Source organism: Danaus plexippus, chromosome 14 (genome assembly GCF_018135715.1).
Source record: "Danaus plexippus chromosome 14, MEX_DaPlex, whole genome shotgun sequence".
Classification (NCBI taxonomy): Eukaryota; Metazoa; Arthropoda; class Insecta; order Lepidoptera; family Nymphalidae; genus Danaus; species Danaus plexippus.
The window spans coordinates 6,063,769-6,135,857 of record NC_083546.1 but is presented as its reverse complement, the minus strand read 5'-3'; the positions used below and the strand labels follow the sequence as shown (position 1 = coordinate 6,135,857).

At 31.7% G+C, this 72,089-nt stretch overlaps 1 protein-coding gene across 1 annotated transcript; it reads left to right on the top strand.

The window, feature by feature from the left end:
* The first annotated feature begins 31,003 nt into the window (after nt 1-31,003).
* On the top strand, nt 31,004-57,780 carry LOC116769444 (spondin-2). The gene is made up of 8 exons (XM_032660540.2): nt 31,004-31,189; nt 44,966-45,226; nt 52,983-53,182; nt 54,034-54,138; nt 54,215-54,394; nt 54,846-55,063; nt 55,373-55,548; nt 56,011-57,780. Exons 2-8 carry the CDS (start codon nt 45,043-45,045, stop codon nt 56,220-56,222), a joined length of 1,275 nt encoding a protein of 424 aa, XP_032516431.1. The 5' UTR covers nt 31,004-31,189; nt 44,966-45,042; the 3' UTR covers nt 56,223-57,780.
* Nucleotides 57,781-72,089: the final 14,309 nt, after the last annotated feature.

Below are 72,089 nucleotides of genomic sequence, written 5' to 3'. Positions count from 1 at the left end.
TGCTCGAAGTAGTGTTCTGTAACATTTTAATATTCTAGTTACTTCTTGTTTTCATTTGAAATTTTATCCGATATATAGCAGAGAAATTTATATACATCTTATTTTATCATCACAAAATAAGCAAGTATCTGCAGTAAAGGTCTTAACGAGACCTTAGATTTACGTTTTCACACATTATTTTAACCCGTTGAAAAAAAACCTTTTATAAAATTAAAACTAGAAATTGTATCACTTATTCAGCCTCCGAGTCTCAAAGGGCCAATCCTTTTACCTCCCCCAAACCACCATAACCCTATAATGAAATAAAACCATACCCGAGTTCAAATTTGCGAATTATTAAATAGTTATATAAACATCAAAGTCGAATATCGTTTGTGAAATCAAATACTATTTCACAGATTTTATGTACGGCGGCTTCGTAATTTTTATTGATTCAATTCTAAAGTTATAGATACTATTGCACACGAAAGAACGATTTAACATATTGATGGAATACTGTTAGATATTTATTGCTTTGTAAAAAAAAATATGAAACATATTATGTAATAAATGTGCTTAACATTTGAACGTAGCGAGTCTTTTACTCGATTCTCCGTGGTTCATAGTGTATAATTTGATATTTGAGACACTTTTCCCTCACGTATACCCAAGTACATATCTGCGATAGTTACTGCAATAAATAATTTTCCCATAAAACGTGTTTGTTGTCTGGGAATGTTGAAATTTGAGCAGTGACTGGATCTGAGAAACTAATATGTGTATCAAGCGCTGTTGGAACTTAATACCAAATAGAGATACTTGGTGTCCAATGGATTGTTAAGAATAGAAAATAGTTAAGAAACTTACTTATTATTACTCCATACTGTTGGAACCTAACACTTCTTTTTGGTAATTGAGTAAAAATTTAACTATAAACGTTATAATTATATATATTCGTTAATGTTTTGATATATACATACAACCTTACTAATATTTTAAATGCGAAAGTAAATCTGTCCGTCTGTTACGATTTCACGCCTAAATCGCTGAATCGATTTTGATGAAATTTGGTGTAGAGGTAGATGAAATACTAGCAAGGAAAATTCGAATTGTGGTTAAGATTATAAGCAAATTATATTTAACTTGTACTTAATGAAGGTTAATTTGCTTTAAGGAAATACAATATATATTTAGATGGATTTTAAAATTCTTTATATTAGAAAAAAGTGATAAATAAAGTTTTGATAATTAAGCCCTATATATAAATATTCCCTATAATTTTTATGGTATATAAGAATAATATTAATTTAATTGATAGCTAATATTGGGATATCGGATATATAACTTTAAGATACGATTTTCCACGGTGAGTTATTTTAGGTAAATCGATAAATAATTTAATTGTCATAGTTATGTCATAGTAATTGATTATTTGATTTAATTATTTGGAAGTTATTTAAATGAATCGTCGTTTAAATAAATATTTTTTAGGTATATTGTATTATTATAAATATTTTTTTCATTGTCGTGGTATTTATAATGACACTGATATATGGCACAAGGTATTTATTTCATGTGCATTAATTATGTACAACAAAAAGGCAATCTAATATACAAAAGATACATTTAAAAAGCAACTTAAAAAATTATAAAACTATATTAAAATTGTTATTGCTATTGCATCCCACTAGAGATGTAGCAGCAATGATTTAAGTAAGCACAATCAAGCCTACTACATATCATACTCAAGATGCTGTTGGCGCTGCTCCGTAGTCTTCGTATTAAAGCATCACACCTTCGCGCATAGTAGCGAAGAAAAAATTAACCCGCGCTGTCGCGAACATCCCTGACGCACTACAGAAACGAGGCAGGCCCAGCAGCTCCCTAAATGCGTTCATATATTGAACCCGAAGGGCGTTATAAGATTTTTGCGAATACCTGACCCACAGGTTAGACAAATAAAGACGTGTACAAAAGGCTCTAAACAATGTAATTATCACGCCAGTAATTTGCTATGTATAATACGCAATAGCTTAGAAATATTAAGCTATAAACGCTTAACCAAAGCCAAAACTATAACTTTAACAGGTAAATTATATATTTTAGTATGTATTCTCAAAATGGGTCCATCTGGGTAAGAAAACATTTCACGGAGCATTTAGCGCTAAGCTACTGTGTAAACATCTAAAACGCTCTGAGTACAGTTTCATTTACAAGCTCGACTGCTCTTGTTGGCTTTAGACGTATAAATCTATTATAATATACAACAAATTTAGTAACATAATTTTAATTTGCCATAAATTTAAAGTAAAACGTATAAAATAAAGAAGAGACTATAAAATTGAACATTATTCGCACGTTTTCTAAATGACTTTACATGTGTATTGTATTTGATTTGTAAATTTTGGAATTGATTTGATTTTTTATTAAAACTATTTTGATTCTAGTTCCGGCGACTTGTCCATGTGATCTTTGGAGTTAGGCTCAGGGAGAGATTTATGAAGTGTGTTAAAACAATAGATAGGGTAACCAGCCCGCAGTGCCATCTCTAGTCTGTAAATAGTCTGTGTGGGTCCTAGTTATGGAATTCCGAATAAAATATAACCGAGATCTCTCGGTAATAATACCGAAATCTTGTGAGAGAAGGCTCTAGGGCTACAAAATCAAACGTCAAGCCTTACTCTATTATTAAAGCGGCTTCGGATTGGACTTTAATGATGGACACGTATGAGAAGCAATATAAGATCCCAGAGGATATTTGTGCGTCGGCCTCCAGACCGGACATATTTTTATATTCGCGAATTTTAAAGCGCGTTGTACTAATAAAGCTCACGGTTCCTTGAAAAGCCAACATCCCCAAGACCATGCCATCAAGGTCAACAAGTATTACGAGCTCACTAACGAACTCACTAAGAATATGTTCGTTGTAAATTAGTACGCGGTAGAAGTAGGAGGTATAACAGCCAAATTTCTCTACAACCTGCTAAAAGACTTAGGCCTGTCAACAACTAATATCAGTTCATTATTGGAACGTGCGTCGAAGGCAGCCCTAGCAGTTTCTTTTCAAATTTGGTTAGGTAGAGAGAGGAGCTTGGACAGTGGAGGTGAGCGTTTAACGCGCATTAGATAGGGGCCCCTTAAACCTACACCTGGGTTGCAAGTTCCAGGCACTGTTGAAGCTCCTCTCCCTGCAACGCGATGGACCCGGCACCCGCACGGTGAATCCATGGAATGCTGAGAGGTTTCGTCTCATATCTTATTCTGATGTCTTTGCTAAATTAATATGAAGTTTAATCAAAATCTTTAAAGAAGTTCAACAAACATCCGTACCTACACAAATTCTCACAAACTTTATAATTTTCATATGTTTTATGATACAAAATATGTAAATTTTGATATTAATAGGAAATTACCATATTCAGCAATGTAATCTCATTACAAATAAAAAAATTATAAGGTAAAGTCATAAAACAAAACCAATATTCCTTATAAGTTATTAAACGTATCCCTGAGGACTAACAAAGATTTAGTTGAGTTTCGAACTCAACTAAATCGATTTTGAATGATAGCCTGGCAACTTCAGGTTATCGAAATCAGCCATTTAAATTAAGGTTGCTACAAATTAAACTTAAACGACGACTCTCATTGACATAGTTGTGATTTACAAGTAACCATTTTCTCTTCTTAAATCTAAACTATAACCATTTATAACATAGGAATCAAGAATCATTTGAAACCTTAAAATTCGTATAATAATATGGAAGATTGTAATTCATTCATGAAGTCTTTATATCATTTTAATTTTACCCGTCAAAGTTACACAGACAATTAAAATTACGCTTGCAAAAGTAATAAATAAAAGCAAATTTATTTTATAAAAATATTATGTTGTATCTGTAATGAATATTATAAATATATTAATAACTACTGTGCTTACTCAGTGCTTGAACTCCTCATAAATTTTATGAAATCGCCGGAAAACGTATTCGTATAAAAATGTAGTTTAAAAGTTATGGATGTTGGATGCTACTGGATATTTAAGTCCCAGGACACAATTTTGCACTTTAAAATGGCTTTTAAAATTATTTTAGTTGAGGAAATACGCTTAACTTATAATATCTATAAATTCATGGTCCGGTTTCTGAACTTCAGGATTATACCGTTACATTAAAGACTTGAAATATTTAACTCTCTTGCCGTTATTAAATTCTTCGGCTAATTTTGTAAATGCTTATAATGTTTTCAGATAATTTTTGCAATTTTCTACTGACTTGAACTGTAAAAAAAATAAAAATAAGCTATTAAAATAATGTATTATAATGTGGAGCTTTGATTAAAATTACTACGGAAATTGAGGCAGTAATTTTGGTCTGGTGTCATTTTCTGCCTTCAGTTTCAGAAGGCCGACAGTCAGCCTCATCTATACATAGAAATAAGAAAAAAATTGTCTTATAACTAATGTTAATATAAGGTAATATTTAACATAGTCAAATTTGTATGTTTGTGAAAAAAAATTTTAAATTCATTTATGAAAATTTTAACAGTATTTTTAAAAATACTTTCGGAATTCACATTAATTACAACCACTCATTAGTATGGTATAGTTAGATTTTATGAAAATAAAAGTAAGATGACTTATTTTAATTAATTAATAAATTTTAAAATAAAGCCATTATAAACTCCTTTAAAATTGACTTTACATTCAAAACGATAAGTTTGAATAAAATTACTGAGTATTTTACAGTTTTCAATAACTTACTTTCAGCCAGTTAAGAGCCTAAGTTGAGACAAAGTGCTAAGTTGCCGGACCGACGGTCATAAAGCGATTTCGTGTACGGCTTCTGATTTTATTATGGACTGGGGAACAGCAACTGTAAGAAAAACATATTATACAATATAAATTTACGAATATTATTATTATCATTTAATTTAGATTTTTCTTTTTATATGAAAAATAATTTTTTTTGGTTGCTTCCTTTAACATTGTGAAAAACACGCCAGTTTGTGATTTGGTTCGTGTACTACATAAATAATTTTTTTTTTTGTTAAACTGCAATAAACATCCACGTTTTGTTGAAAATATGTCAAATATTTGAATTCCATGTTTTTAATTGGAAAACCAGAGATGATTCCTTTTTAATTTGATAATTCTGAAAAAATATTTGAGATTATATGTAGTTCAGGAAACTATAATTATAGCTATAAAAATCATCCTGATATATGTTAGTATTAACAAAATTAATTTTGTGGTAAGTTGGTATAGATCAATATTGGTCTTATGATATAGGCATTATAGCCTTATTGTCTAATACGTAAACACGTAGTTATACTTCAAGGACTAAAGCCTTAAAATTTTAGATCGTATTAGATTAGATAGTTTATCTTTACCAAATAGTAATCTCTAATATACCTTTATTTGCTGACGGTAGCTAGATATAGCATATATTTATTTGTGTCTTAATGAAAAAGTATCGATAGGAGTAAATGCTTTTATAAAAATATTCCTTTACGAAGGTAAAAAAGTTTTGTTATTACGAAAGTTTAATGTAACATATAAATTTTGAATCTCAGGAGATAGTTTTGTTTGTAAATCTTAAAAGTTTGGACATAGCTGTGAATTGTTCCAGCTTTATGGACTGAACTTCCAAACTTGTTTGTTACAATTCCAACAGAGGTCATAACTTAAAATACACATTTTAAAGCATTTAAAAATAGCCCTTATAAAACTTTTGTGAACTCTTATAATAAAAAAAATATTGTTTCATATAAATAAAGAAAAAGAACTCTATTATCTGAAGAAAAATCTTAGCACTTAATCGACTATTTTGTAATAATTAGTCTTAATAGGTTTTATTACTTCAGAGTAATTAATATGTAAAAATAATTACTTATTATGTAAAAAAAAATATAAGAAATGAAATATAAATTCAAAGGTATAATTTGAATAAAAATATAATTAATCACTTTTTGAATTTGTATTTAAAATATAAAATAAGCTTCTGAATTGTTTGAACGTTTGCACTGAATATAAAATTTTAAAACATATTTATTATTAAAGTGTAGAAATTTCTGTAAAATAGAAGTATATGTATTACAAAGGCAATTTTTAAATTTTTAATTAAGGAGTTCTGTCAAACATTAAAAAAGAATAAAAAAAAATGATAAATCTCTTTTCAGTTCTAGCGACGCTAAAAATTAAAAAAAAACAAATTTCTGCGGCTCGGGACGCTCGACAGAAGTAATAACTTAAACTATTTAATATAGAAATTGTGTTATTTAGAATGTTTAAATTAATACTTAAATTTTATATACATTAAAATAATAATCTGTTAATGAATAAATTGGATATTACTCGAAACACTTTGCCACATGCGTGTAATACTGATGCCGTATACGAGGAAGTAATGGAAACCTGGCTCAGTGGCGCCGTTACGCGTTACGTTTGGAAGCGGTTTACCTTACCATAAGAAATAATCACTTTAAAAATTTAAATAATAAATGAAATCTAAACTAAAATAAGTAGTTAACTCGATCATAATTAGTATTTACTTTTTAATGTAATAAGTAAATAAAATGCAAAAGTAAATTATAAAATATTATTTTTGTCTTAAAACTGTCTCATTTAAGCTATGAATGAAATATTAAAGTAACCTTTAAAATTCCACTTCAAAAAATTAAAAGACCGCTTACTAAACTTTGAAGAATCAGAAAATGTTATATTCGAACAAGTCAAGCTTAACATTTTTCTTTATACAATGTCTTATCTTTAAAAAACTATATAAAATACTTTTTCTTACTTACCCACAAAGACCATCCTTGCAGTTTTTTCTGATTATTTGTAAAAAAAATACTACTCCGTTAAATTTTTTACACTTTTTTCTTTGCTTAATATTATCTCTTTTTAAAACGGAATGAGTTTGAACGAACAAATTGTTTTAAAAACTTATTAACAGATATGAAAATATTGAATTGATTTTAGTTAACAGAAAAAAGAATCTCCTTTGGAAAATTGTGAAAATAGCATTGTTTCATAGCGTAACATCTGTTCTATGCCATATTAGCCGTGGCTTCAATTTCTGTAGGAGGTTAACTTTTGAGGGACCCTCTTCATATACAGAGAACGGCTATCATTACCAGATGTTTGGTTCAGAAGTGTCCACTTTACTAATGACGTTGAAAACGACATTATACAGCATTTGTAACGATTAACAATATTAACACTAAATTGAAAACAATTCAAGATTCAACAGCAGATTTTGTGTGTTATATTAATGGATATCTTGAGCATTATTATAATTAAAATGATGGTCCTATATAAATTTGTTTAATATTGCTTAAAAGAGATAATAATTAAAAGTAATTCGATAAAAAAATATTTATATACCTAGAAAAAGCCAGCTACAAAAACCTAGGTTATAAATCTTTCAAATGACCGAAGATAGTTCTTTTTAATTTTAATTCATAATCCACATACCAGGATAAGCGAAGTGCATTTTTACTTAAAGATTTACAGAGATATTTTAGATTATAAATTAAAATAATTTTCATTCAGCAAATTTTATTGATTCAGCGGAGCAATTAATGTGATAATGTGGAATATCGGTTTTTAGATGGGTGGTACGTGTTATAAATGCATCGGGGGTTTAATTTTCTGGTAATCTATACACGCTAATGCGATTTCGGAGTTATGACGCGCCCGCGGCCCTCGTCTCCCGCCATATTGAGTTACAGGATACGTCACCGTGACATGATGCTGTTAAATTGCAGGTGATTTATTAAATTATATTCCAAATTGCCTCTTACTAAGTTAATATATATATTTATTTCATAACATGAGCCAGAGTTAGAAATATCTTTGGAAGCATTGTCACCTGATAATATTCGTATTTGTTTTTTATAATATTATCTGTATCTTGAATGGACGGAAACTTAAGTCATAAATCGAACCAGTTTTACATAATGATATTTACAAATATTTAATTAAAAAACTTTCTTTCATTATTTTTTGTTTTGAAGTTGCAATTTAAAAACTTTTATAAAGCTTATTTTTTATTTCAAAGTTTATAAGGAAAAATTCATCTATGAATATAACATTAATATGTAAGTTTGAAGGCTCTTTTTGGGCATTTAAGATTCGTGCAAATTTTATGATTATTATTTATTATCTGAAAATATTGTTGTTATCGCATATGAAAAAAAAAATCTCTTCTATTTATTCAACATAATTTCTGTACACAAGAAATGCCTTTATCCATTTGGTTATCTAACATTAATTAAAAAACTTCCGGTTGCCCTTTCCCTATTCCCACTCCTCCCTTTTCCTCAACAATGAAGGTTGGCGGATGCGTTGCAACATCTATGGTGCGGATGTCCATGGGCGACGGTCACTAGTGCCCATCAAGTAGGCCGTCTGCTCGTTTAACGCCTTTCACATAAAAAAAGTAAAGATTAAATTGACAACACGTAAATTTTATCTGAAATATAATTACATGTTAAACAATGTATCAAAATTACTAGTATATTGGTAAAATAGAATAAAGGAATGCATTTTTTACCGGTTTAACAACGAACTATGTAGCTGCACGTTTTTTAAAAGACTAGATTTTAAGCTCGCATTCTTACATGCGATGTTTACATGACCCACTAATGTTATAAATTCTAAAGTTTTGACGTCAAAGTAACCAAGATCGATTACAAGTCTAACTGGAGGGACGAAGCTGCTTTCAAAAACTAATAAAATTCCAACTCATATGTATTGTCTTGACAACCAATAAATAAACTATCATATTTCCTTAAGTAAAAAGTTCAAACAATAATTTATTTATATAAATATTTTTCAATGATTCCATGCTGTTGAGGTTTCTCATACCTGTATCTACATATTTGATACGCCGTGGTACCTCGGGGTATAGCTGACCAGTTTGAAATCGTGAAGTACGACCTGGCATTTAATTATTAGCGGGTTAAAGGGACGGAGAACATAGGGCCTTAGAGACCGTGGCGATGCATTAATTATACAATTGTTGGTTTTAATTTCGCCAAAAGCCTCGCATTTCGCTTCAATTAAGTTTTGAATGTGTTTGACCGTTTTTTTTTTTGTTAATTATTTTTTTTTTACCTTTGTTATCAAATCCCTTTCAAATGTTAATCTCGTTGGTTTTTAATTGTTAGATATCACAAAGTTCGCATGTCTGTATTTTTATTTAGTATAATTTTTTTGTTCGTAAATGAAATAATATTTAATGAGGATATGTATTTAGTATGAAACTTATAATTAGTGTGAGACTACAAAACAGTTAATAAAAATTACGAATAAAATTAACATTTACAAATATATCGTAAATCTTGTAATGTTATTAATTTTGTCTCTAACATTGTTCGTTAAAGTTATGCTTTTTATTCACGGTTCTGTTTACTCATTTGTAGTTTTGCTATAGAGTTTTTCATTATACAAATATACAACACAAAAGTCATCCTTGTCCACTTAAATATAGTCTGATAAAAATCACTTTAAAAGTTTTAGGATAAAAGGTGAACAAACACATTCACATGCATACACTGGGTTGATGTTCCTTTATTGTCAATAAATTTAGCTGTAATTGAAACGTAAGACATTAATAGAAGTAGTTAATATATATATACGATAATTTAAAATTTTCTCAATGAATTCTAAAATCAATTCTAAAAATTAATATGTGAGTTTCTTTGTTGGTTTTTTTTCAACTGTAATTCTAATTGCTTAAGTGATTGTGACGTCATTTTACACCAAAATCGAAGTAACTAATGAAAAAACTTACTCGGAATAGTATTTCGAGTAAGTAATATATTTGTAGAGTTATATATGTATATATACATATATTACAAAATTGCATAAGCAAAAAAAGCTGTTCGCGATAGAGTAAATGTTGCGATATGTTGCTATTAATAATATTTTTAACAGATTATTATCCTTGAAAGTAAATAACTTAAACCAAACGCCAAGTCCACGGATGTAAGAAGCGGCAAGCCAATGATTTATGAGAAAACTGTATAGGGGCAAGTTAAGTCGGGGCAGATAACAATGATGATTGATTTGTCATTTTCCTAACGGTACTGGTGTTTGGAAATTACGTTGACAAAATAATATTATGTTATTATTATACGAATTTTGCACACAGTTAACAATAAAAGTACGGAATATATTTTTATTATTGTATCATTAAAATAATGATTTATTTATCATGAAACATAATTACGGTTACATGTACGTAAAGTTGTTTTAAAACATTAAAGCTGTACCTATAACTTTTCCGGTTACAAGAGCAACTTCTGTAAATTGGTATTACATTACTCAATACAAATTGTTACCAATAGGTTATAGAGCTTCAATTACTATTTAACAAATTGCTTGGACAGCGTCATGACATTCAATACATTGTTTAACGTTCCCTCTATTAGACCATTAATCCTGCTTGTACCCGCTAATGGAATGTACGCGATGCGATATGTATGGATTGTATGATAGAATTCAATTTAATTGTATTTTGTAAATATTTTGACACATAACATAAATTTTATGTATTACGAGATTGTGTTTGAAATGTAAAAAATAAACAGCTTCTGAGCTCTTAAATCCTTAAGGTCACGATAATTTAGTTGGTAAACTGACTCGGATGCGTTATCCTGCTGTGACAGTTTAAGGTCCAACTTCTGTCATCGTCTTATTACTTAATTTTATGTGATAGGGATATGGATAAAAAAATCTTTGTTAAAAATGTTTTATTGATTCCTTATTTGTATTGAGCCTTGAAACAGCTTATTATTGCTTTGATGTTACACAAATATGTTGTGTTCATATGTAACTAGCTGTCGTCTGCGGCTACGCCCGCACAATCTATTATGAAAATGCCGTCAAAATTGGTCTAGCCATCCCAAAGATTAGCCGAAACAGACAGATAGGAAAAATACATTTTCGATGCAGGCATTGTATTTCATTTAAGTTCGTTAAGTGAAAAGCTGTTAATTCTAATCTACAAAGAGACTTAAATTTTATTTATTTTTACAGATAATATATAATAACAAAGGGTCGCTAATAACATTATGAGAAATCTTTAGCTCACTGCACGCCTCCAAATAATTATTTAAACAATTATGTTAAATAAAATAATCATACATATTAAAAGAAAATCAATACTTTAAAAAATAGTTTCACAATACCGATGTTTTATGTTCTTAGAACCGTTCGAATAAATAGCTAAAGTATTTTACGCTTTAAGACATCATAAATTTCTCGAAATTGCCCGTGTAGAAATTGAGTTTAAAAGTTATGGATATTGAATACTCTCGAATATTTAAGCCTCTTTAAAACAGGTTTTAAAATGATTTCAGAAAATATGTTCCATTTATTTTATAGCTAAATTAACCGTTTTTCTTTTTATAATAAAAAAAATATCCGCTGTACGTTTTAAAGTCAAAATGTTTTATTATAATATTGCCTTATTAAGTCAAAGTAATAATGTATAAAACATTAAAGATGTTTTTTTCCTACCTTTTATTTACCAACCAATTTGATTAAATTTAAATAATATTTCGAATAACTTCTAACTGTTAGTTGTTTTTTTGTTATCAAATACATATATAAAAATGAATTTACTATCATACAGTCACTTCAGATTGTGTAAATGTATTTAATATTTGGTAATTTTAACAAAGTTATACTTATAACACTTTAAAATCAAGTAAAAGCTGTGATCCGTCTAAAAAATGGTCCAAACTCGTTACAATATCGCTTTGTCGCCATGAAGTAACACGGAGCTCTTAAACTCTTAAATCTTCCACCGAGCACGATTTTACACTAAAAGAGTGCTGAAAGTGTGGCTTCAATGGAAATACGCTCCTCTAAAATATTTCCTATTCTATGCAAATAGATGCAAAAATCCTGTGTATCTGAGTTTGACAATTGATCTAGAGCAGTGGCTGCGGTTGAGGGTGAGTTTATGGAGATCGGAGGAGCGGGTTATTATCGATGATTTTTAATTCTCTATTGAAATATTTATATATTAAAATGTACTAAATTATAACACTTATCGGTGATTTATTAACATGGATTAGCGGACTTAAATATCAATCAATATTTAAGTTTTACTCGTGTCTTTATAATGAGATTTTATTTTGTATTTGGGACTCGAATATTGTCTTAATATCCTACTAGCAGCACTCATTTAGAATCTGTATTTGAAACTGTGTTATAGTTTTAACTGGAATCTGCGGTTAAGGAACTTGTTCACTTTGTTATTTTGAACATCAGCATTACGTGCCAAAACTCGTAACGTGCAGTGTGGTGTTTAATTAAAGCTAAAGTTAACAGAACGAATTCGATTTTAAAATTGACAACGATGAAATTACACGCACCTGCACCTTGATTTATTGATTCTATGTGTGCATATTATTTTTAGCGTTTTTCTTCTAAGTAATTTATTAATTTTGTCCTTAATATGTAAGCGATATAAGCGATATAAGTTTTGCATTGATTTTTTTTATATTTAACTATTTATAAAAAAATATTTTACATATTAAGTAAAAAAGAATCATAAACAAACGAATGCTGGACTAATTATTAATAAAATTTTAACTATAAACTAACAAAAGTGTAAATACATTAAACAGATTATTCTTTTGATGAATATCATATCAATATTTTTGTTTTAATTTTTTTTATATGCGTACTGTAAATACATTTTTTTTTTATTTCTATTGTACTATGACTATGAAGTAAAATATTTAATATAATACCTTTGAATGTCCATTAGTCTATTATTACGGCCTTTGTAAGCCATGTATTGTTGCTGCAGTCCTAGTAAGCTTAAACTCACAATACACTATGTCGACATAGTATAAGCGTTTTAAGTTAGTAGATATCAGCGAATAAATATCAAATAAAAAGAAAAATTGAATCTTCCTTTTCTCATTACCTGAACTACTCTACATATGATCAATACATGACACAGTACTGGTAAATGTATTTCTACAAAACGCATATTATATAACTTATTTATCATAATTTGTGATTGTTTCAGAATTTTAAGATTTTATATTGAAAGTATGACAAATTTTATTATACTCGTGTATATATTACGAATTTTATACCCTATTAACGTTGAAGAGGTTAGCATATAAGATCCAAAATGTATTGCTGTGACACTAAACATAGGATAAATTGGTTTTAGTACCCGTTAATAATTACGTTCAATAATTTATGCATTATTGTAAGGTTGAACAATAAATAAAATAATAAATTACTGTTAGGATAAACTATACAAAAGCTTACTAAATATTGATTAGTTTCATTGTTTTAAAAATGTTTGCTCCATATTATATATTTCTATTGAAGATATAACGTACATGACATACTTCCACCGCGCAGTTGCTAAAATCGTAAATATTGAATGAGCTTCTTACTTCAAGCATCACAGCTGCGACCTGTACTAACAAAAATGTTGACATTCTAGGTATTTATACAATAAACTGAAGGTGACTTATAAAACTAATATGAAAATATATAATTTAATTCTATACAAATCTTTATTACACGAACAAAAACTACTTACTTTGAATCGCACAGAAATTGTTTACTTCCATTCAATTGCTTGAAAACAATATTGTTATAATCACTACTAAGAATCTTTTTTTAACATTCCTATAATTAAAAGAACATACAAAAAAAAAATTCAACGTCATATTATTTCATTACTATAATTGATAATCATATTTTTTTCTCTTAAACGTGTTTTGTTTTTGTATAATCTATAAGTATATAACCCGGTGTTAAAGCAACAAAGAAAAATGTTTATTCCTTCAAGCATTTCTAAATAAGGGATTCCGGTGCGAAGGACCTTTGACAGCACAAAATTTGTAAACAGGAAATTATAATCTCGACTCAGTCACTGAATATTTTTATTTAAATGTGATCGGTTATTATTTCATAAAACAGCTATTTGTCTTTATGTACACCAATTTCACCGTCAAAGTGAAGTTCAATTTTGGTAACCAGCTTCAATAAGGATAAAGACTTCGAGCGTAGTGTCTTTCAGTGCGCTGGGAATTGGAGTGAATGTTAATATTAAATACAGTGAAGCGGAATTATAGCTCTTATTGCTCACGTCATATGACCTAGCACTCATGTGGGTCGCTTAATCAATCCTTGCGTTTAGATGACCTAGAAAACTGGAATTTTCATTCGGAGCTTTATTTGCATTTTTAATATCGTGCTTGTTGTTCTGACGATACACTGCTACACGAGTGACGTACAGTACAATGGTGCTTTGTACAAAGCGAAATAGTAATAAAAAAATATTCAGAACATTTTTTTACATTCGGATGAAATTTTAAAGGCATTTATAAGTAACTATAAATAAGATTCTTATATTTTTTTATTACAAATGTATAGCAATTCATATAGATACGGATTATAAAAAGTAAACTGTGCATTTTAAGATTTTTTAAGCTGTAATAGACTTTTTGTGCATGGAGAGATAGTGTTAAATGCTAATTAAATGAATTAACACTTGCTACACATTAAATATTTATGGCCGTTTTAAAAAGAATATAGTTTTAATTCCCCTTAACATTCTTGTACCATAAAATTAATTATATATAATATATAATAATATATATGTATAATTTGAAAGTTAAAATAATCGGATTGTCGATAAACAAAGTGAGTCATCCCCCGTGAGTATTTCATTTCAATTCCGTACTCACATAACGTTTGAGTGCTTACAATGCACTTCGCGGACCCTCGGGATAATATTGTCAGTCACCGGTACTGTGATTTCTATATATCAATATATATATTATTTTCATATATATGTGTATAAAATCAGTCTGAGAAACAAAATATTAAAAAAAATATCGATACCTTACCTAAATGATATCTATTAAAGCGACTTTTTAATATTTGTACATTTATCATAAACTTATACTTTTATTTATTCGTCTTTTTATAAATAGTGCACAGATGTGATTCATTTTTTTCTAGATATTTATAAAAATTAATTGCTCTATATTAATAAGGGAATAGAAAGCAAAATATATATTTTATTGCTACAATGTCGTTTTCTGTATACATTGGGAAAAATAATGTCCACAAATATAAGCCAAGGCAACTAATATAGTATCAACTGACCCAACAAGCTAGCTAAGGTACAAGAAAACATATATATATATATATATAATAGTATAATAATAATATGGTATAAGATGTACTTCAAAAAATGAAATAAAGATACATGTATATTAAGCAATAACGGAAAGCGATAATTTGTCATTTGCAAACGATTTACGCCGACATTTGAGATGATCGCGCTCTCAGCCACATCATTATATTGCTTCACGTTCTAAGACTAAAAATAATCGATAAAAAATAAATACTCTGTATTATCGTTTATAATTTTATCCAGTTTTTTTTTCGAATATTCGGTTGCTATTGATTTTGACTTCGGTATTTTAATCCTAACTTACCAATATCAGAATCTACTTTGCCAGCAGCTAGTTGAAGCGATCATACTGAACAATACGTAAAGCTCGTATTGATCATCCCGAGGCTTATGTGGTGTTTACATACTAATATTATAAATGCTTAAATACGTGTGGGCGTTTGTTGCTTTTTAAGAATAATATAGCTAGCACATCCAAATTTAACATATATTAAGATTTATCACAAAAATTACATGTAGTTCCCCCGGGATCAATGCATAACAGTTGTACTCTCTATGAAGTTCCGTGACACACAACAGATGTCGCTGACAGTCGGTTACCATACCTAATGTTTTAACAATCTTTATACAATCTTCTTTGAGCCCTACTCCGTGGTCAGGGACGAAGTCGCTTGCATAAAATTGTCTTTAATACCTATCACCAGTTATTTTGTTAGTATTTTATAATAATAATTGTAAATTGGCATATTATTAAAAATATAAATATGAATGCTTCTGATGATGGGTGGATGTGTGTTTAATGCCTATTAACGAGTTGATTAATTGAATTAGCAATGATAAAGTTATATTGTTTATAATCGTTTGGAATATTTCGAATTTTTAAACTTATCTTAATCTTATTTCTCAAAAACTTTGAATATTAACAAAAAAATAATGCTATTGTTGTAAAATCAGAAGTTAATAGTGATGGAATAAACTCTAAAACTTTTTCAAGTCTGTTTTCTCATTCCAGTGTCAGATTTTTATACTTTGTTTTATTGTTATATAAATCACAAGTCAAACAATCTATTCCTAAGTAAAGTTTCCCCATGTGATTCAAACAAATGCACCTTGCAACTGATGTAACTTTTTCAATTCAAATATTCTGAACAAACAAAGTGGCCTGCGCATTTACAATTGCAGATATGAAAGGATAGCTTGTATTTCAAAAGTTCTATTGTAGTTTAGAATTTCGATATATTTTTTAATAAAAAGAAGTATATACGTATATGTTTTGAAATAGAAATCTGTAGATTTGTTGTAAAATACTGGTAAATGTTTCATGAGATTGAATATCTAGCATGTCTATCAATAGAAATTTTTTGATGTTAATCAAATTCATTTACGCATGTTGAAATTAGATATTGTATTTATGATACGAAGAAATCCGTCAAGTCTCACAAACAATTAACATCACCATTAATCAAAGTCGGAAATTTCGATCTCATTCCGTGTAAGTAACGAATATAAGGGGGTTGAAACCCCATTACACCCGACGGTTAAAAACTGCATTGAGCAACGTGTTCCCCTAAAAGAAATTAATTTCTCATCTAAATCAAGACGCCAGTGCAGTTGGCGAGATAATTGACAATAACTTAATGAATCCCTCAATGGTTCAGTATCCAACTAAAAGCTTTAATAAGACACAAAATAATATTAGATATATTAATAATATGTATTAATATCGTACACATCATTTATAGTAAATAAAAATATAAACATATATATATATATATATATATATATGTGAATATTTCTCTAATAATAAAATTATATAAAAGATTATATACATATATATCCCGTATTATTTCAGTATTAACATAAAATCATGAATTCTTTTTGGGTTGTAATTGAACTTGACGTCAAAAATAAATACAGCTTTTTATAGTCACTTTAACTTTATTTTTGTTGAGCAAACAACAGCTGCGTATCGTAATTATATGTTCTGAATATTGTTAATGATATTTCTTTTAATGTTAATTATAAATGTATTGGATTTAAAAAATATAATATTAAAATAAAGCATCTGTATTTTTATATAAACATAAAAGCATTTTATGTTTATATAAAAATAGAGACATTTCAGGATTTCCCTTCTTGTCTCTTAAAAGCATTGTGCTATTAAGTTCTGATACTTGTTACTTATAGGTAAGGGATCCCTTGACAATACTTTGTCAGTTCCGGAAGTTACCAATATCTATTCATATATAAATTTATACATGAAAATGTTCCTATTTTAAAATGAATGTAAATTATAAGTTCTAAACAGCATTTCCACTAATATTTTAAGTCTCAACATGTCATTATATGGTAGTGGTTCTGTAAATACTATACAGTAAACAATTGAATCTGTCTACTCTATTAATGTCCCATGGGTATTATGTAAATTCTATATGGGCGTCAATGTCAAGTAGCCTGAGCTCTGACGTGCGTGCATTTGAAATGCAGTCTGGGCGACGCAGTAAAATAAATTCACTATTGTGTTGGATTTGAAATGCTAATTTATTCCGTCTAATTTGTTATATTTACTGTTTGAGTAGACGTAGAGATCGTGTGTAGAAAGTAGAAAATAAAACATTTTACAGCATTAAAGATATTGTTTTTTCTTTATACTGTCTAATAGTTTGTTCCATCCATTGTATTACAAAATAGAACTAGGTTAATTGAAATACCTACATGAAAGTAAATAATTTGTAGATAAAATTATGATTAGGTAACAAATCCTGTTGTAATATTTCATAATAATGTTTTAACATAGAAAGCCTTAAATATAAGCAGAAAACGAGCGTTTATCTTATTTCTATATATAAAGTAAAATACTACCAGTTTAACCAATGTGCTGGATTGAGAATATAATTTGTTTTAAGACATCAAAGCCTCTCGTATATTTTATAAGGAGGCCAAATGTTTCACGCCTGAAAAAATCGCGCGATAAATAAATTAGGCTCAGATTTAAGCGTACATTTTTCTGAATAAACATGTAATGGTTGTTCTTAATCAAAATGAAGGAACTAATGGCGACATGTTAAGTTGACAGATAAGGAAGATTTATATCAATTATTTATAAATATTTATAAACATAGGTATAACATTAAATTTATTCAATTAGGTATTAAAAGATTAATAAATAAAGCTTTACTTCAAAAACAGAATAGAGTACTTCCAACAATTATATATGTACGTATCATATACAGTACGATGGGAAGATTTAAAAAATATAGAAGTTTTTTGTTCCAATACAAAGATTAGTTTTAGCTTTAAACACTGTTTTAAGAGTCGTATACATTTCGTGGAACGAAAATACTATTAAAAGTTAAATTAATTGACTGTAACTTAAATTATCCTTCCTTGAAAACAATAAAGTTTTGGATTTTGTAATATTATATCATTAATTTGTACGTTATTATAGTTTATAATAATATTATTTTGTTAGTTAAAAAATAGGTAATTTACATGTTACATGTTACGTCAATAGAAATTCGTAATGATTGGAAACTCTATATACAGTACCGTAGTTACATGACATAATAAAAACATATTCATAAGAACGATTCCATTAATTACTTACGTTTAGCAATAAATGGGTATAAATAGTTATTCTAGTATAACATTAAGACTCAATATCAATTTTGAGTAAGGTATGTATTCCGAAGCACATGCTGAGAGTATATTTTTTTTTTTTTTTTTTTTTTTTTTTTTTTTTTTGTTGACGCAGGGAAACTCTTTTTACGAGCCGTCTCACCGGCCTTGGTGGGGCCGGAGAGGATGTGTGAGACTCGACCTGGGCAGGTCCCTACTCACTAAAACCACTGCGAAAGCCATCGGCCGCTATGTTGGTGCACCCCGGATCTGTCAGCGACAGGGCACACCAGCGACTGGCCGGTCCTGGCAAAGACCGGACTTACTCCCTCGGAGAAAGGAGGCGATCCCGGCAATTAGGATCGCCCCGACGACGCCGGGCTTTCACAGGAGCCGGGTTACCAGCCCGACCCCAGCCCGTAGTGGAGGGGCGCTATTGGAGGCGTTGCGAATATCGCCTCCGGCGCGCCCCCCCACGTCGTCTGCGGAGGGAGGGTGCATCAGCCGCAACCTCCCGTTCCCGCTCAGATGCCTCCTTCGTGGACATGACCGTCTCACAGAAGGAGGACACCGCCATCCAGGACCTGTCACTCTCGAGCATCTTCTCCGCGACACTCGAAAGCGACAAGTCCACTCCGCCGAGTGCCGCCACAAGGTCTTGGCGCTGCGCAGCCCATCTCGGGCACACCTCGAGGGTGTGCTGGGCTGAGTCCACCGCAGCGCCGCACTCATGGCAGCCTCCTTCCGGCTCTCTCCTGGCCACCCGACACAAGTAGTCACCGAAGCAGCCGTGCCCGGTGAAAACCTGCGTCAGACGGAAAGTGAGGGGCTTGCGTTTCCGCCTCATCCAACGCTCTAGGACCGGCCGGAGCGCAGCCGTTGTACGTTTACCGTACGGCTGGCCCGCCAGGTCCTCCCCCCACTCCCGCATAAGGCGCGACTCCCCCTGCCGGCGAACCGCCCGGATCTCCTCTGTCGAAGGGTTCTCTCCGAGAGCCCTCCTACCCGAGACGTAGGAGAACACCTCGGCGAGAACCGACGCCACAAGATCCCAAGGCGGATCGCCGGCAAGAGCCGTCGCTGCGGCCCAGGAGACCGTACGGTACCCCCTAACCACCCTCACCGCGGGCGCCCTTTGCGCCGAGCGCAGAAGGGCCTTGGCCCCGCGGCTCATCGGGCGATCAGCCCAAACGGGAGCACCGTACGTGGCTATACTCCGACAGACCCCAGAGTATAGCCGCCTGCAAGCTGCGCTGGGACCTCCGAGGTTCGGGAGGAATTTTCCCAGCGCACCTGCCGTCCTCCTGACCTTCAGCCCCAACTCTCTGAAATGGGGCACGAAGGTCCACCCTCCGTCAAGGGTGAGCCCCAGATATTTCATGGCAGGGCTCACCCTGACCCTCCCTCCTCCTATGAGGAGGGTGGCACCCGGCGGGGGTCCTTTCCGCCCAGTCCCGCGGAAGAGGAGGGCTTCGGTCTTGTCGATTCTGACCCGAAGCCCCAACCTCTCTATGCGGCTGACCACGAGCTCAGTTCCGACCTCGGCCAGCCGCGCCGCCTCCTTGTAGCTTCGTCCCCGGGATAAGACGAGGGTGTCATCAGCGTAGCATATGACACCCATCCCGGGGAGGAGGCGGCTCCGCAGGACCCAGTCATACCCGACGTTCCATAGGACAGGTCCCAATACCGAACCCTGTGGAACGCCGTTGTCGACTGTCCACCACTCTATGGACCCCCTCCGGTTCTCGACTGCCACCCTCCTCTGGGAGAGGTAGCTGCCTAACAGCCTCCTCAGATACAGGGGCACTCCGAAGTATACGAGTGCCGCCTGTATCACGCTGTGTGGGAGGCTGTTGAAGGCGTTGGCGATGTCCAGCGACACCGCCAACACTACCTCTCCTCTGCGTTCCGCCTCTTCCGTCACTGCCCTCAGGCGTTTGAGGGCATCAACGGTCGACCGGTGGGCTCGGAACCCGAACTGGGACTCTGAAAGTCCCGGTCCCGAGCCTTCCTCCAGGTGCCGAACGAGACGGGTGGCTATAATCTTCTCAAAAGCCTTCCCCGCCTCGTTCAGTACAACCACCGGTCGCACCGCAGAAGCCGAGTCCGGAGGCCGGCTGCCTTTCGGAAGTAGGCATAGCCGGCCTTCCTTCCAGGCCCTCGGGAACTGCTCGGACCTCAGACAGAGGTCGAACAGCTCCCTGAGGGCTTCTCCGAGGTGCACCAGGGAGAGAGCCAGAACCCTCCCGTGCACCCCGTCCGGACCCGGTGCGCTCTTCTTACTCTGGAGGCGAGCCAGAATCGCCTCCATTTCAGACTCCGTGACGGTGGGCGGAACGCGGTCGCCCTCTTCCAGCGTCTGCCGAGCCATTCTGGGGGGAGTGAATCCCGCCGGGGCGTCGGGGAAGAGTTCCCCGACGATCCCTCTCAGAACAGCCGGCTGGAGTACCTCCGTGATGGGGGCCGACTGGGCGCAGATTTTGTTCCGCGCCCGCTTGTACGGTCGGCCCCAGGGGTCTCGATCGAGCCCCTCCACCAGCTCCAGCCAGGCTGCCTCCTTGGCTCGGCAGATGGCCTGCTGCAGGATCAACTTTTTCGCCACGTAGACCCTGTACAGCCGGCCATCACGCTCCTCGTCCTGGGGTCGGCGTCGCCTGCTGCGGGTGTATGCCCTCCTGGCCCCATTGCAGGCGACCCGGAGGTCGGAAATGTGGTCCGACCACCAGTATACCGCACCCCGTGGGGGTGGACGTCCAACGGGGGGCATCGCCGCTCTGCAGACGTTATGGAGTACGTCCCCAAAGCGACTAGCCCCCTCGTCCACCCCCAACTCCGCACTCCCCGGGAGACTCCAGCGGCCGACAACGGCCGCTTCCTCAGCCAGTTCCCGGTTGAGCCTTGATAGGGCCCAACGCGGAAACCGACTTCTCTCCCGGGACGACGAGGAACTCAACGCTGGACTCCGGCGACCGGCAGGAGTGGCAGACACTTCGAACCGTATGTAGCGGTGGTCCGAAAGCGTCTCCACTCCTGCCTCAACCCTCCACCCCTCCACTCTGCGTGCGATGGTCGGAGTGGCGAACGAGACGTCCACCACTGAACCTCCCGACCGTCGCACGCACGTCTGAACTGTCCCCGTGTTCAGTAGGGACAGTCCGGCAGTTAGCGCCCATTCCTCTAGCTCCCTTCCTCTGGGTGTTGTGAGGGGGTTTCCCCACGCCGTGGACTTGGCGTTGAGGTCCCCCATCACAACCACCTGGAGAGGCGCTAACTGCCCTACCACCGGCCCGAGAGAGTCGAGAAATCTCTCAAAGGCCGGCAGGTCGCGGTTCGGAGAGAAATATACCCCGACTATGGCAATCTCCCCCCGAACCGCCGCCTCATACCCGTGGCCCCTCGCCTTGACTGCGAGGGGGGGCACCCGCGCCCGGCCGCGTGACGATCGCCACGGAGCCGCCCGTATCTCCCGCCCAATGAGGTTGGGCAGGGACATAGTACGGCTCCGCTATGACCGCCACGTCAACGGCCCACTCCACCATGGACTGCAGGAAGAGGTCCTGAGCCCCGGCGGCGTGGTTCCCGTTGGCCTGCAGGAAACTGAGATGTCCGGCCATTATTCGGACATCTCAGCTCCCGACGCCTGCCTCGAAACCCCCGCCCTTTGTGGCTGGGCCGGAAGTTTCCCACGGGTGGACGGGGGGCGGCACGAATGACCCCCCATCACATGGTCCGCCGGCTTGCTCGCGTCCGCGCACACAGCGCAGCGCGGTCACGCGGAGCACTGGGCGGACTTGTGGCCCTCCTCGCCGCAACGGTAGCACAAACCGCTGCGGTCTTTAGGACTGGGGCACGCGGCTGCGACGTGCCCCATTCCCAAGCACTTGAAGCAGTGCTTGGGTCGTGCCTCCATGTAGGAAAGCCGCACCTGGCTCCACCCTACCGAGATACCGCCCAGCTGCAGCAGCTTTTTGGCCGCCATAGCCGGCACCTCCAGCAGGGCAGAGCCTGTGCCGCGAAGCCCAGGTCGCACACTGCGCACCCTGACCTGGGACTCGGTGCAGCCCCCCTCTCGCGCGACTGCGGCTATCAGCCGGTCCGCCGTCGTCGCATCGTTGAGGCCCGTGACGCTCACGTCCGTGAACTTCACGGGCCTCGACACCACCACCTCCTCCGCCAGTGCGGACCTCAGCTTTGCGGCCAAAGCGTCGGCTTTGTCCGCACTGGTGGAGCCGGGCACCTCAATGATGCGGGCCCCTGTTGCCGTTGAACGGATCCTCAGGGGCCCTATGCCCAGCTCCTTGGTGTCTACCTCCTTTTCGGCCCTCAGGAGGACTGAAAGATACGACGCTCCCTTGGCCGCTGCTTCAGGCCGTAACTTTAGCATTACGGCCTGTGAGCGCGGGAGCGTCACTTTTTTAGGGCCCTCCTTAGGGCCCGCCTTCTTCTTTTGCTGTGGCGCCGATGTCTTTGGCACCGGCACCACTTCTTTCTTCTTAGGGGCCTTGCGGCGAACCACCTCCGTCCATCCCGCCTTGGCCCCATTTCCCTCAGCAACCGGGTCGGCCCTACCACTTGATGTGGATGGACCGAATGAGGTCCAGACAACCTCCTTCCCTCCCTTTGCCCTATTGGCCTTCTCTTTGGAAGGCGCAGGGAGGGAAGGGAAATCCGCCTCTGAGATCACCGGCGCCGAAGGCGCCAGTGACGAGGCCGTCTTACCGGCCTCCCTTTGCACCGCCGCACGGCGGATCGCCACTCTGGCGGCCACGGCGACGGCCGAGTTGTCACCCGTCAGGGGAGGACGGATGACCTCTTCCCGCTTGAGCCGGGACTCCAATGCAGCCAGCCGTCCATCCACCAGGTTGCCCACCAACCTGGCGATGTTGGCCTCCATCTCCTGGAACTTGTCCCGGCTGCTTTGGCCGTCAGTAGCCGCCTGTACCGCCGCCACCCTTTCCCGGCGCATCTCCTCGAACTGTTGCCGGTGTGCGCGCACTTCTTCTTTGAGGCTCGCATTCTCCCTCTGGAGCCGACCAATGTCAGCTCTGAGACGGCGGGTCTCTTCTGTCTCAGTGCGCGCCACCAGCACGTCGAGGACATCCCTTACGAAGGCGGAGGCCTTCATGATTTTGGAAGAGTACCCCCCTTTCAGGTTGGTACTCTTCCCTACCAGGCCCTTGATAAGATCGAGGCTCTTCTCCGCCTCGATCATCATCGCCTCTGCCCCCATCGATCCCAAATCTAAAGGGACCTCCTTTTCCTTCCCCTTTGCCTTCTTTCCCCCGACCCTCTCCTTTCTCAAACTCTTTTCAAGGCAGGAGTCGAAGGCGGACTCCGACTCCTCCTCTTCCCGCTGGCGCAGGTATTTCCGGGCTCTAGCAAGGCCACCACCGCGGCCCCGCTTTCCCACCATATCCAACCCTCGAACTACGCCACCCCCCGTTTCGGTGTCGGACCCAGACACCTCCGAAAAGAGGCGCTTGGCACCCAACTCCGATTCTGGGCGCGACGACATCGGGTCGTCAACTCCAAAACACTCATCCATTAAAATGCCCGGCTTTCCCCCCCGGGCAAACCCCCCACCATCATCCTCCCTATCACTCATCTTATCACACCTCAAACAACCAAAAACACACCTCAACACAATCCAAAACACAAAGAAACAGTTGTATCACGACCAACTATTAATTATACCTAATTATTAGTTAATATTTCTCTTAAAGGTTTATTGTAAGACCCAACAACGATTGTAGATGCATTTATATTATTTATATGTCTCTTCATATTTGTTTAACCGTCTCTATGCTTCAATTCCTCTATGCGGCTCTTATTGTCCATGGCACAAGGTCCGGGTCATTGCTCTTCACATAACGATGGTATAATACATAAGCTACATTCTCTTGCTTTTAGCTGAATGAAATTCCGTGAAGTACACGGGCGGGTCACATTGTGGGGTAACAATAAGACCGGTGGATAGTTATTTTAAAGACGTAAAAATTTACCGGTTTATAAATGTTTTTGTGTTATAACTTTCAATATGTAGTCAATGATTGTTGACAAACATGAAAATTAACGTTTTGTCCTAAAAATACTTAAATTTATTTTTAAATGCATATTATGTGTATCGGTAAATTTATATACATATTTTAGGTTCCTGCCATCATCATATTTTTGTGATGATGATGTTTGTATTACAAATAAAGTAATAGTTAATTGTTATAAGTAAATAAATTTAAAAAAATAATTGGAATAAAATCGTCATATAAACAAAGAGAGACCAAGTGTTGAGGAATGCATCTGCTAAATTAGCACTCAATCCAAAGGGGAGATGACTTCGCTATTTAAGGGGATGTATGAATTATAGTCTTTCGTAACCACAAATAGTCTCTTATTTAACACTGAATAAGGAAAACCATTGCATTGAATGTGAAGTACAATGAGTATATTAGACTTATTGATAATAGATAATTGAGGCACACCAATTTCTTAATATAATCTAATACAATGACAGTTTAATACGAACTAAAACGTATTTCTCAACATCTAACGTAAATCAAATATCAACTGTTAGTATCGGTCCCAATCCGATTTGAATGTAAATTCGGTTTTAGTAAACGAATTCAGGCGGTGGGATTAAAATTCAGCTTTTGAACGAATAGTGGCGATGCTAGTAATTAATCTTGTCCAACCGTTGCCGGCCAAACGTCTCCCGTGTGGCCTTAATCTTACTGAGTATCAATTTAAAGAAATAGCAAAAAAAATAATCTTTTTATTATCCAGTTCTCAAATTACATGTCCGATTTTTAATTATTTCAAGCTCCATTCGAAACTCTTATATGAGATATTTGACTAAAGTAATTCTAAAATTTTGTTAAACAGTTTTTTTATCCCTTTCAGATTTAATTCATCAACACTTATCTACTTCAAAACTTACTAAAGAGATAATATTTTGTAAAATTTAATATTTGAATTCAATTGTCCGCTGAAGTTTAACAATGAATGTATCTTAAAAATATTTTAGAATTATAATTAATCCAATAAATGTATAAAAAGTTCGTAAATATTTTTCGAAATTAAAAAAGGTATAGATTAAAATCATTTCTGTATATATACACATATACACATATCCAGGATGTCACAAACAACAAAATAAATACGTGAAAATACAAACTCAAAACAAACGAGTTATTAGAACAAACGAAATTTCAAAGTTTTTGCTTTACAAACAGCACTTCATTAAGATCTACGTCTGTACTCTTTACTTCATTTATCACAGGGGTGAAAAGTGTTTTAACACGCTGAAAGCATACGGTTGTGTTCGCATGACCGATTTTTCCGACGCTCAAATCCATAGACATAGTTCCAGTAAGCTAGTCTGTGGTTATTGAGAATTAACTGAAAAAAAATCACACATAGACCACTTATATTAATTTTTTTTTTTATTAAATGTTCTTCATATTATTATGTTGTATACTTCTGTCCTTTATAATCTTACAGCACGACAGTAACCGTGGTTCGTTACTTGTTGAAAAGCTTGCATTTTTGATGACTTTGCTGTCTAGGTCTACATTTGTTTGTATAGTGTAGTTGTTAAGTTGTCGTCTAAACAACAGTCGAACCAATAAATGACCAACGATTATTGGACATAGAATCCACAAGAGAAACTACTGCTAATAATTTAACATAAAATCATATCCCTTACAAAATATTTTAAAGTATCCAACTAAATCATTTGGACACTTGCTGCGGGCGTCACTCGACAAATAAAGGGAAAAAATACGTGAAAAAATTTATCGATTGTTTGCAAAACAATGAGCCTGTGGCAGTAACGTGAACTGAATGTGCACAGGTTTGCAAGTTAAATTCTATGTTTTTAGACGTATCCTTGGAAAAACTTTGGTTTTTGGTTACAATATGCTTATACGCATTTTAGTTACAAAAAATATTAAACGATAAAAATAGAAAACTTTTATTTCTTTTACACAAAAACTTTTCCTATTTCAAATCTAAACCTTACATGCATTTTTTAATCGCTGGCCTTTATTATATGTTTTATATAAAAATCTCATGTGACTTGTCCCTGTTCCAGTATCTTATATCACGTTTACTACAATTATATATTGAATAATTACGTTCACACATAGACCTATAACTCCATGAATAAAAATAAATTTTAAATAGTACGAGACGTTTCCAATAGATGCTTATACAAGTTTATGTCACGTCTGTGTTGAAATATTAATTACCTGGTTGCACACAGATATAAACAAAGTCTAGGTCTGGAATTATATTTTTGTACCGCAATGAAAAACTTATAAATCGTCAGTTCGGCAACAAAACAAAATAGAGTAAAGGAAACCTACAAACGTCAGAGAAAATTTGTTACAACTAGAATAAACTTCAAATAGTTCAGTGGTTAATGAGATCTAAGACTTTCGCGAGTATTCATTTAAATGAAACTAATAGTTTCGGATTACTACGCGTATTTATTATTACTTTTTTAAAACTACATACTTCCGACGTTTCGGTTGCTGCAAAATACTTTGCATGTAGTTTAAAAAAATACGCAAAGTAATTCGAAAATATTAGTTTCATTTAATTCAGTGGTTACTTAATGAATAATTAAAAAAAAAATTTTAGTTCCTAATTTTTTTTTTAATTTTAAATAAGTTTGATAACTTACACATACCATACACAAGTCACAAATACACATATACACATACAAAAAGAAAATCTATTTCATATTCTAATTTGTCCTGGATTTCATCTACCAGTTACAAGAGGCTCTTCATGATCAATGTATTTATATAGAAACTGTTTGAAAAGGTATATTTTTTTTATGCGGGTTAAAATTATTCAGAACAGAGTGGAATCTATTCACTAACAGCATCAACAAAAGCTATATTTTGCATTATTGAAGTCTATGTTACGAAACACCCTGTAGCTTTAAAGACCATAGAGACCAGAATAGTTTAGAACTAGAAGAATGAAAGCAAAAAAAGTATGAAAAAAACATTTGTTTTCCTAATCTGACAGATGATTCAAATTTAATGAATGTTTATTGTGTAAAAACATTACAATAAGAATTATATTTTGGAAATATGACAAACAAATGCTGATGAAATTTTACTTAATAAACGCTTTATTTATATAGATATTTACTATCGCAGTATTACAATTCTATGCACTAGATGCACCATGTATGTGTGAAAATTATTTTGTGTCAACAATGCCCTTATATTCTATAAAGAGAAATATCACAGATATTTATTATAAGAAAATAGTGCAAATCGAAAAAATATTATATTGATTTTAAATTGAGAAGGAAGGGGTGCAAGATGAGGAATTATTATAAAAACAATAAAATTTTACTTAACAAATATTATAATATTTTTAATATTCATATTTATACTCATATTCATACGAATGTATTTTAAGTAGCAATATTGAAGTCGCTCATGTAAAATTTGCCTCAGACCAATTACTTTGCCTGGCGGACATATACTATCTTATTTTTGTAGTCGGCTTACTCTTTGTGAGTACAAACTGAAATACGGAATTTTATATCTTACGATATACGAAAACTTTGATTTAAATAAAATTTATCTTTATTAGTTCTTAAAAAAAACTCTGTTATTTTCACTACAATGCAACATTAATTATAACATGGAGTTAACAATTTAGTCAAAACAATTTGCCACTCTTTCTGTGTGAATAAAACCTTAAAGTTTTTCAGAGCTACCGAATAGGTTCATAAATATTTACAATGCTCTCATCCACTTAATAAATAGGACATAAGTATATAATATAACGCGTCTTATCTCCAAAGCGGTAGCGATTGTGGTAATTTGCCAACATTTTATGGTCATAAACACAATCTGTTGTTCATTATACAGTCTGCACCTAGGAAATTTCCCAGCGGGCAAGTGGACTTTCATACAAATTGCACAACAATGCACCATTTTTGGATGACATCTAATCAAAAATAACCCGTATTTCCTGCACCTTTAAGAATATATTTCTATACACATTTTTTTCATTTCACACAACGTCACGTTTATATCACATTTTTATTTCAAACATACCGTTTGGATCTTATATCAAGTTAAGTTTAATATCCTCTCGAATTTGTCTGGAATTTCAGTTTTATTAGAGCTTACATCTTTATATTTCAACTAAACTTGTTTCAGCCGAAGTTCACCGACAGTCTGATAACCACAGACTGGTTTATGCGCGATAGTTTATAGCTCGTTAAACTGCAATTAAATGTTTCTGTATTTACCACTATTCGAAACAAGATGGAGCCTGTGACCAAATGTTTTAAAAATTTCGCTAAATATTAATATCACTACTTTAAATGTTATTAAAGTTGTTACAATACAGTCTTAATAATACCAACATACAATATATCTATTTGTTTTACACAAATAAATGGCATTAGAGCTTCTATTTGTGATATTATAATAATTGTTTTTGACTACCTCGACATTGAGGTAGTGTATACGGTAGGTACATCAAAACATATATTTTTTTTCCGTCTGATCTATTTCTTCCACCTAATCCCCGAAACGTCTGGATCAAATTTTATGGAGCATGTTTTAGAAGATAGCTGATTTGATAAGGAGTAACTAAGGTTAATTTTATTTAAATTTTGTTTTTATTAGTTTTAAAAATATGCATGAAAAAAAAATAATAAAGGAAAAAAATCTGTTTCACGCCGAGACAGTTAGGGGTGAAGTAAATGTTAAATATAATACAAGCGAAAATCTATGACATTCAATAAAAATTTTACTCTGTCAAAATATGTACATGTATAATGTAGACTACATTTCAAAGCACATTACCATGAGTCGACGGCTTCGGTAGTTATTTGAATGAAAAATTTGATCGTATTCAACGGACAATGAGAATATGTGAGGCGAGTTTTGTTCGTCTGTGAATGACCTTCCGATTTACATAAATCGTACCGTTCATAGTAAAGATCCATTTACAAATAATATAAAAAATTATCACTTACACCCCACACCTTTTATAAACACATAAATTAAATTGGTATTTTAAAAACGGCTTTTAATTACTGAAACGAATAAGGCAAAAGAATCTTTCGGTGGACCGCTTGAAATAAAACAAAACAAGTTTAATTTATATAACGCCATCTGCAATTCGGCGAAGTGTAATGCATCTACTGAGAAGAGACGTACAATATTTACTCTAAAACATTTAGTAGACTTTTTCGTACTAATTCACGTTCATTGCTATATTTTCTTTTTGCAGGACATTGCATTAAAAATTTCCTTTTAAATGAATATTAAATTTAAAGTTAGAGAATTTTTTATAAAAATTTTTTAGTAAATTTTCTAAAGACATAAGATATTATAGAAGCACGTATTTCTTTCAATTCCACTAAAAATTTCATCGTAATTTGACATCTCAATTGTAATATTTGTGATAGTGAACGAAATAAATATTATAAAACGTCATCGGTATCGAGTCGGAGACTTAAATAATCTTCAATCTATTTATTTTATACATTCCTCGCGAACGAATTCGCGCTCTTAATTTACTGTCCATTATATGAATGCCGGCAGGCTTGTATCTTTTATTGAAATTGAATTTCTTTTATTGAATTTGTTGGATTTATAAGTCGTTGAATTAATTTAGAATTTTTGTGTCGTTTGATGTTTGAGAATTGTTTTTATTATATTATATTTTTAGTCAAGAACGTTTTATTTTTGCTCAAGAAAGTTTTATTTTTTTATAAAACAATTTATTTGTCACCGTTTGTCTTGAATAGAATATTTATTTTTAATATCTTCGAAGTTTCTCCCAATGTGTAATCTGATTTGTACGTACGGGTCTATAAAAATATATTTTCGAAGAAATCATGAATATGTACGCGTCGCCGTAAACCACAAATGTAAATTAACAATTAAACAAAAAAAAAAACTGAAAAAACGTAATACGTAATTGTAATGCTAGGAAAACATGACACCGAGAAATAAACAAAAAAAAAGAGATTGACACTTGAAACTACTAAAAAGCTCTCACGCACAGCTTCTGTTATCCTATTACACCTAGTCCACAATAAACATCTAATTCTTTTCTGCGCACCTCTGCACCCTTTTTTGTCTCACTCTATCATATAGCACTATCCCTTTCTAGCGGAGTTCGGGTTCGGGAACTAAGAGCTGCCATCCCAGTTTTGCCCGTGAGCTCGTGGCGTATAGACGTATTACACACGGCTCATAAATCAACACGTACGGCCGCGTTTTTGCCGGATACCTTAATGAAAATTTGATGAAAACGCTAACCTAACGATCCATTCTCGGTACTAGCTTGTAAGACTGTGTTTTAACGGTTGTACAAAGGATATTGATATGACACATGCTGTTTGAATGGTGAGTATTTGTATATAATAGTATTTAATATTGTATTCAAATTGGCTCACGGGAGAATGAACAACGGTTTTGCGCAATTAAATATATATTTATGATAATAAAACATAAACATAACATATATTATATAAATTTTGTTTAAAAAATAAGTTAAAAAGAATTTTTTTATAGTGCGTTTGCTGGAATCTTAGGAAAGTTAACGAAATTTTGTAATAGATTCTTTTTAAAGTCAAAACAGCGTTTATAGTTTTCGACAACAGTAGCTAAGGAATTATGGCATTACAAACAGGAATTTATTTTCTGAATTTGTTTACATTTTGTAATATCAGATATAAAATATTGAATTATATGAAAGAATTGAGACGTCCGTAATAATTTACGGTTTACGAATGAATGATTACGGTGAATTATTTTAAAATAAGGCCATACAAATGGTGACAACTGAAACTGTGTTATTTCTAAGACCGGGAATTAAGTATTGTAGTTTATAAAGGGAAATTATTTAGATACAGCATCTATATGTTTAATACGTTACATAACTTACACTCCACGATTATCACTTTATATATCGACCTTATCTATTATTTTTGCCACCTTTTATATATACAGACTGTTCAATAAAATATTTGAAATTACGTTTATAATGTTTGAATATGGATTATTATTATTATCATTATTATTATACCAAAGACCGACCGCTAAACTAATTTCCCGCTTCATACCCTTTCTAAATATAAAACTATGGTTTAATAAAATAACTAAGAACAACTAGGGCGTAAATTCCATCACCCCACCTGTAGTGGCGGCCGACGTTTCAGTAGAATTTGCTCATTCTACGTCGCTACGTCATTGCTACGTGTCAAACTCGGTCATACGAAGCCTTTTTTACAATTTCATATTTTTATTATTAAACAAACTAGTTTTTCAATTATATATTTCATTAGTATTTTGTTATTTTAAACATGCAAAGAAAATAAGGATGCAGTCCGTTTAACATTATGATAATGAGGTTGATTATATATGTTTTGTTATTAAGTTTCCATTATATACAAAATATATGTACATCGATATATATATATATATATATATATACATACATATATATCGATATATATACAGGTCGATATTCAATATTTAATATTGTGATAGGCATAGAATTGGGATTCTGAGCAATAACTTAAAATTTCTACTTCAATAACAATCCATTTATGAAACTCGTAACATTAAAAAAATGCTCATAAATAAAAATACTTTAATTACTGCCCTACGTTTTTATGTTGCGTGATAAAGAATTTGAAATAGCTCTAGAAGATTCCAAAGGTACATGACTGAATTCATGTATATAAGTAAAACTAATAATAGCATAAATAGAAATATGAAGCTTTAAGTTTAAGGTTTAAAATATCAGCGTTGCATAACATTTGTTGAACAGCCAGTTTTTTGACAAGACTACAGCAAAATCATTAATATATTTAAACCTCAGCCTGGGTCCCAGCAGGTTGGGTCTCAGCAAGTCCTAGGCACTGTTAAAGCTCCTCTACCTGCAACGTAATGGATCCGACAACCGCATGGTGAATCCATGAAATGTTGAGAAGTTTCGTCTCTTTGTTTGTTAAAATGTCATACAGATCCTTCAGTTCTTCAAGTTTTTGAACATTTTCTACATAACTCAGTGAAACTGCCTTTGATTGCTTACACTGGTGTTAGGTAAACACTCAACCCTTAAAACGCCTCTTGTAAATAAATGAATAACTTTAACTGAATAGTCTTATTATTAGTTGAAGTCCTTTAAGTCAATTACGTCATCCCAACCTTAACAACATATCAACCCTCTTCACTAGGACCTTATACTAAGAACCTTAAGTTAATTATGAAGGCAAAACTCCCGCTATGTCCTGTTCCGTTTCCTTGTAAGCCTTAATAACATTAGACTGGTAAATATGCTGTAGATATGTATGAGATCTTTAAAAAAATACGCAAATTATAAAACATATATTATCTGCTTTATTAACAAATTAGTTTATATAAAAATATTTTGTAACACAAGGATTGACATATATTATATAACAATTTAAATATAAATTATTTATTATTATTTTAATTTAATCAGAAAGTTAAGCCATGTTGTAAAATCATTTTTTTTAATCACGTCAACGGTCAAGCAATATATACATTCGTTAACATAAATTGATATGAAATTCACATCCTGTATATCGAAGTTCAATAGCCCATTATCATTGATGCAAAATTTACTCGGAGTATTAAAATTGTTGTATTGCGTGACGTGTAGTGAAATATTAAAAAAAAATTTCAAAAGCACGACAGCATTAATCTCGCTGGAACAAAAGGCAACATTCCGCATCGCGTTTTCATTCATAAAAATTTATGTCCTTTGAAATATTTTTTTCAATTGGGCGAAAAATGTTTAAACGCCCACTTGCCATTAGCTTCTGCCATGTACAGTGATTTAGGGTTGCCACTTGATATATTGTCGACGTAATTTTTGTAGCACCATTCGAGAGAGGCTTTATTGTTGTCAGTTGAATATTTTGTACTTATTGAGACATTTATTTAGTTTCTTCTATATTAACCTTTGTACTTTTTCTTTGATTAGATTTGATATTCCGACATGTCTTTGAAGTTTCAATAGATATATTTGATTTCTGAGTTGGCGTAATATAAATTTAAATGTTATTTTTTTATTTACTGTTTCGAAATAAAAAAGGTGATTTTTTATTAAGTGTTATTCGCTCATCTCAAACAAATTTTAAATTTTATACTAAAACTTTTATAGGCACATAATTAAAACTATTGCCGTAACAAAAGAAGATTATATTTTTAGAAAAAAATGTACATATTCAAAATGAAGGTTAAGAAAATTTAAACAAACAAAAATGACTTGCTCAACAGTTTTCCTTACAGATGAACCCCAAATAGTGAAAAAATAAAAGGAAATAAATCTTCTTGATTATTTTATGCCTATTTTCTTATTAATTTATCTTTAATATATAATACTTTTGTTGCCTACAGGAAAATTCCCCAAATGTTCCTTGTTACCCTTGGATAAATACTGCTCTTCAAGCATGACCATGAGGCGTAATATAAACAAACTTACATATCTATAAAACTAGTTAGAGTTGGAAAATAATTTATTTTGTACATTAGATTTCTAAGTCGCTGATCTGACTGACTGATAGCGACATCGCTATTATAAAATTCAGTGACAAGAATATTACTTGAATAGATGTAATATTTTTCATTTATATCACCTCACATACATTTCTCATCACGCATATGCAGATGTACAAGTTTACAAACAAAAAACTTCCTATGTATTCCCGTCACGAGCGACTTAACAATAAAGCGCTTTCAGATGAGAATCAAAAGTGACGTCTATAAAAAAAATAAAATACAGCGTAATTTATTAGCTTGCTGACATTAAAGTTATTTATTTAAATACTTGACTCAAGTCTACAATCTTTTGAATTCTAAGTCACATATTTATTCCCTGTACAAATTCATACCATTACGAAATATCACAATGTTGTTTTACTATATAATATATATTTTAGAAGAAAAACTTAGAATCCATAGCCGACATTCCTATTGAAACATGAACTAAAAATAACCGCGCTTATTTATCTTATTATTTTAATCTTTATTATTTCTTTTCTTTCAAAGCCAAATACTAATCAGTTCACCTGGAACAACAGAAATATATTTTGATGGTAGTCGGTGGTCAAATCTGAACGAGCACCAACCGTTACATTTTGTGTTACGTAATATACTTACTTGTATTCTACAAAACCAAATTCTCAAAACAGCAAAATTCTATAATTGGTGGGTGGGCTTGTGAAATTTAACAGCAAAGATTTTGGGGGAAGATTAGAAAATGAAATACTGCTCATGAGGAATAGAAATATAAATAAGCTTCTGTCTGACGCCTTATGCAAGATATATTTTTAAATTTAAAATAACAAAATGGGAAATGGTTACAACAAATAAAAAAAAATCTTAATAAATATTAATACTGCGAAAAAATTCAAAAGCCCAATTTATTACTTCACTTATCTAATTATTTCTTTTTAAGTTGAACTTAAAAAAAAATACTATAAGCTCACATTGGATTGTACTTTATGCGCTTTAGCCTTCTCTATGTTTTGATATACTTGGATATGGAGTAAGTAACTCATTGCAGATGTCTGGCTAATCTAAATGCTAAATTATGTTCATTTAAATTAGCTGTTCTACGATATGCATGCTTTTACATGTTTTGATGGATTGTGATAATAAATGGAAACTATAAATCACCCTTGTAAGATAGAACAGGTAATTTACTGTATATTTATAATTATCATTGTAAATATTGAATGGCATTTTGAATTTTAATTAAAAAGCAATAGAATAATTGTACGTTTCTGTCTGTAATTATGGTATTTCTGTAGATGGTAGAGCCTAGCTTAGGTCTAGTAACTACAGCTCGAACATGGGTTGGGACCGGGAACGTACCAGCCTCTCACAGAAGATCGGCGTGAAGTAGTCTTTGATGGCTGCTTTTCGTCCGATGAGTGAGAGAGCTTGTTGCGCTTTCCCTATTTTCTCCGTGTCCTGGCATTTCCTAATCACCACCCCTCCCTTTTCCTTAACAATCAAGGTTGGCAACGCAACCGCAACATATATGTTGCGGATGTCCATGGGCAACAGTTACTACTGTCCATGATGTATGCCGTCTGCTCGTTTGCCACCTTTAACATAAAAAAATGGTTTAAAATTAATTTAATATTACATTTATTTTATTTACGTAATAATTTGGCACTCTTTATCACTGAACTTTATTGTTATGGACTGTTTTATGGTTTGGTAGCTTTAATAATAAAAACGACTTCTAGGATCACTTCTAATAGAGAAAAACGAAACATATTAAAACGTTTTGTATAAATATGTGCACGATATTATAAAGCCATGTCAAGTAAAATTTCCTTAAGAAACTAATCAGAAATTACATCTGAAGTAACTTAAGGATGCCGTACTTGGAACTGAGATAAAACAAAAACAAAGAATGAGGTTAACGAACAGCTGTTATGGTTACATTGGCTATATCTCCTTTGTTTTTTCTACTTTTGTTTTACATCACGGTGATAACTCCATCAATAAACATGTCTACACAAACAGCTCGCTAGCAATTATGAACTTTATCGCAGTTCGATAAGATCTAATATTGAATGGACTTATACTTAGAACACTGCCACTATGACCTACTTGAAATCTATTTCTGTGAAGCACGAATATCGGGGAACTCTTAAATACCGGCTTTTCCTTTGCCAATAAACTCGAACTGACAAATAGACAGAGTTTGAAGGAATTCGATACTAGTATGACGTTATACAGTTAAAGTATTGAATGAAGAAGGGTTCAATAAATAGATAAGTACATAATTAATAATCAAAGGAATTATTTATTTTGTTACATAACAATAGATGCTCAAGACTAAGACAAAATGAAGAAAAGTATTAATTTTTTTTTTTTACCTTTGTATTACAGGTGATTACAATAATTTGTTATAAAAAGAACGTTTTAAAATATTACAAAATTTTCAACTTAGTTACAGTATATTTAAAATTTACAATACCAGCAATAGATGAAATGTCAGTATTTTTTTTTTAGAATTTTTTAATTTGTATATTAGTTTACAGTAAAGCTTCTCACTAATGTATTCATTTGGTTTTGTCTAGAAAGGATTACCATCTATAGATCCAAGATGTATGGATGTATAAATTAGGAGAAACAAAGTTACAAAAAGCGTTTTAAGTTTAAGCCATTCATATGAATTTGTAAAGAAAAATGACGTCTGTTCTTGTTAACTGGTAAGTTTGATTCAGATGGGAGACTAACGGTCGAACAATGGGAATTCCCTTTGAGTTGTAATGCAACATCGGAATTTATTATAACAATGTACGTACACAGTTCTAGCTACAAATGTCAAATATTTAGGATGCATTTTCGCTTGAAGATATTTTATTCCAATAAAGTATCAAATGATATGATTATAAGTATAATACCAACAAAATTTGGTTACAGTGAACCAAGCAAGTCCTCTTTTCCATAAACTGACTTAATGGAGAAATGAGTGGAGATTTGTTAACTCATTGAATTTATTTATTGGGAGGATTGTAAGTTCGAATTTTGAAGTAACGACTTATAAGAAATATAACTAATATTCGTCTCTTCACCATAATACGATTACATATACAGAGAAATGCAAATATTAATATTACATTTATTTTTCTCTAAAAAAAAATATATTTGTATGATAACGCTGTCATTTGTTCAGGGAAACGATGGAAGCATTATCAAATTTAGTTGTAAGCGCAAATACGCGGAATATCGTGCTGCAGTGAAGGCGGCTGCCCCTAAAAATTAGCATGCCAAGGTTATTTGGAATAATACAGAAATACGGTAAATATAAATAAATTTATGATTTTGTTTGTTAGAGGTTATTCCCAAAAAAAGTGAACTGATTTATAAAATAATAAAAATGGGCTTTTTAGACGCGTATAGGTATAAATATGTATCACAATTAGAAAGTGTATACACAGATAATTAAGGAGCCTTACAAAATAAACACAGTTCAGTATAGTCCTTTGTATGGATAAATATTCGTTATAAGAAAAAAAAATACATCTTGTAAACCAGTGCTTTTAGTTGAATAGTTTACTTAAATTTCACTTTTTATATTAATAGAATAATGAAAGTTCTATATCTATAAAAAAATATTTCTTACATAATTTTGTCTTAAATAACATATCGTGAAGTAAAACAGTTTTATGTAAATACATGAATCGTTCCTTGAAAGCCGTCTGCAAACATGCACGGTCGTTAGGCTTTCACGACAATGGGACATTTGAAACACAAGAATAATTAAAAGGTCTATTCAACGTTTCGGGATGTTTTTGTGGAATGTTAGGTATGTGTAATCTAGCATGTTTTAAGACGCAATTTATTCGTAGAAAATACAAGCGCAAAATCACTATCTCCTTTAGCTAATATGAGTTGTAATTTTTTTGTCATATATTTTATTTATATCTGTTTTCTTTTTATTAATTCTTATGCTGTAAACAATCAACAAGGACATCAAAAAGCCAAATACTTATTACATTAATTGAAGTTATCTAACCGTTACAAATTCAATATAAACTGTGTTAACTAAATTTCAACCTAAGTGTTAGGTCGTACGAGGTGTAAGTAGATAGACGATGCAAAACCATATGTTCATTGAGTCATACAAGACATGCCACGTAAAGTATGTATACACTAATGTCAAGCATAATCTATAATTTATCTATAAGGCAGCAAAAACTTCTTCGCGGCTTATAAAACAACTAAAAAAAGTCAAATTTTTCCTTTTTAGTAATTAATTATTTCGTACAATCCCATGCCTAAAGCACAGCCGCAGATTGATTTGATTACTTTTACTCATATTTATCAAAAAAATCTCGTGATATCAAATGATATGGCGGGAACAGACAGTAAGAAAATAAGTACATAATCCATTAATAGAGGACAAATCAAATTCGTCTCGTTTGGTACACAGTAATGCTTTTACCTACACATGATGGACATCCGCTAATGACCCATGCTGTTTTATTATAGGAAATCCATCCGTTTTGTTGGCTTCAAATTCATATAAATTCCATATAGAAATACAATATAAAGAATTCTATTGTTAGTGTCTAGCGATATTCGGTATACGTATTGTTAGCTGTGATATAACATAAATGTTTTATTGTATATGTGCCTTAAATGAAATTGTTTGTTTTGTCCGAGGAACCTGTATTTTATTTATATTAAATTGTGCTAATGATGATATTTCTTTTATCTGTCTTATATTGTAATTTAGTAAACAATTACGTACTGAAGAAATATTTAAAATAAAAAATATAGTTCAGTTTTTGAAAAATGATTTTAAATAATACTTCTTGAACGTTAATGGTTTCTTTAATATTTTTCCATTTATATAATTGTTTATTACATTTAAATTATATAATTTTCTTTCTTTTTTGTTTTGAGTACCTACTTTTCAGCCTAAAAAAAGATTTTCCTTGTGTTGCGGGTTTCGTGTATTGGCAACAGTTTCTTTACTGGGATTTGAATGTACTGGATGTAGTATTTGGAAAATCTCTGATTATAATTTCACATACTGTAGCTCTTATGGTTAAATCTAATAATATATATATATATATATATATATATATATATATATATATATATATATATATGTGTGTGTGTGTATATATATTTTAATTTTGATTTAACAAAATTTTATATATGTTAAAACCATATTGATAACTACTTAGTATGGTTTCAACTAAATTGATATCGATAATGTTGTCGACCTCTTTATTATCTACATTTTTTTTAAATTTCAGTCAATATTTTTTTAAAGTATTAAAAAGTTTGTATTACAAGAAAATTAAATAAGTTATTTAACTTTGTTAGGGCAATCCTGAACAAAGAAACCTTATTAAAAGAATGAGAAATTTAACAAAAATTTCTTCCGCTTTTTACATTTAGTCATCATTACGGCATCTAACAATTAGCATTTCAAAGATCTTCCGGGTATTGAGTCAAATGTTTGCTGAAAACTTTATATAAATCTATTTTACATTAAATTTTAAGTTTGTTTAAATACGAAAATTTATTTCAACATTATCAAATGTTATTTTAATTATTACGAAAGTAACAGTCAAAGTTTGTATTGGATTTAAGACCTCTGAACAAAATTACTTTTATTAAAGCACGCGTCAAATGACATTTGTTCAATTACAAATAAAATACTTGGGCTCGAGTTGGCTATTTTTAGCAGTTCCACTAATAAAAATATGTGTCCTTTGTTACTTTTAACTAAGATAAATAATAAAAACTATTCAAGTATGAATTATTTTCGGTTCCAATGAAATAATATGACTACCGAAAATATTATGCTTTAATAGAGAAATCACAAAAACTTAAAATATTATTGAAATCATATGCAAAAAAATGAACATCATTAAAATTGATTATGTAGATATAACCGCAGTATCTTACCTGTATGTGTGTTATATTTAATATAACCTGATACTCCAGTCACATTCATATCTCTGTATTGAAACAAGAACCTCAAAGCCCCGGTTTGATAAAGAATGAAAAGGATGGTTGAATGTTCGGAATCTAGGGAGCCTAACATACAGGTTCATCCACTTTACAGTTACAAGCTTTAAAACAATTTTGAACAGACGTAATTCCGTAACATAAATTATAATTTAAATTCAGTTCAATTTTTGAGAGTGTCTCATCGTTGCTCCGGCTTTATAAATGATTAAAACTTAATAACACTTTGGAGTTGAAATTCAGGAACTTCGTATGATGTAAACCTTATACTTATGAATGGAATGCCAAACTTTGTCTTAGTGAGCAATGACATATTTCCATATGAATATGCCTTCCTTGTTGGTTTAATGAAATTACTTCATGGTTCTTAATCAGAATATAAAGAAATATATAAATATGTTTAACATTATCATAAAAGTACTTACATCAGTTTTCTTTGAAGGAACAAAATATTTTTTTATTGAATAGTTAATACACTATCATCATAAGCACGACAATATAACAAATAGTTTTAAAAGTAAATAATTATCTCCAAAGACGTTTAATTTGAATATAGATTATTTTTAATTATCCTTAGAAATACTTATATGATTTTCACTTCGAATAGTCAGTAGACTTATGTTCGTTAATGGCTTATTAAAATTACGGGTGCATTGGGATCCAGGCACGAAAACAATGAAAGCAATGTTGGGCACTCGGAATTGTTTAAGACATTCTTGTTTTTAAACCCAACGGAATAGAGGAATATTTTTTCTTTGCCTCTTTGTTGTAAAGTTGACGGTAAAAAAGAGATTTTAAGAACCGATATTTTAATTATAAACAACAAAACTATTTACATGCCACGGTCCTTGAAAAAATTCAAGTTTTTATTCTATGTGTTTGAATAAAACGGTTCCGGAACTAATTCAAAAGGGAAAAAATTGTGTCATGAAATTTGTTTTTGCACGTACAGTTTTTATAATGATAATATAAATTGATTATTCCTTCCATCCTTCTAGACAGATTTGTATGTTTCCTCTGCCTAAATCCTCTTTTCAATATAACTGGACTATTGGACTACCACAGGGCTTGGGATATTAAGCAGTGCATGCAAAGGAAGTTGTAGAGAAAAACAGAGGCTAATAAAAAAAAAACAAATATTTTATATCACAAAAAAAATTCTATAGTCTACCTTACTATCAGAAGTAGTAGATATTAACGATACTATTTTATAGAAATGATTTTAATTTTTCGTTCAATGTAAAATTAATATACATATTTATAAAATATTTTAATAAATCAATGCAGGCAACAAAACAAAAAAATTATACCATAGGTCTTTTATTCTAGTCTACCAGAGGTGAATTTAAAGTAATTAAAGAATGTCCGGTGTTTGGATAACATGTTGTGAATGATTCTTTAAACGCTACATATTTGATGGACTCGTGAAACAAAACGCCTTGCAGGACAATGCCGTGAATGGGCGCCCATAACAGCACTGTGATTACCAAATTTAGATAAGACTTCGTATTTATAATTGATTAGGTGAATAGTTTACATTCCTGATATGGCTAAATGGATGCAGTTTTTCAACATCGCCAAACTTATTATCAAGTGTATAAATGACCTAGTGCTTAATTCTCACTACTTACTTATTAATATTTCATATTGTCGAGAATTTCAAAGCTTTTAGTAGATGTAGGTTTTAGTTGTAAATTCACAGAAATGTAAACATTAATGCCATTGTTTTTAATGGTATAATACAATGTATATACATTCAGAACAGCGGAAAGCTCTTAAAATATTTGTTATTCCTAACAGTAGAGTTTAAATTACCTCTTTTATGGTAACCAAAATGTAAATTAAATTAAATGTCTTCTAAAGCATATTTTAAATATCTGAATATAATTGGAGTGTCTGTTTGAAACGTCAAATAATATTTATGACCCAAACGTCATACTTGCTTTAATTGGTTCCTTTGGTTGATTGGTACAAAAATACATTTCTTGTTACATTTGTGTCAGTCTGTCTGTCTGTTATTGTTTCAAATAACCTACTTAACAGAGGAATGTAAATCACATAAGACTTTAAGTAAAAGATAGCTGCTATATTACGAAAAAACGTACGTACAGGAAGAAAATAAAGAAACGTTATTTCATTGGTACTTCTAAGGAAAAATATCATTGGTATATCTATATTTTACATAATTTCATTAATTTTAAAACAAATAATTTAATATAGATTCAACATAAAGTCTCTTTATTAAATAGTTAATTTTCTGGAAGCTTTGCTTTATATTAATTCATATCGTCTTTGTAGGGATTTATTTATGCGGGGAAAGTTGTGCTTCCAGAGGAAATTTACTGTCTCGGATATATTTTTCTCGTGACCATAAAAATAAGTCCGTCAAGTATAATAACAACGTCCTCACAGTTGTTGATACTCAGGCACTATTATTGTTTACGATTTGCTTACAAATATGAAATGTAACTATAAGGTGTATGGTATTTAGGATATCTAAAAGTCTAATATTAACAACGTATATGAATTATACAAGCCAAATCAGTTCGCGAGGAGGTTCTAATGGCTGCATAGTACATAATATTTGTTATATTATTCGAATGAAATCTACGAACGTTAACGGTGGCAGATAAAATTTAAGCCCAAAATAAATGGGTCATTCTACCCTTTAGTTTCAGAACCAAAAATATTTTATATTAAATATAAATAAATGAATTTCCTTTATAAAAGTGCACGCCAGATTGACCTGCGTCGAGTTGTTTCCCACCGGCACTGTAAATGTGTACGTGATCGGAGTTAGAATATTTGAAAAACAATGGAATGATATCTGAAGGTGGCTTCTATACAATTTCGTAAAATTACAATAATGAATAGAAAGAGTGACATAATCGATTGAAGCATTCTAACAACATAGCAAAATATACGTACACATGTACCTAGACAAAACGTTACAATCGAAAGCGTTTTAGTACGAGAGTGATTGATAACAAATATTAATAATAATCATATTTTTATAGCTATGTAGTATATGGCTATGCTTATTATTAACTATAAAAATTGTATTTATAACCTTTTTTTTTATGAAAAATAAAATTATTCAGAACGCGATATCCATAAATTGTTATGCAATTTTTTTTTGTTTATGCATTCTGTTTACGTGCAAAATAAATTGCAAAATAATTCATATAAACCCATGCCATTTAAAACACAGCAGCGTAACACGATTTCATTGTAATTGCATCGAAAACATTTTGTGTATCCTGTCGCATGTTGATAAATATCTTTGATACACGACACATAGAATCGTATCAAATATTAACGTTTTTAAGCAATCAAATCAAAAATTTTATTACTAAAACTTTTTTACTATTATGAAAGTTTTTTATGTGAGTTCTATGAAATTCTGTTGATCTATAAAATCACTTCTGATATAAATTTATTGAAGTTTTCAATAGATTTAATAACATTTTATTTTATCGGTGGAATAGATCTTTTTTCGGGAAAAAGGTTTCTCTTTTCGCTATCTTTTAAATGTATGTTAAACCTGATCATAACGGTTGAGTGGTTATTTCAATTTTATATCGATACGAATTTTGTCCAAGGTATTCATGAAGAATGTCCTTGTAAATTATTAAGGCGGTTGGAACTTTAACCAAGCCAGACATTTATACAAACGGAATATTCACTTGTATTCATTTACAGTACACATACTACTTACACTACTTATTTATACAAAGTAACATTTTCTTGTATAATTTATATATAGAGTACTGTATTCCCAAACGATTCTAGATACCTCGTTTTAACCGAAAGTCGCGACATCAAAAGCAATGAGGCAAAATTAATATTATAATTTATATACAAGCACATGAACCGCTCAATTTACAAAATGAATTCTCTTGAGAATATGAGCATTCGCGTCACGAACATACTCGCGGATAATTGAATCGTCCCCCTTTTCAAACGTATTGAGTAACGATTGCTTGTACTATATAAAATGGTTTTAAAAAAATATAAAACTAATACGCGTGGGTTAATAAAGCTTGATAACAATTCTGTATAAAGAAACTGTATTTATAATTTTAATATAAAGGAATCTAATATTTTTTACGTGAGTCTGAGCGTAACGTTGTCAAATTAGTAATTAAGGATTTAATTTAGATCGCTGTTTACAGAGTTGCTTTAACACCGATAGAACATCCATCTTTTGGATCCTAAATTCCTAAAATCAACAATTTCCGTAATCAACTTTCAACACATGTAAAATCCTGAGGAAAATGTTGTCAACACATGCGTAACATTCAGTATTAATAATAATAATTCTGCAACCGTCATTACAGTAAATAAGACGTAACAGTATGAAACAAGGCTCATTTTGTGGCTTCATAATACGCAGCTGACACTGCTAATTTAAATAGTTTTGCACCTCAAAGGAACCGAAATAGATTTAAGTTCGTCGAACTTTGGATTATATTGACTGACGAATTCATTAATAACTCCAACATAAACAACGGAACCGAACAAGATATTTTTAAGTTAATGTAAATTTTCATAACCTTCATGACTGAAGTGTGATCTCGATGAGATTATATTGGATCGAAAGGATTATTTTAAGCTATAATATTGTTTCAGGTACGAAATAGGGCGTGTGACGCCACTATGAACGTAGCTAGTGTTGGAACTGTGTAGTGGTTTTCAATATCGATAAAATGTGGTTGTTACTGATGCTGCCGGTGTTTGCCATCGCAGCGGTACCACCGAGCGACTCAGAGGCATGTAACCCGGATAAGATGACTGTTTATCGAATGGTATTACATACCTATTGGACCAGGGAAAAATTTCCAAAGCACTATCCAGACTGGAGACCCCCTGCTCAGTGGTCGAAAGTATACGGTGAGTTTTTCTTATTGCCTTAAACACATTTTCTTACAAAGCAAAACCATTTATGCATCCTATGACATAAATAATTTTCAAACGACGGAATGAAGAAACGGAAACTTACTTTCGGTAAGGGGAATTTCATTAATGCTTGTTAAGGACGTGATATTTATTTTTGTAACGTGTGTCGAAAATAAATTCCACTCCGGGAAGCAAATAGATGGAGACACGGGAAACGAAAATGTTATTAAGTCAAAGCAAATGGTTTTTTTTCTTACACACGTTTATTTTCGTATGCCTCGCAGATGAAGTTACTAAATAAGAATGTACCTGTTAAACGTCAAATCTATATTTTTAGGTTATACAATAACTGTTAAGTGAAATATAATAATGCACCGTAATTAATGCGATATAGTAGTAACTTTTATAAAATTTGGCATAGTTTTTTGTCATTAAAAGCACACATTTCGTTCTTGAAAGAAACGCTGGCATATTGCGCGACCTACAAAACTCAAACGCAGTTAAGGAAAGCGGTAAAAACGTTAAAGAATACAATCTCTTGCGATATATTACATCTAAAGTGTTATCTTCCTTTTCATAAAAATAAGCAGTTTGTCTAAATGAATAACTAAAAATTATAAAATTAAACAATGTTCTGTTTATACTTTCCTTGTCCTCAGTTTCATCTACGGGATTGTTTTTTCATTCAATTTATTAATAATAAAAAAATCCGTCCTAAATAAATTTTTACTATTATATGTCAGTGTATGTCTCGTCATGATAGATCCATCTGTTTTTGAGTATAGCCGTAACAAACTGAAAGACATACAGAAAAAAATAATTATATATATGGATATAATATTTACGGTGTATTACGTGTACATTTGCATTTAGCAAAAAGCAGTTTCCATATATAAAACGTACACTCCAATTTAATTGATTCGTAGAAGTTAAATTTCTTTGGATATATTTGAAATAATTTATAAATTGTAGTTCTTTTTTAATTAAATGATTAAATATTATTATTGAAAAAAAACAGAAATATCTGTTTAATATAAACCTAACATCAAACTTCTGGCAAAGTTAAGTTAAATTTACAATTATAACACATTACACATTCAATTTTTACCAGTTAAATACAAAAATTTAAAGATTATTTATCGATATAGTCAATCCATAACTCAAATATATATTACAGATCACGATGTTTTTGATTGTTTGATCTCAAAATATTTCCACATTTCTCCTATACTATAAAGAAAGTCTGGCTCGTTGCCAGAACTAGACGTTAAAATAGACACTTATCGATAGAAACAGGAAACTTTATCCCGTCACAACACTATTATGTTTCGGGAAGTGTTTTGGAATCCTCGGAACGAGAATCCGTTCTTTGTAAAAAGACGTTCAGATGCTTATAAATAAGTAAAAACACTTCCAAAATCATATATTTCTTTAAAAATTTATAGAATAATTTAATTCCCAATATAATTATGTTTTTAATTGATACCATAGATTTGTGCCAAAACTAAAATGAATGTATTTAAATAGACCTATTACAGCCCACGCAGCACTTAACTTAGTATTTGGGTCACGAATGCAAACATTTCTCTAACATTTCATACTTTTCATTGATAAAAAAAATATATATTAATTTCAAAATAAACAAAAATAGTTTCTACTTCTTTGATGTCCTCAATACTAAAAGGCATTTGAGCTTGCATAAATTATATCGCTTTTCAGAGGGTACTTCAAAAAAAATATATATTATAATTTCTAACTTCAAACGAAAGTTTCATCATTAATTAAGTAAAATTCAATACTCATAGCTAAAAAATGCTTGTTACGTTTGTTCAAAAAAGAGATTTTTAATTGGACATAATTATCACGTATCATTCTACTTTAATGTATAACTTAATGTACGGAAAATGAAAATGTGTTTAGCTTTTTATTGATTTCATCGTATTATTCGTTTAATTAACATCGAGTTAAGAAATTTAATTAATTTTATTATATTGCATACGAAGTTGACGCTATATGAATTTTTCAAGTGACCAAGATTTTTTTTTCCTTCATACTTACTGTTCACATTATATTATTTTATATTGAGAAAAATATTTTGTTAAAATAAAATATATACATGTCATTTTAATAAACAACAATAATTATAAAGAATATCAAAAAACTAATTGATATCCACTTATTATAAAGAATTGAAAATAGTCTCATATATGTATTAGTCAAACGCTATCAATTAAGATCAATGAGGTATTGAATATTGATGGCTAATGATTTATGTCTCATGATATGTTCCGGAACCTAAACAGATATGAAACTTTTTATCAAAATTATAATAAACTTATATAACATCCGTTAATACAAAAATAAAAGGTCATTCATAGAACTAAACGTGTATACGGAACCAATTCCAAGAACGATAAGAAACCGCAGCGCGGTGACAAACAACATGACTCATTGACAGTTTTTTTCATCACTTCTCACTGTGAACAAGACTACTGCATATTAATTTAATGGTCAGGTTAAAAATATATACAATTCGTATAAATGAAACGCTTTACAAACACATTAAACTGTGTCTTAATATAAAATCAAATATATTTATATAAATATCGACTTTGTTAAAAGCTTTGATAAAATCCAAATTAGCTAGAATTATTATGATAGCTAACTTATTACAAAAGAATTTAATAGATGAAGTATATTTAATGTTGCGTTCCAGTTGCTTTTTATGCAAGAGTTATAATATATACGTATATATATATATATATATATATATATATATATATATATATATATATATATATATATATAGTTAAACATCACATTCTATTTATATATCCTAGATGCTGTAAGTTTTGTTTCTTTTAAGGTTTTTTACTTACAAAACACAATCTGCTTATAGGACACGGCTGCTGTGCCTTAAAACAGTCGCAATATTGTTAGAGGAAAATTCGTCACATAAAATGGAATGAAATTTCGGCAGCGGGTTTTAAGGATTTAAGCTTTTTCAGTCATAGAATCGAACACTGTAAGAGTTGTATTTACTATCATGAAGAGCCATCTCGAAGTAGAGCTTAAATAAGTTATTATAATTGAAATAAAACATTACAAACGATATAGGTTTAGATATTAATAATTAAAGACTTTCGTATTGCATTGCTTAAAATGATGAGAAGTTGTTCAGGTTCCCACTTTCACTCTCTGGGCCTCTCGTAGTGTCAGAATATCTTTTTTTAAGGATTTTTGGCACTCTCCCGACGTAGAGTGTGGCGTGTCCTAACATACTATCAAACAGAACATCCAACATGTTATAACATCAATTGAATTATATATATATTTAACAATCCCTAATTTGTCTATCTAATAACACTACACCAAAATTAGTAGCGACTGCATCTTTAAAACACACCGCTCGCTCATCAAAGTATCAAGTAACATCGAAATGGCCACTATACTACCAAAATCCTTCAAATCACAATTTTCAATCTAAAAGATTAGGAAAATATAACAGTATTCCTATAATGAACATAGAATTTTATTTATTATGACCGACACCTGATGGCTTGTAAGTATTATAACAATATATCTTCTCGTTTTGTTTATTTTCGAATAAAGCCTAACAATAAATTTGTAACAAAATAATAAGCCACAATTATTTACACAAAAAATAAATTTACAATCGCAATTATTCTTTTAGTAAAACTGTATGAATTTATCTTAAACATACTAGTAATAAAAATTTAAGACATTATTTAAGGATTTGACTTTATTCTTAAGAGTGTTATACGTAAAACCCGAATGCGATATTTAAATGAAACTAGTATATTTCGGATAAACTACGCGTGATTTATTTTTGTAAAAAACCACATACTCCCGACGTTTCGGTGACTTTTCAGCAATCGTGATCACGGGCAGACGAGATCATCTCGTGATCACGGTTGCTGAAAAGTAACCGAAACGTCGGGATTATGTAGTTTTTTACAAAAATAAATCACGCGTTGTTTATACGAAAAATACTAGTTTCATTTAAATGAATAAACTCGCGAAAATCTTAGATCTCATTATCTGAATGCGATATACTATTTATAAACCTTGCTGTTTATAAATATGTCTCTACCCTCTTTAGATGTTTCCGTAAATAGCATTACTATTGCCTGGCTTATGAATTGATTAAATTCTTACTTCTGTCTCTAACGTTTTCATAGAGGCAAATAATATTTTCACTTACTTTCGTTAATATTTATATTGGAGGACTTGAATATATAAAAAATTTTTATAAATGAAAAAATATACAAATATTTCATTCGTGGCTCAGAAAATACCTGATGAATGATTGAAATTCGAATACTTTGAATGAAATTTTAGTTAGAGTGGAACTGGGTATCAATATATTTTTATAACTCCTAAATTAATGGTGATATTTTTATTCACTCGTAATGCACTCTATTTTTAATATTCACCTGCCTATTTCGTTTTATACTAAGCGCCAAGCGAAACAAAATTACAATGAGTTAGTCATGTCACCCGATAGATTACTCACTAAATCTTGGCACTGCTTCAGTTTTAAGTGTCGTGTCTAATATGTTAAGATATACACATGGCAACGACATCTAAAAATGTGCAAGCTTGTACCAATCGTTATGAAAAATTAATAAATATAAAAGAATTGGGAATAATATATTTATCTTTGAATTGTCGTCTGTTTGTCTGTCAGGGTTATGATAGATTTAGATAATTCTGTATCGTAACAAAACTTAATATACTAATTGATATATTATTTTTGTTTTGATGTTAGAGGTATAATTCGTATTCTCGGCGTCTCCAACACATATTGGTATATATAATACTAGCATATTAAAATTCTCCATGCACAAATTAAAATGAAGTATTTTATTATCTAATTCTAAACGAAATGGGTTAGAACCTTCTTCTATGTAGGCTGGAATGAGAAGCAACTATATTTTTCCTTAGCGGAAATAATTAGAGACAAGTTACAAACAGAGCCATTAGTTTCGTGAGCGTGCATTTAATTGTGATCGTTAGTGCGATACGGAATTGTTTTAAAGATAGCCGTTGAAGGTTTCCATTGATTGTATTAATCTTGTTCATATTGTTGAAGCAAATAAGTACAAAATGATAATCATTTGTTTAAACATTTGCAATAAGATCATCTTTATGGAACTAGATTGTAACATGAATAAATAAATAGATAAATCAAATTTTTTCTCCATCAAACTATTATATGAATCGTCATGTAACTTTCGATTTATAGAAATTTTATTAAAATAAAGACAAAAACAATATTTTTAGACTTTGTTTGATTTTGCCAAAAATTACGAATCTATGGTCATAGCTGGGCAACGAAGTAAGTGATTAAGACAAAAACAATATGTTTAGACTCTTTGTTTGATTTAGGCACAAATTACTAATTTGTGGTCATAGCTGGGAAAAGAAGTGATTAAGACTCATAGAATATTCGTCAAACAAAAATATATTATTATTTATTTGAGCGTTAAAACGTTAATTTATTTTTGCTCGTTTTGAGCCAATTGGCAAAGTTCAACACTCTGGTATCACTGACTCACTGGGTCTCGTTATGTAAACAACGTGAATGAGAATTTATGCGTTTTTGCAAAATCGTAATACTATTTTCGTCCTGTTCATTTTCGCCTCTGCAATTTATAGATGCACCTGTAACAACTTTTTACGTTTAATTAATTACCAATGAGTACTAAAAGTACTTTTATGTATCCGTGAAGTAGTTTACATTACAAAATGTTTTTTTATCGAATACCCTATAAAGTAATCGTTCCGATTAGGAGTTATTCAGACTATATTATACACTTTGCATAAGACAAACTTTCAAAATTAAAGATAATCATTTATCCTACCTTTTTCTCGCTCAAAATACTTTATAAAATCTATTTAAAAAAAAATTAATACCCATCTGAAAAAATCTTCCAACAAGAACAAATACGTTTCATAAATCACTTTTTCAGTAATATAATAAAGCTTGAAATTATTTTTACAAAAACATTAATTCTCTTGTTATTCTTTAGTGACATTTAATATATTTATTGAGTAATAAATCACAGGAATAATTAAATTCAATAAATTTCTTTCATCCCAAGATTATCTAGTGGCTTCGCTAGCCATTTTTTTTTTATCTTACTTTGAACTTTTCCACATCAAAGATGAATTAAATAAAATATGAGGATAATTTTTAACACTTTAACTACCTTAAACCAAATTTTTATCACCGTTTGCCGAGAAGTTTTTGCACAATTGAGAATCAAAACTGCAAAGACAAACAAACGAACACTTTTTCTTAATAAAATGTGTTATTTTTTTTATTAGATTCCGACAAAAAAACTTAAGAGTAACAATAAAATGTTATTTTTTTATTTGTGTAGAAATATGCTCTATAATTATTTACCTATCAATTTTACATAACTTGATTGAGAGATGGGTATTAATAAATTACATATTTAAGTTAGATTGGGCTATTTCTTTAAAAAAAGGGAAAAATCATTTTTTTCACAGCCATTTCGAGATTTGCGGATGGGATATTTCAATCATTTTATGTCGAGTCTACGGCATAACTTTTTCAGCATTTCTTTATTCCATCTCGTATAATTCGTATATAACAATTACTTAAGTTATCCTGGTTGCAAATTGTTAGCAGTTTGAAATTTTTTAAAAGTAAAGACTCCTATAACTGAAATTATATTTTCTTCATACGAATACTTAAAACTATATCTGAGAGGGTAGAATAAAATAACCTATACAGCAGAGTGATTTCGGACCCTGTCCTGTGTTTAACTGTTTTTTTATTAGCTTAACTCTACTTAGATGTTAGAACTTTACAACTATTCAGTATTAGGACCATGCAAAATTTTTTAGGGATAAGATTTTATGAAAGTCAAATGAATAATTATTGTTTGATATGATATGAATATTTTAAATAACAGAAAGTGATAACATTTATCACTTTGTGAAAACATTAAGATAAGGATATTTTAAAGAAAATGTAAAGTAAATATTTTAAATGAATCATTAATTACAGTAATTTCCTAAAATCTAATTTATATTTCTAGCTTATACTAAATTTAAGCTTTACAAATTATTTTAAACATTGCATTTCAAAAACTATAAATTACTATTCAATTTAAGGCTCCAGAAAGTTCAGCTTTATATTTTCTATGTACTCATTTTCTGAAAATTTAAATTTATTCCAGATGAAGTATATTTCCTTGCAGCAATAACTTAAAAACTAATTATTGTTCTAAATCTTAAAAACTTCTTATTGTATTAAGTATTATTACAAATATTTTCGTTTAAGTTTGTGTTCAATAAAAATAATGAAAGTTAGAGCTTGAAGTTCAATTGAGTTAAATGTTTTATTTAAGTTGAGATGTTCTCATCAAAATTCGACCATAATAGAGAAATATAATTGTTATTATAGTCATAAAGTATTAACTTTATGATATAAAATATAATATTTATTAAGCTTCCATTAAACATGAATTAATAGCTCATTGTTACTATGTGATTTATTGTGTAAACAAACAGAGTGAAAAATTTTACACATTAATTTGAATGCAATGACCTTTATGTGATAGTTTTTTTTTATTTCATTAATTTCTCTTCCAAAAAAATGGTATAGAAAACGAACAAATGAACGGATCAATCTAACATCGATTCAGCTGAAGACTTTGTTTTTTTTTTTTAAAAAAACCTTAATCATTCACAGGTGTATCCCATAGCCGTTCATACGTGCTATTTCGTCTTGGAAGACGAGTTTCTCCATCAGTCCGTCAGTTTGCTGAATCAGGTAGATCTGATACACTCGGAGCAGCGCCTGGTACCCTTGATGTCTTCGGAGGAGCAGCCATCGGTCAGGGATTGGGCAGAGCCGAAGCTGATTTCTTTGTCGATGGGAATCACTCCAGGGTATTTTTTAATTTCATTTAAATGAAACTAATATTATTCGGATATACTACGCGTGCTTTGTTTTTGTAAGAAAACTACATACTCCCGACGTTTCGGTTACTTTTCAGCAACCGTGGTCACAGGCGGACGATGTATGTAGTTTTTTAGTAGTAGGAATAGAATATGTATTTACTCTTATCTTACGTTTAATTATCGAAAAGTATTTTCCCAATTGACTTTTTTTTTTAATAAATTCCAAATGGTTATAAATACTTAACAAAATTAATAACGTTGTCAATACTGTAACATGCCAGTATATTTTTTAACATGAAAACCACAATTTACGAAAGTTATAAAATTTTGCGAAACGCCTGCCATAAACTGGCACAACAATGACAAGCCTTCAATAATTTTACAATCGAATCGGCTGTACGTAAAGCAAGCGATTCAGTCCCCTCGAAATATCGTATTTCAACACTAATTAATGCTCGAGAGAGCAAACAAAAATTACGATACGTCAGGCGGGAAAGGCAAATAAAAAAAACAGTAGACAATTCAAATCGAGCCGTAATAAAAGGCGAATTTATCGTAGCTACCATCGCGGCCATTTATTGCCAGTTGAGACTAATTTCGGTTGTTTACCGCTTTACAGCAAAGTTTTTATGTGGGTTCATTTATCAGCTGACACGCTATTGGGATTTCAAAGGTCGAGATGAAAGGTCAATGTGGATCTTAAAATGTATATATACTCCATTCATGATTAACTCACAAGAAATAAATGGAAAGATTACAGTGGAAAGATCGCGGAGTAATTATGATAGATTTTTATTACATCTCGTGATATTAATTAAACCTGTAATCATATTTAAAAGGTCTCAGTGATGACAAAGATGATACCGTCTCCTGATTGGTTCATTGGAGTTGACAGCTTTGATCTTTGCGTTGACGGGAACTGGCTGGACAGCATTACTATAGAGGTAAAAATTTTGAAAAATGTTATAATAGAATGACATACTTATAAATGATAACTTGAAATAAATAATTCCTTATTAGGTGGACCCATTGGACGCGGGAACGGACAACGGTTTCACGTTCACAGCGCCGAACTGGCCGACAGCCCCCCAGGGGGTCGCGTATCGCATCACATCCAAGTACCCCTCGCACCCCGCCGGCTCCTTCTTCTACCCCCACCTGAGGAGACTTCCGCCGATCGCCACGTTCCAATTTATTAAGGTTCGCTTTTATTTCCTCTTGTGTGAAGCCGGCACTAAAACGTTCGGTTTAGAATTACGTGTCACTTTCACTTTCCTGTGGTATTTTATTGGTTTTCCTTTAATGTCTTGTTATATTTTGGTCATGTTTTTATGTTGTTCTTGGTAAATATTCTAATTCAATTATATAAATGATTCATCTTTACACAATATACAAAAGAAATAGTAAATGTCCATTAAATATAATAGTCAAAAACACGCAACCTTTGCTTCGTTTGCAGCCATATGAAATTTATTTATTTAGTATTAATATTAACTATTTTACGTTTAGGTAAATATGCTTCTAATCAAGTCATGACCTAAATTCCAATGGCTGAACGCTATTGATTAATTCTATATTATATTGCAAAAATTATGTATTTGGAGTCATTGGATATTCCAGTGCAATATAACCTATGATAAATTCTTCTTAGCTACGGGAATACGAGCTCTCGGAAGTATTTCATCGTGACAGTGATGACCGTAAATATGACGTGCTCCAACTGGACAAACTAAACCACAATAATGTTGATGTTCCTGATGGCAACCGAGCACTCTCCATCGCTGAAGAAGTTGAAAGAGCTGAAGCACCAAGGATTTACTCGGACGGATCTCTGACAACGCCGGATAGCTCGTATTCATATTACTCCATGTAAGTGCTAATTTAAGTTTAGACATAATTATGAGGCAGTAAGTTTTATGTGATTAAAACAACATTAACCATGTCATATCTGATTTTTCTTAATAAATAAAAAGTAATACACTATTTTAATTCAGTCATGTGAAAACATATTAAAACTAATCACATCCTTTTGGTGATTAGTGAAAGTATTCTCTTTGGCATTTAAAATATCGGTAAAAGTTAGATATAAGAACATAAACGGTGTAAAGAATTCAAGGAAATATTTGAGCTCAAACAAGAGATAAAAGATATAACAGGAGATAATATTCATTCACACAGTACCAACAACACAGCAAGTACTGAGGAGCCAAGATCAGCAAATGAGGTACCGAATCCTACAGCAAGCGAGCGTTCAGCTCTCCGGAGTCTGGCTAGAAGATACCGAGCTAGAAGACGACGTAAGCTTCGCGGAGACAGTACTGACCCGGCCGAGAGAAGGAAGCGAAAAAGAACAAGTTAGTCTTTTTTCATAGCTTCGAATCAGAGAGTTACGTTGGCAAAACACATCACTTTTATTGTACAGTTTTATATAGAATTTCGCATGAACTATGCGTTTATTTATTATTTTAATAAACTGCATACTCCCGACGTTTCGGTTCCCTTGCAGCAACTGTGATCAAGGGCAGATTAGATGAAAAATGTTTTATATGGAGTTATTCATGGAGGTTTCCGATACTTGTTTCTGAATTTGTATTACTTTAAAAGTATAAAGGGTGACATATAATGTAATGAGATAACAAGATTAATGAGACCGTTATCAACTTGTTGGCATCTTAGTTTATTTGATTGAAAATAATTATGTTGATAATGCAATATTTTATTTTGACTTTTAATGAAAGTCACTTCAGGTATGATTGATTTTATTGCTTACTACAGTAATTGTATGAACCGTATTCTGAACGTTAAAATTTTACTAGGGCTCCTAGACTGTCGGGTATCTCAATGGGGTGAATGGAGTCCATGTAGGAATGACGGCAACTGCGTCGGATCAGCTCTAAGAACTCGAAGAATTATCCGTCGTCAACGACCTGGTGGAAGCCCTTGCCCGCCGACAGCGCAGTCCCGATGGTGTGCTACCAACTGCACCACACCACCTCCAATAGAGGACTGGCGAAACAACCTCACGTAATTTTTATGTATACCACATGATTCCATTCTTAAAATCGATGTTCAGTTTATTCACTAGCCAGTATTTTTCAAATATATTTTTAATTTTCCTCCTTAGCATCTGTCCGTCCAATCAAATCTATTTCCGTTTCTTAACCTTTACGTTTCGTTTACCTATATTTGTGGTGTGTAATGATAAAACGTCTGTATAAAATAATTTATTAACTTATGACTGTCAAGCTAAGTAGTAGACCTTAGACGTTTGCTGCTGTATCTAATTAATGCTTTTTAACTTTTCGTATTAGTTTGTCAATTACATCTAAAAAGTTAAGAATGCTTCATAATTCAAATATCTGTATTGTTTAACCAATAATGTTAGCCGATACAAAAAAATATATTTCATAAATAGTTCATTATAAATATGACTCATAGACATTAACCTTATATTCATAACGTACCTACTTAGATTAGATAACCGTTTAAAAAAGGACAATGAAGCACTACTACTAACCGCACGGTAGATGCGAGCACCTATCGCAAAACAAAAAAGATAAAAAACTATTTTCTAATATCCTGAAAGTTTATTTTAAGAACTTTATATTAGGATTACCATTAATCATCCTCATTTGTCTTTTTTGTAATAGTCGCAAATGTTATTGAGTGTAGGTAAACAGAATTTTAATAGTCCGCGTGTGGTTAGTCAATTAGTAGTGTAATCGTCTCGTACATATCGCTTAAGAATTCAAATTTGTGACAGTAATAAAGTGTAGTGTCGTTTAATGCATAACTCCAAAGATGCAGCTTTTATTTTTAATACTTGTAAATGTAAAAAATGTACGTAGATAAGTCTCTATTAGAGTAAGTTACTATAAAGTACTCATAATCAAAGCCTTCTGTGACTAAGATTTATAATTTATAATAAATTCATATTATTAAAACATATATTGTTGGTATTTTCATCTATTTTGATCTTTAGCGACGTATGGTTTACCATATTACGTTCAATGTAATGATTTAGAAATAACAATAGCTAAGGTTTTTTAATATAATTTCGCTTATAAATAAATTATAATGCCAAAGAAAAGCTAGTATTAATTCGAAACCTGGCATAAATAATCTTTTTTTATTCTTCTTCTTGATTAAATATGAAATACTTAAGAATATTTCAAACAATAGTTTCTTAATTAGGACGTGATTCTATAAGATAGTTCATGGAGAACGTAAATGTAAAAATAAAAACAGTTTCTTGATAAAACTTTCAATTGTAATAGGTTCTAGTTGAGAATTAGTAAATAAAAATGTTTTGCTTAAAAGTAAGTTTTTGTATTTGATGTGCTAAGGGCAAATTACCAAAGACACGCGACGGTCTCTCGATTGTAGACACCCTTATACCAAAAGAATGGTTGCGAAGGCTGAAATATATATAAAATTTGTTTAGGAATATTGAGATCTGTCGTGCCGATTGATAAATTGATATTGTAAAATAGAGCCAAATTTGTTAACACTGGCATAACAATTACTGAGTATGTGTATTTTTACAATGTAAATTATTCTGATTTCAATAATAAAAGTTAATAACATATTTGTCTTTTATTTTAATTATCATATTGTTTATACCAATGTAATAAAGTGTCATTTAAAAAAACTGACTTTTCAAAAACTTTGAAGTATTTAGATATTAAAAAAGATAGATTCTAAATGTGGGTTTCGTTCTTTCTATCTCGTAACATCAGATACGTTAAAAAACACAATCAGATTTATAAAAAGTCACACTCATAAATGCTTTTTATAAAAAGCTACTCCAAAGGTTACGTAACAATGCAATTATATTGAACACGAAAACTGTATGTTATTTAAAACCCATAGCATCTATAAAACTACGTAACCACAAATTGTTTACCCGAATTTCATCTTGATTGTTTTAAAATACTATGATAATAATAATAAAAGACATTGATAATCCTATCAAAGAAAAGTTTTGGATAAAATCATTATAATATTATTCTATTACAATAATAGTGTATGGCAAAAGATTACACTCATATTTACGCGAAAACAATAGTATATAAAGTATATATACTTTTTTTGAACTCTTATATAAAAATAAATGAAACAAAATAAACATTGATACTTATATATCACGTTTTATTAATAGGAATTCAAATAAAACACAAAGATTTAATATATCAGGTTCAAAGGTTAATAAACATCTGTACTCGTTATTGAGTTTCAGAAATAAAAGTTCTAGATGTAGAAGAGAGAATATAAACATAGAAAGATCGCAGGAACCAATAAGGAAATAAGTTAATTCAATAGTAAGTCAACTAAAATATCAAATTATTTACTATTAAATTCTGTGTCATAATCTTCTTTCAGAGAGCTGGTTATATGGAATATGGAGCGAAATCTTAAATTCAAGTTTATTTTGGAATCTAGTTCTGTTTAGTGAAACGGCAAGTTCCGTCGCCGCTCTGATACAATCTTTAATTTCCACCTTTCAGTCATTTATCAGCCTACTCGTCATTTTTATCATATCATTTTACGGTTCCGTAAATTTAGAGGAAATGAGATACCCTTATAAGGTCACTTTGTTTCACCGAATTTCACTACATGATGTAGTTAGGGGCTATTACAGCAAAAGCATATAAAAACTATCGGTATATATACAAATATTAGCTTAACTGTTAGCCGTGATAAATTATTTAAGAATACAACATAATAAGATCTAAGATTTTCGCGAGTTTTATTCATTTAAATTAAACTAATATTTTTCGCATAAACTACGCGGTTTTTTATTATTTTAAAAAACCACGTAATCCCGACGTTTCGGTTGCTTTTCAGCAACCGTGATCACGGGCAGATGAGATGTGAACGAGATTCACGTCGGGATTATGTAGTTTTTTAAAATAATAAAAATCCGCGTAGTTTATCCGAAAAATATTAGTTTCATTTAAATATACAACATGATAAAATCTTTAGACAAATTATCAATAAATTATTGAATAGAAATCATTACATAAATGATTAAAGCAATAACTTATAACTAAACTTGGAAGGAAGTACTATTCCCAAGTATCTGTACAAAACTTTTATACTTATTAGTTATACGGCTGGCACTAATTAGGTAGTTTTTCATTTTGGTTGGTAATTTATCGCTCTTGGAAATGAAAACAATAATGGATTCACTTGATTGTTGTTCGATTCGAACGAATATTGGTTAATTAATTTTCGTTGTGATTTGTTACTTGTATGACCATTCTATTAAGTTTAATTAAAATTTTATAATTGCGTCAGTATTAGATACTAATTATAAATAATTAACAAATATATTTTACTGCTGGTAATGTAATTGTGCTTGTTTTATCTTAATTCATATATGCTCACGTTTTGTGCATTGATGGATACATTGAATTAACACCAATTCCTCTTGCAAGGCACTCGTTTGGTGCTGGATAACGGAGTGAACTCTCCGTAATCCCCGATATGAACCAGCTAGCAGCAGAAGCGTTCCGGTACACTAATACTGGATTACTGTCTCATCCACTTCCAGCTAGAAGGCTATCTGCTAAATCATAGAAAATATTATTTAATAACTATTGAACTATATTATTGAGATATTATATAAATAGCTTTCAAAATAATACGAAACCTAATTTCATAGATAGTATAAATCTTCAATAAAAAAAAACTTTTATCTTAAAAATGTTTGATGTACGAAACGAAACGATAATAAACGCTTTTTGGTACTCTTGTGTGTGTGTGTGTGTGTGTGTGTGTGTGTGTGTGTGTGTGTGTGAATGCGTATGTATGTTTGTCTGTTTGTGCGTCATCACATTGAAAAAGCAAAACATCGCTAACGCCGTAATTATTAAATTCGAATAATAATATATGTAGGTATGTATTATGTAAAGAAATTATTTCGTGTAAATTAAAACACCGTTACAGCTGTAATCAAAAGAAGATTACGTCAACTGATGCATTAAGTTATAATTTTGAAAGGTATAAACAGAAATTCTAGTTAAGAACTTCTGGTATATTCAAGATATATACACATGTACATATATTATTAAGTTATATATAATAATAATCACATCATTAGGTTTAAAATTCACACTCTGATATTGATATCAATTACTGAACATTGTTACGTCTGAAATTTAGTTTTCATATATACATACATACATACATACAAGCACATGTTGCTGAAACGTAAGTATACCATGATGATATTATTTTAAATTTAAGACATTCGATGTCATTAAGCGTTTTTCTTTTAACTAACATGTGTTTAATGAGATCTAAGATTTTTGCGAGTTTTATTCATTTAAATGAAACTAGTATTATTCGGATATACTACGCGGATTTTATTATTTAAAAACTACATACTCCCGACGTTTCGGTTTCTTTTTAGGAAAAAAACTCGCGAAAGTCTTAGATCTCATTATGTGAACCAATACGGACTGGAGAGACATTCACATCTGGTCTGCCCGTGATCAAAGTTGCTGCAAAGTAACCGAAACGTCGGGATTATGTAGTTTTTAAATAATAAAATCCGCGTAGTATATCCGAATAATACTAGTTTCATTTAACATATGTTTAATTTACTTAAGATTCATCAAAGGACACCGTCTCGGTATTTAATTAATGATCACGCCAAATTTACCTTACAGGACTTTGTGAATTAGGATTTACATTATACAACATATTATTATGAAATATGAATTTCTTAATTACTAAATTGTTTTTTTACTTGATTTTTATATTTTACGTTTCTCATTAAATAAATAAAATTTTCTTTTGTTTTGTTAGTATTTCTTTCGCATTTGCCAATTAAAAAGGAATATTATACTGAATTTCCTAATAAAAAGTTAAAACTATTAAACTATTAAGGACACATTATTTCTTGAACACACAAACCACTAATTAATGCGTCCATCTGTCGCAAGCCCTTATCGCTCGTTAAGCGTTTCATTTGATTGTAAGCGGTATGTTACATGATTGCTCTTACAGCAAATGACGAAGTAAAAGAAAATATAGAACAAGAATACTTAAATAAAACGAAATCATTGTTTTCAATAAAATATATTGAAAAAAAAGTTTTGCTTAAAAAAATTGGTGAAATCCAAAGTACATAAAAATAATAATTTCCGCAACTTGAATTTCAATGCACACTTATTCTGGCTTCGTTTGTAAAAAGACTGACTTTAAAAAAAAAACACTATTTGGAGCATACTACGCTTGCGACCTATTTCACAAGAGCTAAAGAATCCTCTAATTAATGAGATAAAAGTGCCAGCCTTTTTATGCAAGTCTTTTTTGTTGAAATAATTATATAATGGGAAATCAACATAGGCATGTATATACTATTTATACTAGATTATGTTGTATACTAGTGGACCAAAAAGTATTAGTTTTTGACCTTCACTTTACTTGAATAATAAATATCTCACGTATCCGTATATTCTATAGAAATGCTTCAATTTTTTTTTAATACGAAGCCGATTAACAATATTTACTTTGACCTAAATATGTCTTCACTAGTAAACAATTAGGGTAAGTCCGAAGGAGTTGCCCATAGATTTTCTTAAATGCTGTTAAAATAAACGTTATATGATTTTATGGAATTTTGTGTTTGTAATAAAACTTCAAACAATCGACGTTATATACATAATAACAAAAACAACAATCTCTAAAGAGATCACTTAAAAAATATATTTTCTTTTAAATCCCGATTGGCTATCTCTACCAAAGCATGCGGGTAAGTTGATCATGGCATTAGAGGTAAAATGGCCATATCCATTATTTTATTCGTAGTAGAGGTGTTAGTCTTAATTGTTTTTTTTTTTTGTGATAGCCTTTTTTCTCTGTACCACATTCAGAACACATGTCATCAAATTGAGTACAATTTTTATGAACCCAATATTGACAAACTATAATTATTATTAGTGTCTCCAATTTTTCAGTGGAAGTAATTGTGGAAACAGCTTTGGCACCAAGTAGGAGCAAGTACATGCCTTGAAATAGTTTAATTGCAGACCTAACTCATCCACTTTAAATACGCAACTCAGTGTTAATGCGTTATTGTCATGCACAAGTACGCTTTCAAGAAGTTTAAAATATGCATTTATTTCTGTTTTATTCATCGCAATGGCTCGAGCCAAAGAGGTACCTCTTGATTTTCATAGTGTAATATCTGTATTTCTGCAAGAAAAACATTTGTAACCAGCCATATACTGCCATCTAAGCTTCTTCGTTGAATCGATGGTTAATTTGAAGTGTTCAGTTTATTTTCATTGGAAAGCCTTTAGGTTGCATCGTTTTGATACGACTAACCAATATCTTCTTATTTTCTTTTCCAAATAAACTAGATGGTATGATAGGCATCTTTTATATTATTATTCGTCTTTAATTTTCTTTCTAAGGTTTCTTTAAGAATTTTGTACTGTATAGCTGCGGCACGCATGGAAGATCCATTTTTTATGTATAGCACTTATAGCTGCTTTTAGTGAATCTTCAGTCCAATTTCCTCTAACAGCTACTAAATTTCGCTTATATTTATTAATAATCTCAAACAAATAGGAAAATAATTTTATTATAAAATAATATATAGTTTCTGCAACCGTACCTGTAGTCGGTATAGAATAGCCATATCTCATTTTCGTCCGTTAGAAAGGACCACACTTAAAAATAAAATAACTAGCAAAACGCTGCGAGTAATTTTTAGAAAAAAAATTATCTCATATATTTTGTAATGCAACTAAATGTTACCATTATTTTAATTAAATAATATCACGACAAATAAAACAAGAACCCTAATAAATATTTTTACTACACAACACAACTAATAAAAATTGTACTTATATTTTTTAATCTTTTCCGCTAAAAACTTGCACTCATATTTACATTTAGGCACGTCACAAAGCAAACTATTACTAGTAAAATCTAGCCAACAGTACAGGAAATATTTGGATGGGCCATATCTTCCTTATGGCCCTCATATTACTACTTTATTTAACCTTCAGATATTTACAATATTTATATTATGACTTCTTTTTATGAATCATAAAAAAAAAATTATCAGTATTTTACCAATTTTTTTTTTTTTGGTATTTAATTTTTAACAACAGCCGATCATATTCTGCCGATTCAACTTCGTACTTAAATATGTTCGTTACAATTAAATTATTTCAATAATTTCTGATGTCCATGTTATTAAAATCGTTATTATTTCAGTACTGTACATATTTCCGTGTATTCGAAATATATTGTATGATACAAGATAATGTAATGTTCGAATAACGAACGGTTTAACATGATTATAAGAATTAATTGTCATTATATTTCGTGTAGAGCATTAATGATCCGTGTTCAATAAAATACCACGGAATTATTGTGCAGTTCTCTGTGACCCGCGACTTCGTTAGCATTTTTTTATATTTTATTATTTAAATTTTATAACATATTTTTATATAAGCATCTGGCCTATCAAAGTCAACATATATTTAACTCTTTGGTACATAGAGCGGGACAAACAAATATATAATGTAACTAACAAATAATACATAGAGACTTGTGACAGACGTGGATATAAAATTTTATGGCTGTTTAGTTAAAACTAAACTTTACTAACAAATAATTCTGCACTGCAATACATTTAACGTGCTGAAGGAAAAGGGACTCTATACAATGAATCTGGAAATGTTGATTATAAAACAGAAGCCATAAAACAGCCCTGCATTATACACAAATCAAGATCGTTCATCACGATAGCATACGTTTAAACAAAAATGAACTCTATTTTATCGTAGTCAAAGTTTATTTTTAAAAAACATTCTTTAGAAGAAATTGTGCACATCTTTGTGTGTCATAATTTAGTTTATGGATCATTGTACTCGTCGACGTTTGTTCTGTTTGTTACAAATTGAATTATTATGAAAAATGTTATAATGTTAAAACTTTCTTTAACAAATTGAAATTTAATTCTTAACAAATACGAATTAATTAAAATCTCTAGACTTTGCAGCTGTAAGATATTTCTTAATTAGAATGGTATAACTATTTTATAAAACGTTTTAACGGTAGTTTTAAAATAAATAATTAGTGTACCTTTGTACATAATATATTAATTCACATATTTTCTATTTCTTTATCATCTCTAAGAATTAATCATATCGATTAATATATATATTTTGATTGTTACATAAACTTCAACAAATTTCCTATTGTACACCTCTTTGAAATCTGATTTGTATTTGAACTGACACTCATAAGTAGAATTTATGTTAAAAAGCAAATCTGATATATGTTCAATAGAGACATAACTCATAGTATAATCTAGACTGGATACAATGATACAAAGAACTAAACAAACATACAAAACATGCAAATAAAACAATCCGGTAATATCCATTTAAGTACATACCAAACACAATACTAGTCTAGTCCGCTATCCTGTTTTCAAAGCTTGTGCTAGTTTTTACAATTCAAAGCGTCAAAGATGTGTCACCGTTTCAAAAGCGAGATGTGAAAGAAACCGGTTGATTATCATTTTCCTTTCAAAATTCAACACCTGATATTTGCATGATTTATACGAAATTGGACCATTGCATCCATATTTAGAGGCGAAATTCGCATCCCACTACATTTGCACTCTACATTTCACCGTTAGATTTATGAAAACCGTTCTAAAAGTTGGGATCAAACGAAATATTATATGAATGCTGTGTTGTCATTTCTAATAAATCCATGTTTACCACAATTTGTATCCATTAATAACAAAATATATCAATATTTGTAATAATTTAATTAATTTAATTCAATCAAATTCATGAAAATAGTCGAGATGACGTCCTCAATTAGTTGTATTTACACTTGCGAGGTATAACCTTAATTAATATTCTCCGTTCGTCTTCAATTTATTAGAGTAGTCATTTCTATGAATAAAAATATTTAAAAAAAAACCTTTTTTTTTAATTTTACGTTAAAGTACCATTAGTGGAAAGTTAAGTGGAAAGTTAAAAAGTGGAAATAATGTAATAAATTTTAGAATGCGATTTCACTTAAACTCATTCTATTCGTAAAAGTGTGACAGACATTATGCGAGGTAAACATAATATTGTAAATACAGTGCAAACTAAATTACAGTTTCAGAACATTAAATGATAAAAGATGTTTACAGTCTATCAAAGAACTGATTCATTTGAAATTAGTTATTTTACAAGCAACTTATTATTACAGCTAATTTATCATAAAATGGTTTTATACCAAATATATTCATAGATATCATTTATATTGAATGAGAAATGAGCAATCAGCCCATACTACAGTAAGGGGTTACTGGTGCCTCTAGACTATAAGACTAACTCCAAGCGTGCTGCAAACTTAGTGATAAACTGCTGAATTCTGTTGAGAATCTAATAAATCATAATGTCAACGTTGTAGAAAATAATTTTATCATGATAATTAGTAGGTATACTCCAGAATAAAGATTAATTTTTCGAATAATAATCTCTCCTTTTTTTTATTCAATGTTATTGTTGAATTACGGTTTGAAATTAATGCTATCTCTCATTGTCAGTAGAAATTTTCAGCGAAATAAATGACATCAAACCCCCTTTTATTACTCCCCTCTTAGAAAGGGAACCCTTTCTGTAGTTAATCATTAATGGGATACTTAAAGTGATAATTTTATTAGCTGCTTTAATATTTACTTTCTCAAAAATGCTTAATGCAATATGGCTCGATTTATCTCTATTAAATAAAGTGTTTTTTGTTTTTGTCATTTATCCTTAGTGCAATCTTTACTTAATTTAATAAGTAATTTGATAAACCAACGCACATAGTATTTTAAATATTGATAAATCAAATATTTTTTTTAAAAACCGGTTTTCTGTTATTTATTTTAGAAGCCTAGAAAATATGACAATTATCTAAAATTATAGCAGCATATTAAATTTTTTTGTGATAATAAAAATAAATCATAGCAAAAATTGTCAGAGATCATACAAATCAAAATTAATTTAAACTTCAACAAATAAAATGATAGTTCAATCATAAAACGTTTTCTGTCAAACTCCGATAGATCATTCATCTCAGATGCATTCACCGTCATCAACAGTCAGTACACGTATAGTCATGTTACTAATGAGTTGACAATTGGATATAGAGACATTATATGGATCTCAGATGTCAACATGACTGCAATACAAAACCATTCAAGGCGCATAAATAAAATTATTGTTAAGGTACAATATATATACATTATAATTTACTTATAAACACATGACTTGAAATACTGTATCTAAATCATTTTAAAAAAGGTAAAATAAACGATCAAATGAAATAGGTACGCATTATAAACTAATATGTATAATTACTAAATCACTTCCATATTTTATAAACACTAACAAACATACATCCACACAACAAACTATCCAATAGTATATAATATTTATAATTTTAAAATTACAATAAGATCTAAGAAATTTATATCAAAATCTATAACTTTTACAATAAAACGTTGAAACATTAAACCGAGCCCATCAAAAATTGAGAAAGCACTGTTCATTTAATGAAGGTGATAAATAGGTTACACGAATTTGGGAGTTCGTTGGGGGGAGATAATGAATACGCGATTGAGAAACTCTCACCTGTTACGGTAATATATTTAAGATTGCTATTCTGAATATTTATTCTTAAACTAGATTCTGCGACCTCGCTTCCTTGTGATTCATACGAAAAAATTTTACCCTTTAAAATAATACCAAATTTTATTTTTTATTAAAATCGTCATTTAAATCATTATTTGTGTAAACTGTACATGAAATTTTGTTATCTAAATCAATGAAATACGACTTTCATTATATGGAACTTCTAGTAATACATATATACAAACTTGGCGATGGTACCGGATCTCTTAATTAGATTTGATTTATTCTTCAATACACCCGTGACTTTCTTTCGATCCCCCATTAAATAATTTCATATTCTAAAATCTCTTCCCCAATTTCAAGTCTGTTTATACTTAGACGAGTCAATATTTAATGATGGAATGCTATCCGATTTTATTGTTGAAGTCCTTATAAAGAGTTAGTAATTTAATAAATTTTCAAATCGAATTTGTTTGTAAAAGCAGAACATAATTGCCATTAAGAAAACCGAAGTTTGCTGAGAAATTAATGGATTTATATGATTTGTTGGCTTCAAATTACTCTGAATTGTGTTCGGTTTCTTACACTAATTAATAAGTAGACTTTTCGAAACTTCATTACAGATAAGGGACTACGAATTCATTGAATCCTTAGATAATATTATATTTTGCACCGAAACAAAATTAGGTGCTTCTGAATCGTTATGCATAAAATAAATTAAATATCAATTTTTTAGTGTTAATTTCAATTATTACTGGATAACAATCAAATAATACGAGTCTTAACGATATGAACCATTATCGATAAATGTATTATCCCCACTACTTCCACGCGGCACTATAGTTGCGTCAGATGATGACAGCTATTAAGTAATTCGGAATTTAGTGATGTGCCAATAGAGTAAAAAACCGTCACTTATTATCTATGTACATACATTTAAATATATATATATATGTATATATTTAAATGTATGGTATCTGTAATGTAATTTATATGAGAAATTTAATAATAAGAAACTCCAATAAATAATTTTGCCTAGTTTATTTTCAATTTAGTAGATACTTTGTGTTGAATAAAATAAAATGAAAATTTCCTGGTGCTTAAGGGTTAATGAAAACGTTGGGAATGACTATTCAAGAGTTTTATCACTCATTTAAATTGACGCTATTTTAATAGCTGCTTAAATATTATAGTGAAACATGAAGCAAAAATGAAAAAGAGCACATTGATGAAATATTCTATACGTTTATAGGGAATTGTGTTAAATGACATCAAACATGTAGTCTGATTTATTAAAAGTAAACTATCGATAATATATAAACATCGCTAGTGCAATAACCATTCAGCAACAACTGCGCTCATTAAGTGCGGTAGTTGCATTGTAATACGGAAACGGCGGTGCCAAACGTAGCCATTACATCTCCAAGCAATATTTTGTTCACATCACCGCAGTAACCTTAGTACAAATTTGCATGGTCAACTTTAAACTGTTAGTTTGAAGTTTTTCGTCCATAAATCAGATACATTCCGGTCCTCGTCAATTTATGAATGAAAATTTGTCAAATGGTCCGTATGGTGTTTGCGACGAGGGTTTGTATTGGGAATACTTATTTACACAGTATTGATATGAGAATAGCGAAGCCTTAAGAAAACGTGTATGCATATAATAATATTAAGTGTGAATAAAAAATTTACTGACTACGACCTTTTACGTAGTCAATTTGAACTACCACCATACTTATGATTATTTTTGTTAAAAAAAAAGGAAAGGAGTTTTAAAATGCTGAAACCAAACAAAATTAATCAGACCCTTAAAAATTATACTAATTCAGAACAATGATACTCTTCTGGCTACTAAATGATATGAAAATATAACGATAAATTTCATTTACAAAACATCTTCCCTAAACACTAGAGTGGAAAATCAGAGCGATTTAATTAAATCCTTTGTTTCTGCACCGGGGTCCATTGGACCCCCTGGACCCCCTTTAATTAATTATTCGTTATCAAATTGACACTCAACAGGTTCCGTTATTGAGCCTATGCTTTCAACTGCTCTCCTGCATATTTTAATGAAATGTTTTAGAAATGACTTATAATTAAATAAATAGGGGTTCCGCTTGTTTACTCATATAAATTTTTATAAACAACTCTTTGTTATTCTTATTTTCATTATTATTTGGTGAATTAAAACCATTAAGAATTATTTGAACTGTATGACGGTTTGATAAGCACTACGAAACCAGTTTATTCTAAAGTTTGATGTATTTATATATTTTTTATCTTCTTTTTAAATCTTATAAATTAAAGCTGCCATTATTCATTTAGATTAATACAGCCTTCCATACAATAGACGGCGCCCAGCAATACAATAGGAAAAGCGGTGCCTTGTCAACTTAATCATTCAAATAGCTGCCTTTCACAAGGTGATACTCGTTTCCTCCTTTATACTTACATCCTTCATATATACGTAGCTCCTAAAGTTTTGCTAACATCCAATTGAGAATATTTAAAAATCCATTATATTATGCCTGAGATGACTTAAGACGTAATGAAAGACATACAAACAAAATATATTTAAAAAAAATTGCCTTGGTGTTGTGTTTGTGTTTGTAACAATCAGTATCTAAAAAAAACACAACTACAATTTTACATACAAGAAGGTAATTTTTGTTGAATTATTTTTTATAAAGAATAATACCACATACCTCTATATAACATTTGACAATGTCAAAAAAGTTACTTTTCTTTTATTATAATATCATAACCAATATATTTAGAAACCTCTAAATGCAAATTCATTTTAAATCTTTTCAATAATGTGAGGTAGTATTCTAAATAGAATCTAATTATGTAACCCACTACGATCTCTCTTACCTGACCCTGTTAAGGACTCTTGAACACGGGGCGTGTGCTGACAATTTGCACGTTACGTCCTCGAGAGTCCTTAAAATCATTCAATTATATGCACGATTACTATAAGGAATATCTTTCAAAGGACACTAAGGTACTTGTGATATGATTTCATTACTCTCAATGCTCTTAAACGAAACTAAACAATGCAAAAATTTTATTTGTGTCCGTAGTTTGTCTACAGAGTGAATTGCAACTGAGTAAACAAAATCACATTTCTTTTATTTTCTAGAGCTTTGTCACATAACAATATTGAGTTTATGTTTTTTTTTATAAATAAAAACTATGTAGTAACATAATGAATGTGACATCTAACTTACAACTTGATAACATTTATCCGTAAACATGTATAGAAATACCATGTTATGAAGAGGACATATGTTTATAATATTTTTGTCAGATAAAAATTTGACAAAGAGGAATATAAATGAAACTCGACAAGATATTCTGTATCAAAGGCGTTTAGTGCATAATATATACCCGCTCATTAGCCTTACTTCAAATGGAACAAATACCTCCCAAGCCCCTAATTGGCCCCATAGAGACGAGGGGTCTGGCAGACGTGACCTGAACGCGAATTTTTTACTAAATGTTTCATTTTAATGTATATTACAAAAAGACGGATGTTTTAGAAGAGAATCATAAATGAAAATATTTTGATACGAATTTTTTTATTTCAAGCCGTTCGCTTCACATTTTTGTCTTTGACTCTAAAATTGAGCTTTATGATTCTAGTACTCCACATAAAAATTTGCAGCTCTAAAATGAAATGCACTAATACTATAAGATTAATTCTGTATTGAAAATGTACTGAATAGTTATAAATTTTTTTCCTTTGCAACTGATATCTCATATTGTGAGAGTTTCAACGAAATACGTAATTTTCTAGAAAAATTACTTATAAAGCTGATGTAACTTAGTTGTAAATGAACTAGTCAACATCTTTCGCGCTGAAACAAATATTACAACTTAAATAAGATTTTGTTCTCCTTAAAAATATAATTCCATGGTGGTAATACGCTAGTAAGAAGTATATTTTATATTTCTACAGACAAAATATATTTATAACTTTTACTGTAACAACTTTTTTATTTTACTATCCTAAAGAGCTGAATATGAATTCCATAAACATATAATTAATTATTAAGTTAGGCGAAACCTAAACTGTTTTTTTATTTAATAAAACTTTGGCATGTTTGTATTTATATAAAAGTTTTTCCTTACCTCAAAAACAGCCAAAAAATATTCTGCTGTCAAGTTGAGACAATACAACTGTAGTATCAATCAAATGACAGTCGATGCATATGTGCAGGTGGACTATTTGTTTTAAGTCCTTTAATTAATCCTTCAAATACTAGTAAATAGACACCATTGTTACACATTATATAAAATTATTGTTCATAACGGTTACGATATTCCTCAGTGAGAGGTACATGAAGCCACAGAATAAATTAAAAAAATACACTCCTGTTCCCTCTGGTGAGGTAAAAGGAATTATGAAACGCAGAAACTTATAACTAGGCGAGTTAAGGTAAGCAGTTATACGACATTGCCTTCTTCGGAAAATTTTCTACTTAATAAAATTACTATAAAGGTGGTCTTCTCTTTACAATTAGAAGGACTTACATGTAAATATTTATCGTGCAAAAATGCAAAATAAATGATGACGTGCAGTTGTACAATAGATATATATACATATATATTAATAGGTATTTAATAAACGGTAAGTTTAAAAAAAATTATAAATAATTTAGTTTACGTATTTATTATTATTAATTAAAACTTTTAAATACATTAAAAAATAAACTGATATTACCTTTAATAAATTAAAAAATAAACTGATGCGGTAATATCAAAAGCTCAAAAGCAATAAATGTTATATGATAATCAGTACTCCTCTACCATATATATGTAAGTAGTTACATACGTGATATATCTATATCATACCCATAAGAGCCTCTGTTCTACTTGGATAAGCTCACAAAAGGAATCATCATAGATGCACCCTCCATAAGCAGGCTTTTAAAGAATTAGCCGGGACTTGTAAGGAGTCATAGTTTCTGAATTTCACACCAGGGAATAAGACCGCAATCAGCTAAGTGCATTGCAAACTACGTAGATTCTGACGTAAATTTTAAGCATACTTAATTTCAAGGAAGAGTAAAAGATTAAAAGAAATACACCAGAATCGCAGACAAAGAAGATTTAACACTCCCTTGACACAAAAGGAGCTTAAAAACGGAATATAAAACCAGAGGAAAAATTATAATTTTAAAGGACTTAAAATCTGTAAGTCGAATAAAAAGCTTCTTACAATGTAAACAAGG

What these genes read in the sequence shown, in the direction of transcription:
- LOC116769444 (XM_032660540.2), top strand. Translation starts at nt 45,043, where the DNA reads ATGTGGTTGTTACTGATGCTGCCGGTGTTTGCCATCGCAGCGGTACCA. An exon ending in TGGACAGCATTACTATAGAG is followed by an intron (nt 54,139 to 54,214) that starts GTAAAAATTTTG and finishes ATTCCTTATTAG; the next exon opens with GTGGACCCATTGGACGCGGG. An exon ending in TCGTATTCATATTACTCCAT is followed by an intron (nt 55,064 to 55,372) that starts GTAAGTGCTAAT and finishes TCATTCACACAG; the next exon opens with TACCAACAACACAGCAAGTA.